The sequence below is a fragment of the Cervus canadensis genome, chromosome 23 (genome assembly GCF_019320065.1).
Source record: "Cervus canadensis isolate Bull #8, Minnesota chromosome 23, ASM1932006v1, whole genome shotgun sequence".
Lineage (NCBI taxonomy): Eukaryota > Metazoa > Chordata > Mammalia > Artiodactyla > Cervidae > Cervus > Cervus canadensis.
Genome location: NC_057408.1, coordinates 57,256,898 through 57,328,986, shown reverse-complemented (window position 1 = coordinate 57,328,986; position 72,089 = coordinate 57,256,898). Strand labels below are relative to the sequence as shown.

General features: G+C 41.0%; 1 protein-coding gene across 3 annotated transcripts; it reads left to right on the top strand.

The window, feature by feature from the left end:
- Window positions 1-53,719: 53,719 nt before the first annotated feature.
- On the top strand, window positions 53,720-71,603 carry AFG3L2 (AFG3 like matrix AAA peptidase subunit 2). 3 transcript variants are annotated; one of them, XM_043444145.1, is made up of 17 exons: window positions 53,720-53,969; window positions 57,791-57,890; window positions 58,285-58,362; window positions 58,666-58,769; window positions 58,912-59,064; window positions 61,096-61,170; window positions 62,181-62,302; window positions 63,591-63,864; window positions 65,045-65,182; window positions 65,646-65,799; window positions 66,114-66,221; window positions 66,323-66,448; window positions 66,951-67,061; window positions 67,478-67,593; window positions 67,968-68,168; window positions 69,400-69,594; window positions 70,985-71,603. In XM_043444145.1, exons 1-17 carry the CDS (start codon window positions 53,853-53,855, stop codon window positions 71,222-71,224), a joined length of 2,412 nt encoding a protein of 803 aa, XP_043300080.1. In that variant the 5' UTR covers window positions 53,720-53,852; the 3' UTR covers window positions 71,225-71,603. The 3 variants fall into 3 exon arrangements, with proteins under 3 accessions (XP_043300080.1, XP_043300079.1, XP_043300081.1); XM_043444144.1 differs by having other exon boundaries at window positions 62,178-62,302; XM_043444146.1 differs by lacking the exons at window positions 53,720-53,969; window positions 57,791-57,890 and having other exon boundaries at window positions 58,309-58,361; window positions 58,664-58,769; window positions 62,178-62,302.
- Window positions 71,604-72,089: the final 486 nt, after the last annotated feature.

The following is a 72,089-nucleotide window of genomic DNA, read 5'->3' as shown; positions in this document are numbered from 1 at the left end:
GCAGTACAGCTCAGGAGTGTTTCCTCTCCCTTTTCCCATGTCCGTGGAAGTGGTAGGAGTCCGATTGTCATCACTCCTATCCTGAGCACTCCAGTGTCTTCATACCCTCTAGCCATTCCCTCTTCAATATATTTCATCTCTGCTTCCAGAAAGTTATACTTTTCTCTTTTTGTCTTCATGATGGCCTACATAGTAACTTATAGGGAAAAGGTACTTAATTACTTGTTATTAACAGTTTCAATGATAGTTATTAAATAATGCAAGTGACTGTCTATATATATACTAAGAAAGCCTACATATTACAGGGGAATCAATGAAAGTGATTACCACAAATGAACTTGCAATGTTCACAGATGTTCAAAGATCTTAGAGGTACCACTGAGAAATAATTATAAGTTTAAGTTGTATAGCTGTATCTATGTGCATATGCTTATGTAGGAATACCAATACACACACACAAATATGAAAAATTCATCCTATAATAATAAAACTAGTCTGGACAAGGATTTTCCTGGTGGCTCAGATAGTAAATAATCCACCTTCAATGGATTCTTGGGTTGGGAAGATCCCCTGGAGGAGAGAATGGCAACCCTCTCCAGTATTCTTGCCTGGAGAATCCCATGGACAGAGGAGCCTGGCAGACAACAGTCCATGGGGTCTCAAAGTGTCATACTCAACTGAACAACTAAGCACAGTCTGGACAAAACCCTTTTCTTCAAACGATGCAAAATTTCTTAGGGAAATTTATTTCATAAACCTACCTAAACCTCTACCTTAGAAGGTAAATATAAAAGACGGGTATGTCTATGTTCAGTCATGTCCAGCTCTTTGTGGCCTCACGCGCTGTAGCCTAACAGGCTCCTCTGTCCTTGGGATTTCCAGGCAAGAATACTGGAGTGGGTTGCCGTTTCCTCCTCTGGGGAATTTTCCTAACCCAAAAGTTGAATGTACGTCTCCTGCCTGCATCGTCAGGATTGGCAGGTGGATTCTTTACTACTTGAGCTACTTGGGAAGCCCAAATATAATATATGTGTATGTAATAAAATCTGCTCTGATTAGAAAGTACAAATGGGAAAGATCTATTTATGTGCCTATATGTATGTTTGGTCAATAATCTTCTCCTCAATCAATGAATATAGTTTAGAACTGCATGCAGCATTTCAAGGCATACAAAGAAGTAAATCACACAGATCTTGTCTTTAGAAATTAACATTCATGGTGGTGGAGTAGCGGTTGTGCGGCGCTGGAGTGACTTTGATACACCACATCCAAGGGCAAAGGAGAAGACCCAGCAAGATGGTAGGAGGGGTGAGGTTGTGTTTAGACTCAAACCCCATACCCACCACAGATGCTCAGAGGGCTCAAACATACCTTGTATGCACCAGGACCCAGAGACGCCACAGAGACTGAGAAAGAGCTATGTTTGTGTGTCTCCTGAGAAGGTACAGGTCAGCAGTGGACTGCTGCAGGGGCAGGGGCTCTGGGTGCAGTAGATCTGGGTATAGCATAAGCTCTCTTGGAGGAAGTCACCATTAACCCCACCATAGAGCCGCCAGAACGTACACAGAACTGGGGAAACAGACTCTTGGAGGGCACAAACAGAACCTTGTGTGCACCAGGACACAGAAGAAAGCAGCAGGGACCCCACTAGAGACTGACCCAGACTTGCCTGTGAGTGTCCAGGAGTCTCTGGCAGAGGCATGGGTCAGCAGTGGCCTGCGGCAGGGTTGGGGGCACTGAGTATAGCAGTGTGTGCATGGGACGTTTTGAAGGAGGTCGCCATTATCTTCATTACCTCTACCATAGTTTGGCCTCAGGTCTAATAACAGAGAGGGAACACAGCCCTGCCCTTAATAGAAAATTGAATTAAAGATTTACTGAGCATGGCCCTGCCCATCAGAACAAGACCCAGTTTCCCCCCTCAGTCAGTCTTTCCCATCAGAAAGCTTCCATAAGCCTCTTTTCCTTCTCCATCAGAAGGCAGGCAGACTGAAAATCACAAAGAAAACTAACCAATCTGATCATATGGACCACAGCCTTGTATAACTCAATGAAACTATGAGCCATGCCATGTAGGGCCACCAAAAATGGATGGGTCATGGTGGAGAGTTGACAAAGCATGGTCCACTGGAGAAGGGAAAGGCAAACCACTTCAGTATTCTTGCCTTGAGAACCCCAGGACAGTATGAAAAGGCAAAAAGATAGGGCACTGAAGGATTAACTCCCCAGGTTGGTAGGTGCTCAGTATGCTACTGGAGATCAGTGGAGAACTAACTCCAGAAAGGATGAAGACAAGGAGCCAAAGCAAAAACAACACCCAGTTGTGGATATGATTGGTGATGGAAGTAAAGTCTGGTGCTGTAAAGAGCAATATTGCATAGAAACCTGGAATGTTAGGTCCATGAATCAAGGCAAATTGGAAGTGGTCAAACAGGAGATGGAAAGACTGAATATTGACATTTTAGGAATCAGCCAACTAAAATGGACTGGAATGGGTGAATGCAACTCAGATGACCATCATATCTACTACTGTGGGCAAGAATCCCCCAGAAGAAATGGTGTAGCCATCATAGTCAAAAGAGTCCAAAGTGCAGCACTGGAATGCAATCTCAAAAATGACAGAATGATCTCTGTTTGTTTCCAAGGCAAACCATTCAATATGACAGTAATCCAAGTCTATGTCCTGACCAGTAATGCTGAAGAAGCTGAATTTGAACGGTTTTATAAAGACCTACAAGACCTTTTAAAACTAACACCCCCCAAAAATGTCCTTTTCATTATATGGGACTGGAATGCAAAAGTAGGAATTCAAGAAACACCTGGAGTAACAGGCAAATTTGGCCTTGGAGTACAGGAGTACAGAATGAAATAGGGCAAAGGCTAATAGAGTTTTGCCAAGAGAATGCACTGGTCAAAGCAAACACCCTCTTCTAACAACACAAGAGAAGACACTACACATGGACATCACTAGATGGTCAATACCGAAATCAGACTGATTATATTCTTTGCAGCCAGAGATGAAGAAGCTCTATATAGTCAGCAAAAACAAGACCGGGAGCTGTCTGTGGCTCAGATCATGAACTCTTTATTGCTCAATTCAGATTTAAATTGAATAAAGTAGGGAAAACCACTAGACCATTCAGGTATGACTTAAATCAAATCCCTTATGATTATACAGTGGAAGTGGCAAATAGATTCAAGGCATTAGATCTGATGGAGTACCTGAAGAACTATGGATGGAGGTTCATGACACTGTATAGGAGGCAGGGATCAAGACCATCCCCAACAAAAAGAAATACAGAAAGGCAAAATGGTTGCCTGAAGAGGTCTTACAAATAGCTGTGAAAAGAAGAGAAATGAAAGGCAAAGGAGAAAAGGAAAGATATACCCATCTGAATGCAGAGTTCCAAAGAATAGTAAGGAAAGATAAGAAAGCATTCTTAAGTGATCAAAGCAAAGAAATAGAGGGAAACAATAGAATGGGAAAGACTAGAGATCTCTTCAAGAAAATTAGAGATACCAAGGGAACATTTCACGCAAAGATGGGCTCAATAAAGAACAGAAATGGGATAAAGAAGCAGAAGATATTAAGAAGAGATGGCAAGAATACACAGAAGAGCTATACAAAAAAGATCTTCATGACCCAGATAATCACATTGGTATGACCACTCACCTAGAGCCAGACATCCTGGAATGCAAAGTCAAGTGGGCCTTAGGAAGCATCACTACAAACAAAGCTAGTGGAGGTGATGGAATTCCAGTTGAGCTCTTTCAAATCTTAAAAGATGATGCTGTGAAAGTGCTACACTCAATATGTCAGCAAATTTGGAAAACTCAGCAGTGGCCACAGGACTGGATAAGGTCACTTTTCATTCCAATCTTCAAGAAAGGCAATGCCAAAGAATGCTCAAACTACCACACAATTGCACCCATCTTACCTGCTAGCAAAATAATGGTCAAAATTCTTCAAGCCAGGCTTCAGCAGTATGTGAATCATGAACTTCCAGATGTTCAAGCTGGATTTAGATAAGGCAGAGGAACCAGAGGTTAAATTACCAACATCTGTTGGATCATCAGAAAAGCAAGAGAGTTGCAGAAAAACATCTACTCTGCTTTATTGACTATGCCAAAGCCTTTGACTGTGTGGATCACAACAAACTGTGGAAAATTCTTAAAGAGATGGGAATACCAGACCACCTGACCTGCCTCCTGAGAAATTTGTATGCAGGCCTAGAAGCAACAGATAGAACTGGACATGGAACAACAGACTGGTTCCAAATAGGAAAAGGAGTACGTCAAGGCTGTATATTGTCACCCTGCTTATTTAACTTATATGCAGAGTACATCATGCAAAATGCTGGGCTGGATGAAGCACAAGCTGGAATCAAGATTGCTGGAAGAAATATCAATAACCTCAGATATCCAAAAACACCACCCCTTATGGTAGAAAGGCAAGAAGAAACTAAAGAGCCTCTGATGAAAAAATGAAAGAGGAGGAGTGAAAAAGTTGACTTAAAGCTCAACATCAGGAAAACTTAAGATCATGGGCATTGGTCCATCCCTTCATGGCAAATACATTGGGGCAAAACAATTGATACAGTGACAGACTTAATTTTTGGGGGTCCAAAATCACTGCATATGGTGATTTCAGGCATGAAATTAAAAGACGCTTGCTCCTTGGCCAGAAAAAGTTATGATCAACCGTAGACAGCATTATTAAAAAAGAAGAGACCTTACTTTGCCAATAAATTCCATGTAGTCTCTACTTGCTACTGCCTAGTCACTTCAGTATCCGACTCTGTGTGGACCCCATAGATAGCAGCCCACCAGGCTCCCCCGTCCCTGGATCCAGGCAAGACACTTGGAGTGAGTTGCCATTTCCTCTCTAATGCATGAAAGTGAAAGTTGAAGTCGCCCAGTTGTGTCTGATCCAGTGACCCCAGGACTGAGCCCACCAGGATCCTCTGGTCCTTGGATTTTCCAGGCAAGAGTACTGGAGTGGGGGGGTCATCTAGTCAAGCATGGTTTTTCCAGTGGTCATGTATGGATGTGAGAGTTGAACTGTGAAGAAAGCTGAGCGCTGAAGAATTGATGCTTTTGAACTGTGGTGTTGGAGAAGACTCTTGAGAGTCACTTGGACTGCAAGGAGATCCAACCAGTCCATCCTAAAGGAGATCAGTCCTGGGTGTTCATTGAAGGACTGATGTTGAAGCTGAAACTCCAATACTTTGGCCACCTGATGTGAAGAACTGACTCACTGGAAAAGACCCTGATGCTGGGGAAAGATTGAAGGCAGGAGGAGAATGGGATGCCAGAGAATGAGATGGTTGGATAGCATCACTGACTCGACGACATTGAGTTTGAGTTAACTCTTAGAGTTGGTGATGGACAGGGAGGCCTGACTTGTGCTGCAGTCCATGGGTCACAAAGAGTTGCGACATGACTGAGTGACTGAACGACGAACTTAGGTGAAAAGAACTCTCAAACATGGTGGAAACCAGAAATTATCAAAGAAAAACAGCATTAAAAGTGATATTATCAAGGGTGAAACGGATCACCAACCCAGTGGATGCATGAGACAAGTGCTCGGGGGGTGGCACTGGGAAACCCAGAGGGAATCGGTGGAGAGGGAGGTGGGAGAGGGATCAGGATGGGGAATACATGTAAATCTATGGCTGATTCATATCAATGTATGGCAAAAACCACTACAATATTGTAAAGTAATTAGCCTCCAACTAATAAAAATAAATGGAAAAAAATGAAATATTTATCTAGGAAAAAATATATTTAAAAGGCAAATAACAAATTAAAAATAATGTAAGAACAAAAATAAAAATGAGTAATATTATTAATATATAGTTGTCATAAATCAGTATGAATGCCCCAGAAGAAATGAGTAAAGGGTATAAATAGACGATTCGTAGAGGAGTAATTATAAGTGACTTGTAAGTACATGAAAAAATGCTAATTTTTAAAGTAATAATTAGAAAATAAATTAAAACAAGATATAATTTTTCACCTGTCAAATTGGCAGAGTTCAGAAATAAGGATAATATTTACTTTTTGCAAGGTTTTTGATAAGTGGATTCTTATATACAGCCATGGAATGTTAGAATTTGTGTCACTTCTTTGAAGGACAATAACTTTTTTATCTTATATATTAAGAGTGCACATTAAGTTTTTCTAATAGCTTTACTTATTAAACATATTCTAAAGAAATAATTAGACAAATTTTAAAACACATATGTGTAAGAATGTTCATTGTGCCATTATTTACCTAGTGAAAATCAGGAGTTAACCTTAATGTTTAATTAAAAGAAATTGATTAATATACAATAAAACTATGAAAGTTGCATATATAATCTTTTGAAATAGGAAAATGCTCATGATATACTGATGAGATGCAAGAGCAAACTGGAGAATAGTATATGTAATATGAATCTACTCTTTGAAAATGAATGAAAATAATTTCATTTATTTATAAATGAAATTCTGGAATGATTTATACAGAGTACAAGTGGATTTAAGTCTTAATAATTTTCATACAAATGATAATTTTGTTTTCTTAATTTTTATCAGTATTTTAATTTTAGCATAAATATGGATTACTTTTATGTTTTTTATATTTATATACACTATATGTTTAACATTATGAGCCTTATATTTAGAAGGAATCATTAATATAGTCTAATCTTGTCCATGCAACAGAGCAGTTTAAGAATCCTCTGAACAAAATATCCCTAATAGGGGATAACATAGTTTGCGCTGAGTACCACAAAGGAGAAGGCCACTATCCTGTTCTATTCTGGAATCTTCTAGCCAGTAATTTTTTTCCCTTCTGTCAAACTGAAATCTTTTCCTAGTGTTTTTTGCTTTATTAGTCCTAGTTTCTAGTGCTCTGAGAAAACTTCTAAATGAAAACCTATCAATGCTTTGAATAAATGATTATATTTCCTCTTAGCCTTGTCTTCACAAAAATCTCAAACCCCAATTGCTTCATTAATGGCTCATGACTTTGAACTTCTCTCTCATCTTGGACAGGCTTCTATGGTGGCTCAGTAGTAAAGAATCTCCTGCAATGCAGGAAAAAGCATTCAATCCCTGGGTAAGAAAGATCTCTTGGAGGAGAGCATGGCAACCCACTCCACTATTCTTGCTTGGAGATCTCATGGACAGAAGAGCCTGCTGGGCTACAGTTCATGGGGTCCAAAGAGTCAGACACAACTGAAGTGACTGAGCGCACACACACACACTCAATCTTAGACATCCTTCCATGTTCTTTGAACTGTGGTATTGGAGAAGACTCTTGAGAGTCCCTTGAACAACAAGGAGATCAAACCAATCAATTCTAAAGGAAATCAACCCTAAATATTCATTGGAAGGACTGATGCTGAAGCTGAAGCTCCAATACTTTGGCCACTAATACAAAGAGCTGACTCATTGGAAAAGACCTTGATGCTGGGAAAGATTGGGGGCAGGAGGAGAAGAGGATGACAGAAGATGAGATGGTTGGATGGTATCATCGACTTAATGGATGTGAGTTTGGGCAAACTCAATGGACGTGAGTTTGGGCATGCTGCAGTCCATGGGGTCACAAAGAGCTGGAAATGACTGAGTGACTGAACATCAACAACAATGTGTTCCTCCACTCAGAAGCTTAATGCATACCATTCAAACTGAAGTTCAAGTCAGAATAGGAAAAATGACAAGTGAGAAAGAATTTAGAAAAGAAAAATATCTCTGTGAGTTGGAATGACAAACTCAGGCTTCATGGAAAAGATGGAACTTATCAAGTCAGTTAAAAATGAAAGGATTTTTGATGACAGAAGAAGAGAAAGAAGGGCAGTCTGGGAGACTTGAAGTTTGAGAAAGTTTCCCCTTAAGGGTCAAAATTTCAGCTCAAGAAAGGAATAAAGAAAAATTAAAATTTGCTTTTCTTTTAATTCATTATTGTATTATTTTCACTGCTTTCCTACTTCCTAGTTTCTTTGCTATTGTGGGAAATGCCAAAAATTACTAAACAAAGCAATGTTTGCTTTCTCATAGCTTTTGTTGCTCTTATTGAAATGTTAAAGTCTTTTTAATGCTTTTTAAATTATTATTCTATGAACTATTTCCTTTTTTTATTTTTATTTATTTTTATTTTTTTTTAATTTTTTTATTAGTTGGAGGCTAATTACTTCACAACATTTCAGTGGGTTTTGTCATACATTGATATGAATCAGCCATAGAGTTACACGTATTCCCCATCCTGATCCCCCCTCCCACCTCCCTCTCCACCCGATTCCTCTGGGTCTTCCCAGTGCACCAGGCCCGAGCACTTGTCTCATGCATCCCACCTGGGCTGGTGATCTGTTTCACCATAGATAATATACATGCTGTATGAACTATTTCCTATAGTTTTTTTTTTTAGATGTGAGGTTTTTTTCTTTTCTTTTTTTATTATTTATTTTTTTATTTATTTTTTTTTTATTTATTTTTTTTTTCCAGTGGTTTTGTCATACATTGATATGAATCAGCCATAGATTTACACTTATTCCCCATCCCGATCCCCCCTCCCACCTCCCTCTCCACCGATTCCTCTGGGTCTTCCCAGTGCACCAGGCCCGAGCACTTGTCTCATGCATCCCACCTGGGCTGGTGATCTGTTTCACCATAGATAATATACATGCTGTATGAACTATTTCCTATAAATAGTTTTCAAGTCCCCAGATAGGAAATGTGTACATGCTGTCACTTCAGTTGAGTCCAACTCTTTGTTGGACTGTAGACCTCCAGGCTCTTCTGTCCATGTGATTCTCCAGGCAAGAATACTGGAGTGTGTTGCTGTGCCCTTCTCCAGGGAATCTTCCTGATCCAGAGATAGAACCTGCATCTCTTATGTCTCCTACATTGGCAGGCAGGTTCTTTACCACTAGTGCCACCTCGGAAGCCCTAGATAGGAAATCAGCAACTTAAAGCCAGGGAGGAATCTAATTTCTTCATTAGCTCTCCCCATGCATAGTAACATGTAAGAAAACATATGATAAAGATTTATTTGGGTTATTTAATAATATTAATGCTTTTATGTCTGGTGATGAGTCCTTCTGAGCTATCATCTAATTTCTACTCCATCCCATAGGTGAAAGCTTGCATCCTGTACTGTTGTCATATTAGGAGAAGGATTAAGTCACAATAAGTGTTGTCTTTGCTGAACCTTATATTCCTTCCAATTGTAGATAAACTCTTATAACTTCTTCACACCACCTACTGTAGGTTTTGTGAAATTCTTAGTAGGAGATGGTAGAGATCATTCTCCGCAGTGCATTTTGTTGGCTCTGAAGGCAAGAAGCAAGAAAATTCTAGGGTCTATATATAGAGTATTCAGTCTCAGTTGCTATCAGCCTGACACATGTTACCTTACCTCTTACTCTTTTCTGTAGACCTTTCCACTTCTCTTGACACCATTTGACACCATTACAGAGAGATATCTTTTCAAAACTGCGGATACCTTGTTCTCAAAGTTTAGACTCTACTCTGACTTATCCAAGGACCCAGACTGTTTTCCTCCTAGCTGAAGAGACAGTCAGAAAAGCAAGAGGAGATGATCCTACTTGGTTAATGTGACTTCTTTATACAAAATGTGGTAAAATGAGAGGTAGATGGTATTTGGGGATTAGTTTTCAACACTTCACTGTAGTTAAGAACTGACTTAAGTTCATGTTCAGTAGTTGGCTCATGATCCTTCAATTGGGATGACTAGCATATTGCATTCCTGAGCTATGTCAGGAAGACAGACCCTTGGGAAATATGTGTAGTAAGCAAAATCTATACACTCAATACCTCCCGTCTTTACAGTCAATACCCTTCTCCTCATCACTACCCAATATGTAGCAAGTTCTATTCTCACCTGTGTCCCCAAATAGATGCTAATTTATAATAAAATATTTGCATTTGGTAAGAAACATTTTACTTAAAGAAAAAAGTTTTCAGAGTAAATTAAATAATGACTATTACGGCAAACTAGATAAGCTGTTATTTGATATAAACTGAGTTAGTAGACCTTCTAAGATCCCCCGTATAAGCAAAACTTTCTTATGCAGGGTGGCTCTGACTGGCATCATATATCAAATAGCAGAAATATCTGTGGCCTGAATTCATTACCTATCCATTCCTACTTCCAGTTCATTTAGAGTTAATAAATTAAAGCTACATAGAAACTCTCTGGGATAGGATTTTTGAGGAAATTTGTCATCATGTATATAACACTGAAGAAAAATTTATGTTCATAGTTGCTACTTACACAACTACTTCTCAGTGCCACTAGCCATAGGACAGATGGCCAACATCAATCTCCTCTACTGCAATTGTTAACAGGTCTCTAGAGGAAAGGGGAGTTCTAAATTTGCTAGTAAAAGGGTAAAACAAAATTGAGATATGAAGCTGGCTGAATCCTGAGCCTTTAACAAAGAATATGAGAGCAGTGATATAGACAGAAATTTTTGGTGTAGGATGTGGTTTCTGGAAGGATGAATGGTCAAAGAGCATTTGCCCTAAACAGTCTAGATCTTAAACACACTATTGTCCCTCTTTTCTTCCAAAGTCAGTTTAAGCTCTGGATTAGTCATCACCAACTGCACAATTCATCAGTGAGTTACCACAAAAGTATATTATGTGACACCTCATGAAGCTGTGGTATAGTGCTAAATTTCTGTTACTCTCCTTTTATTAACAACTGGCTTCCCAATTCATAACTTGGATATATAGCATCTTCAATATTATTAACTGCCACTGGCACCTGATTCCAGTACAGAACTAGAATATATACTCTCTAAGGATAATGCACACAAATTATCTTAGATATCCTTCTCATGAAGGCCACATCCTTCCTAGAACCAAGTCCATAACTGATTGACAAGCCCAATGGAGAAAGAGCAGAAAACAGGAAAGCATGTATTATACATTGCCCTAAATTCATCAGACCACCCTTCAGAAAAGGGAAATAACAAAGAGTGAATGGTGGGAAGTCATTTTATCTGTTAGAAAAATATGCTCTGTTCCCTAGTCAAAAACAAGTGGTTGTGAAGCAACCACATTATTTAAAGATACAAGGCAAACAGGAAGAGGCAAGCCAAACACCCAGGCCCTGAGAACTTACCACAAGTGCTCCCCTCAGCTGAGCTGGTTTGCAGTCCCCTTGGGCATGCTGATAGGCTCTAGTGGTTTCTGTGATCAGAAAGGAAAGAGGAAAGTAAAATGCCAGTTCCTCTTTACCAAGCTATTTGGGAAGCAGTTGCTTATTCAAAGGAATACTAGTGATTTCTAGAACCAACCACCATCACTGCCATCTGAAAGAAGAAGTTCAGTGTTAAAATGCAATCTTGGAAGATATAGTAATTGCCCAAGAATAAGAGCCAAAAGAAGACTGCCTGCAAAATCTGGGGGATGTCAGTACCTTAGAATCAATTGGTGACACACATGACCTTAGTGGCAACAGAACTTGAAAGATTTATAGGTTAGGCTGAAAGAGTCTCTAGTTTTGAAATACCCAGTACAAATGGACAGACATTTCACGAACTATTCTGGGATGACACTCCAGGCCTCAGATCTCATTTCAATCACACTTTGAAATACCTAGAACCTCATTGCATGATTGTCTCTGAGATAAGTTGTTACTTTCTTGCTTCACAAATCAGCAGAAGATCTGAAAAGAGGACAAGGTAAATATTGTGACTGCAAAGCAATTTCACTATTTTTCTTATTCCTATCAATAGTCTTAATACTTTGAATTAAGTATCAATGCCATTTTTCTACAAGTGAAAGTAACGAGTTTGGAATGACTGTTTCATCATCATATAGACAGTCAAGGTCAGGTCTATCTGATAAGAAATGCTCTCCTCTCCCCTCTGTGCTGTGGGGTATTTCATATTTAGAGGAGGGTGGCAAGGTGATACTCCATGACAGACTGATTTCTATTGCTGAGAAACAATTTCTTTGGGTCCAGAGTAAGAAGTCATGTGTGAAAAGTTCTCCCTTTGAATATAGTAGAAAGAATGAATCCACAGTTTTCTCAGAACCTCAAAACCCTCTCAGAAGAGAGCCAAGGACCCTCACCTTCCAGATATGGATTACACAGAAAAATTTACCACTTGGCTGACAGTAATGTTAATGTATGTTTTCCCATTTCCCTCACTCCTCTGATAAGATATAGTGTCATGGAGAAACAAATCAACACACTGGGAGGCTTTGTCATTAAAGAAATGCAAGCTCACTTTGATTACTGCTGGCAAGAGGGCAGAGTGTATGGTGCAAACAGCAATCCTATTCTCAGAGTTAATATTCTTGCAGGCAGCATGGCTCTATTGCAGAGTATCTTAAACTATGAAATAGGGATGTAATTTTTCATATCTAGAGGGACAAAATGATTTCCAAGCTGGGTACTTAAATGTATAGCCGGCCATAGATTGCAAGGAACACAGCTGTTAATGTTGCCATAATCTTTAAAAAAAAAAAAAGGGAACATGAGACAGGAGGGAGGAAATCACAAGTGTTTCTAGCTGTATTTGTATGAACAGAATATGTTATTTGTGAGACTAAGTGAGAAAGGCACTCAAGTAAAAGACTAAAAATAAGATGTATTTGTCTGAAAGGAGTTACCAAACGTAATCAGGCAATTTACTAAAAAGGCTTTAAGATTCTTAAGTTTATTATTGCAATTGTTTTTTGCTTTTGCATTCCAATTAAAGTGTTACTGTCTTAGTTAATTTTTAAAATTTACTTATATTTGTTGTTTTGCTATTTGATGAGAATCTATTGATTAAGGAAAAGCAGATGCTAGACCTGGGATAAAGATAGGCTCTAGTGGATATATTTTCCTCACTTACTTCTTACCATTTGATAAATTATGTCATCCTCTGAGGCCTCCATTTCCTCGTCTGAAAATATAAAGACTAACTATATCTATATTGACGACCTCACATAACATTGCAAATATCAAAAGGGACAATTAATGAGAAAACATATCTGAAGCACAAGACCTGGGCTTCCCCAATCTGTAAAGGTCTCATTAAGCATCAGAAGCATCATATTGAAATTACATTGATATCTGACAGAGGAGAGGAAATACGGAGGATGGCCAGATGTAAAAAAAGCTGTATGTTCTCTCAGAAATGGAAGATGGATTTTGTTTTGCCACCAGAAATAGCAAAGTCATTGAGTTCACCTGAAATGTGACTCACTGTTATACACTCAAAGACTTGAGGAGACATGAGCTGTGCCTACATCACATAAAATATATAATGAAGATAAAAAATTCAAAGAATTGACAATTAATTTTTCCACAAGCCAGTGTGATGTTCAGTCTTTAAGGGAATAGGTAATTGCTCCCATAACAAAACAGTTTGGATTTGAAAAATAGTCTGAAAATATATAACCAAAAGAGATTCAAAGAAATGTTTATGTCTTAAAATAACACATTTCCAATTCCTGAGAGGGAAGAAATGATCTCTTACAAAGATGACCCAACAATAGAGAACAATGATTATGAGACAAGTACTATCCAATTCTGGACAGAATAATAATAATTAAAGTTAAGAATTAGTCAGTCTTCATCAACCAGTAGAAAGAAATATGTGAAGACAGAACTCAGATCTAAAGAATCAGATTCTAGGGCCAGCATCTGGTAGAATACATGGGAAACCATGAACCCAAGGAATAATAATGCTGTTTTATGAATGAATAAAAAGTTTCAAAAGTTTAATTTGTCTAAGGTCACAAAAAGAAAATTTGAAAAATAATTCTTAAGACCAGAGTCTTCAGCTGAACTCCATGAGAAAGGCTTAAATTTAGATTATTATATGGCTACAAAAACATGAATACTTAGAAAAGAATTTATGAAAATGATGCAATCAACTGACTATGTTCAGTCAAACACCTAAGTCTTTTCACATGGAAATGCTAGTCATTAACGTGAATTTCCAGGACCATTTTAACACATAACCACTGTCAGGTAAACAGTAAAATTGAAACTCTTTTCATATTAATAAAGAAACAAGAATTTAGGTAAACTGTAGATAATCAGAATATTTGCTGTTGTTCAGTCACCAAGTCATTTCCGACTCTTTGTCATTCCATGGACTGCAGTATACAAGGTTCCCTCTTCCTCCAGAATATTGGGCAAGAAGAAAGTCACAGGGGAATAGATTTTTCTCTTAAAATGGGCTACATATTCTGATACCTCAGACAGTATCCCTTGAGCAATATTTAGCTCTATATGTTGATTTCTCAGATTTGGCTAGCTCAAATAATGAATTTGAAACTTAAGTAATTCAAAAGTCATATGTAAGAATATACCTTTATTTCTTTATAACTGAAATTAAGCTAAATCTCAATTCCCATTTCTAATAGTGTTAGAAAGCTGAGCATCTGGAGTCAAATCAGTCTCTTTCCATTTATGTACTTACGATCTCAGGGGAATCACCTATTCCCCTTTGCATTCTCTCAGAAATGAAGTTAAATTCACAGAGAGCAGAAGTTTTACATTTTGATAATGCTCAGTGTATCAAATTTTGTTTTTCTGTTTAGTGCTTTTGATATCATTTATAAAAAATCCTTGCCTATTCCAAAGTCATGAATATAATATCCTTTTTACTTTAGAGAACAGTTTTTATGTTTATATCTACGATTCATCTTGAATTAATTTGTGTGTGTGGTGTGATGTGAGCGGATGCTCATTTTTTCTTTGCATTTATCCAGTTGTTTTGCCAACATTTATTATACTCTAAATTCTTTACTAAGTCATGTGAGTATCTCTGACAAAAATCAGTTGATTGTATACATGTGGCTATGTATCTAGAGTCTCTATCCTGGTTTTTTTTTTTTTTGCTATATATATCTGTTCTTACACAAATACCACTTTCTTAATTACAACAGCTTTGTGGTAAGATGTGAAATCAGATAGTTTAAATACTCTAACTTTGTTTCTCTTTTCCAAGATATTTTATGTATTTGTATACCTACATACATTTTATAATCAGTAAATTATAATTGAATTTAATTATAATTCAATTTTATTTATAATTCAAAATTGAATTATAATTCAATTTCTAAACTACTTAATTAAAAAAAATCTATTGGGAATCGTTGAATTTATAAATCAACCAGAGGAAATATCTACAATATTGACTCTTCCAATCTATGATCATTGCATATTTCAATGTTAATTTAGGCCTTCTTTAATTCCCCTAGGACATATCTCAAAGGTTTCAGTGTAGAGTCTTGCATTTCTCTAATAAGTGTGATCCTAATCATGTTGTGTTTATTTATAAATGATTAATGATTCTTGTCTAAATCAATTATTGCCATGATTTTGAAAATACTTTCCCTAAAGTTCTTAATTATCCTCTGCTCAAGGATTAGCTCAATACAAGCGACTCCATCATTTTCAAAACCAGACTCATGGATTATTATTTTAAACATGAATTTTCTTGGTCTAGAATAATTCCTGGAGAAAGAGATCAAATAGAATGAGTCAAATGTGAGCATACATTAAAATATATAAATGGAACACATAACAGAAGTCAAAGCTAAGTTGGTAGTCCTATTAAAATGGGAAAAATAAGTTTATTTTACTATAATATGTTTTTATCATCATCAATATAATCATTCTGCATTGAATACTACCTGTGCACTTGCCAGTTGATATTTGTGTTTTACACTTGACTGTCTTATTTAATGCTGATTATAATCCAATAAGGTAAGTGCTATTATGTGCTTAGATGCTCAGTCATGTCCAACTCCTTGCAACTGCATAGACTGTAGCCCAAAGACTCTATCCATGGGATTTTTCAGGCAAGAATACTGGAGTAGGTTGTCATTTCCTTCTCCAGGGGATCAACCTGACCCAGGAATTGAAACTGCATCTCCTGTGTCTTCTGCATTGCAGGATGATTTTTTTACCCACTGAGCCACTGGGGAAGACTTAAGTGCTATTATAATCATTTGAAAAATGAGGAACCTGAGGCTTAGAGAATTGGTAATGTCTTGGATTATACATCTAAGAAGTAGGATCAGTAGTGCCTCTCTGACTGTGAATGTAAGCACGGGAGTGTAACTCATAGTTTTATTGGGACTTTCCCACTTTGTTCTAAAACTAAAGGCTGGAAGAACCAGTGTTCCATTATTAAGGTATCCAGTTAATTGTTTCCAGGTCACCAAGTAAGTATCTATTTTTGTCATTCAATCTGTGTGGCAGCACTTTCAAAAATAGAACTTGAGTGCTACTGTTATGATAAAAGAAGTTATAGGGAGAGCTATATCTGAAGGAAAGAACTAGAAAAGAGATATCTTTAAGTTTTGCATGTAAATTCAGTTCTTTTAAGTAAATATTTTTCTTGGAGGGTGAAGTTTGCAAAGCAAAGAGTATAGTCTCTTTTTCCAACAGGGTTAAACTCAAAAGAGTAATATAATATGCTTTTAGACAAAGAGCTCAGCTATGGTGTTGTTTATGAACAGTATGATGGTGATTGTCAGAGGTACAAGGGATATAGTTGGTGAGAAGAATAACAACGTTTTTAATCCCAGGAAGGTTATTTTCTGCCCAAGCTCCTACTACAGAGTTCTGAAAACATGAATATTATTAAATTCTTAATGACAAAGAATTTTTTATGTAACTGTTATATTACATTATCATATGTAAAATAGATAATCAGTGTGAATTCGATGCATGAAGCAGGGCAGCTAGTGCTCTATGACAACCTAGAGGAATAGGGTGGGCAGGGAGGTAGGAAAAGTGTTCAGGATGTAGGGGATACATGTATGCCGATTCATGTTGATGTATGGCAAAAAGTCATCACAATATTGTAATTATCCTACAATTAAAACAAATAAATTTATATAAAAACCCAGAATTTATCAAGTATAGTCAAAGTCCACTTACCAATAGCATTTTTCACAGACTTAGAACAAAATAATGTTAAATTTTTGGAAACACAAAAAACCCCAAATTGCCAAAACGACCCTGAAGAGGAAGAAGGGAACTAGAGGGATAATACTATACCAAGTTCAGACTATACTACTAGAGTTACAGTCATAAAAACAGTATAGTGTGGACACAAAAACAGACACATAGATCAATGAAACAGGACAGAAAGCCCACAAATAAACCCATCCACTTATGATCAATTAAGATAAAGGAGAAAAGACTATACAACGCTGAAAATAGTCTCTTCAACAAGCAATGTTAGGAAAACTGGACAGCTACATGTAAAAAAATGAAACCGAGGGATCGGGTAGAGAGGGAGGTGGGAGAGGGGATCGGGATGGGGAATACATGTAAATCCATGGCTGATTCATGTCAATGTATGACAAAAACCACTACAATATTGTAAAGTAATTAGCCTCCAAAGAATAAAAATAAATGGAAAAATAAAATAAAATAAAATAGGTAACCAACAAGGACCTACTGTAAAAAAAAGAAAAATGAAACCAGAACATTCTCTAACACCATATACAGAAATAAACCCAAAATGGAGAAAGAATTAAATGTAAGACCAGATAATATAAGACTTCTAGAGAAAAACAGAACATTCTATATATATAGCTATGATTTATCTATCCATATATATTTATCTATATAAATACATATATATTTAATTTGTCTCCTAGAGTAAAGGGAACAAAGGCAAAAAATAAACATATGGGACCTAATAAAAAATTTAAGAGTTTTTGCACAACAGAAAAAATCATTAACCAAATGAAAAAAACAACCTACTGAAGATATTTATAAACAATATTTTGTAAATCCCTTGGACTGACAAGGGATTATTTGCAAAATATACAAACAGATCATACAGCTTAATATCAAAAAAATAAACCAATAAAAAATGGGCAATGTGAAGGGATGGGGGAAGGGACAGTTAGGGAGCTTGGGATGGACATGTACACAGGTGGTACCTACCGTATAGCACATGGAACTCTGCTCGATGTTATGTGGCAGCCTGGATGGGAGGGGATTTGGGGAGAGTGGATACATGTAGATATATGACTGAGTCCTTTTGCTGTTCATCTAAAACTATCACAACATTGTTAATTGGCTACACCCCAATACAAATAAGACATTTTAGAAAATGGACAATAGGCATTTCTCTACAGAAGACCAGTCAGAATGGCCATGGTTAAAAATAAATTCTGGAGAAAAGTGTGAAGAAAGGAAACCCTCCTACAGTGTTGGTGATAAAGAACAGTATGAAAGTCCATCCACAGAGGTATGGGCAAAAAATTGGAGAAGGAAATGGCAACCCACTCCAGTATTCTTGCCTGGAAAATTCCATGGACTGAGGAGCCTGGCAGGCTATAGTCCATGGAGTCGCGAAGGGTCAGACACGACTGAGCAACTAACACTTATATATATATATATATATATATATATATATATATAATATAACACACACATATATATATATGTATAAAATGGAATTTTACTCAACCATAAACAGAATGAAATAATACTATTTGTACCAACATGAATGGACCTAGAGAAAGATCATCATCGTAGTGATGACCGAAACCAAAGAAAAAGAAATGTAAGAAGGTAAAGTGGTTGTCTGAGGAGGCTTTACAAGTAGCTGAGAAAAGGAAAGAAGTGAGAGGCAAGGGAGAAACTGAATGCAGAGTTCCAAAGAATAGCAAGGAGAGATAAGAAAGCTTTCTTAGATTAACAGTGCAAAGAGATAGAGGAAAATGACAGAATGGGAAAGACTAGAGATCTCTTTCCTCGTAGCTCAGTGGGTAAAGAATCTGCCTGCAATACAAGAGACCTGGGTTCAATCCCTGGATCAGGAAGGTCTCCTGGAGAAGGAAATGGCAACCCACTCCAGTATTCTTGCCTGGAGAATCCCATGGACAGAGGAGCCTGGAAGGCTATAGTCCATGGGGTCGCAAGAGTTGGACACGACTTAGCAACTAAACCACCACCTAGAGATCTCTTCAAAAAATTTGGGGATCTCAAGGGATTATTTCATGCAAAAATGCACAAACTAAAGGACAGATATGGCAAGAACCTAACAGAAGCAGATAAGATTAAGATGTGGCATGAATACACAGAAGAGCTATACAAAAAAGATCTCAATGACACAGCTAACCATGATAGTGTGGTCACACACCTAGAGCTAGATCCTGGAGGTGAAATCAAGTGGGCCTTAGTAAACATTACTATGAACAAAGCTGGTGGAGGTGATGGAATTCCAACTGACCTATTTCAAATCCTAAAGATGAGCTGTTAAAGTGCTGAACTCAATATGCCAGCAAATTTGGAAAATTTGGCCATATTGGCCACAGGACTGGAAAAGGTCAGTTTACATTACAATACAAAGAAAGGCAATGCCAAAGAATGTTCAGACTATCACACAATTGTGCTCATTTCACTTGCTTGCAAGGTGATGTTCAAAATCTTTCAAGGTAAGCTTCAATAGTATGTGAACCAAGATCTTCCAGATGTATAAGCTGGATTTAGAAAATGCAGAGAAACTAGAGATCAAAATGCCAGCATCTGTTGGACCATAGAGAAAGAAAGGGAATTTCTTTCTGCTTCCTTGACTACATAAAAGCCTTTGACTGTGTGGATAACAAAAAACTGTGGAAAATACTCTAAGAGATGGGAGTACCAGACCACCTTACTTGCCTCCTAAGAAAACTGCATGCAGGTCAAGAAACAACAGTTTGAACTGGACATAGAACAGCGGACAGGTTCAAAGTTGGGACAGGAATGGGATAAGGTTGTATATTGTCACCCTGCTTTTTAACTTATATACAGAGTACATCATGTGAAATGCTAGGCTGGATGAATCACAAGCTAGATTCATGATTGCCAGGAGAAATTATCAGCAACCTCAGATATGCAGATGATATACTCTAATGGCAGAGAGTGAAGTGAAGTGAAGTGAAAGTTACTCAGTCCTGTCCGACTCTTTGAGACCCTCTAGGGACTCTTTGAGACCCTCTAGGGTCTCTTTGAGAATTCTCTAGGCCAGAATACTGGAGTAGGTAGCCTTTTCCTTCTCCAGAGGATCTTTCCAACCCAGGGCTTGAACCCAGGTCTCCTGCATTGCAGGTGGATTCTTTACAGCTGAGCCACAAGGGAAGCCACAGAAAGAGAAGAGGAGCTAAAGAGCCTCTTGATGAAAATGAAAGGGGAGTGTGAAAAAACTGGCTTAAAACTCAACATTCAAAAAACTAAGATCATGGCATCCAATCTCCTATCACTAGGAGAAAAAGTGGAAACAGTGGCAGATTTTATTTTCTTGGGCTCCAAAATCATTGCAGATGTTTGCCACAAGAGTAACACACTTGCTCCTTGAAAGAAAAGCTATGACAAACCTGGACAGCACATTAAAAAGCAGAGAAATCACTTTGCTGACAATGGTCCATATAGTCAAAGCTATGGTTTTTCCAGTAGTCATGTATGGATGTTAAGAGTTGGGCCATAAAGAAGGCTGAGCATTGAAGAATTGATGCTTCTGAACTCTGGTGCTAGAGAAGACTATTGAGAATCCTTTGGACTGCAAGGAGATCAAATCAGTCAATCCTAAAGGAAATCAACCATAAATACTCATTGGAAGGATTGATACTTTGGCCTCTAATGCAAAGAGCCGACTCACTGGAAAGACTCTGATGCTGGGAGAGATTGAGGGCAGGAGGAGAAGATGGTGACAGAGGATGAGATGGTTGGATGGCATCAGTGACTCAATGGACATGAGTTTGAACAAACTCCAGGAGATAGTGAAGAACAGATAAGCATGTGCTCCAGCCCATGGGGTCTCAAAGAGTCAGACACAACTTAGTAACCAAACAACAACAATAGAGATCATCATGTTAAATGAAGTCAGAAAGTCAACTATCATATGATATAACTTATATGTAGTATCTTGGGCTTCCCTTGTGGTTCAGATTGTAAAGAATCCTCCTGCCATGTGGGAGACCTGGGTTCAATCCCTGGGTTGGGAAGCTCCCCTAGAGAAGGGAATAGCAACCTACTCCAGTATTCTTGCCTGGAGAATTCCATGGACAGAGAAGCCTGGTGAATCCATGGGGTTACAAAGAGTTGGACATGATTGAATGACAAACATACACACAAATATGTAGAATCTTAAAAAAAATAGTATAAATGAATTTATTTATAAAGCAGAAACAGACCCACAGATGTAAAAAAACAAATTATGGTTACCAAAGGAAAGAGGATATGGAGCAATAAATTGGAAACTTAGTATTAACATATGTATTCTATATAAACAGATACACGGTAAGGGCCTACTGTATAGCACAGAGAATTACATTTAGTATCTTGTAATGAAATATTTTTTACCACATTTTGTAAATTTGTGATTTACAGAATTACTTTTCTGTACTCCTGTAACTAACACACCATTGTAAATCATCTGTATTTCAGATTAAAAAATCTACTTAACTTTTGTTTGCCATGCTCACCCCAAGAAGGAGTTTTACTGGTTAGTCTTATGTTATGCAAGTTGTTCACTAGTGCCTTCTAGCAATACAAGTCTCAATCTAGTAATTAAAATAGCCAACCCCATAAAACTACAAACTGGCTTTAAAATAAAAACTCTTCCCTTATTTCAGACAAAAAAACCTGCAGATGGAGAAGTAGGTATGATCAGTGCCTTAGACTTTCCAAGAATTCTCCTTAAATTCCTTTCTACTTGGCTCAAAATAAGGGAAAAACACACCAATAGATGTTTCAAAAAATTTACCCTCAAATGATCAACTTTTTTATAATAATGTGGGATAGAGGATTAAGAATTGTGCAATTAGCTGTTTTTTTTTCCTCCATTTATTTTTATTAGTTGGAGGCTAATTACTTTACAATATTGTAGTGGTTTTTGCCATACTGTTTTTTATTTGACAACTTATTTGACAGTCCTGCATCCCTCTCTATCACCAAACTAATGTCTATTAAATGCTTGTGTTAGGCATGCACTGTGTTAGCACAAAGTACCTAAGATAAATGAAGCAGAGTTCTTGTTCCCTTTGGAATGAGTATAATAAAAATTGGCACAAAATAAAATTATGAGAGGAGATAATTGGTAGCTGAAATAGGCAGGGTTGATTTCATAGACATTATGTGCTATGACTTAAAGATGAGATTGGTTTCTAACACGTAGAAGTGAGAGAAAATGGCTTCTTAACTACTGAATGGAGTATAATTGTGACCAAATGGTCAAAATGTAAAAAAGCCAGATGTTTATATAACACGTATTTATTTCAGTGCAATTTACTATATGCCTATCTTATTTCCCAGTCTGTAGGCTATAGGAAGGTAACAACTGTAGCGGACATTTGCCCTTTATGGCTACCCAGTATTTGAACTCACTTTCTTGAAGGAGAACACCAGTCTTCCTTTGCTCTTGGCAGCTAGACTATAGGGACTTCATTGAATTACAATTGACTGTCTATTTCCCTTGGGACTTTAATTGAAAACAAATAAAGCAAAGACACATCCAGAAATTTGGAAGACTTGCCAACAACAGCCACAGCATGCAGAAGTGTCAGTGAAAATTTCTAATGCTCAGGTCTAGTTCTGTGCTGTAATATGCTGTGTTAAGTCACTTCAATTGTGTTCAACTCTTTGAAACCCTATGGACCATAGACTACCAGGCTCCTCTGTCCATGGGATTCTCCTGGCAAGAATACTGGAGTGGGTTGCTGTGGCCTCCTCCAGGGGATCTTCCTGACTCAGGGATCGAAACTGTGTCTCTAGTCTCTTCCATTGGCAGGCAGGCTCTTTACCACCAGCACTACCTGGAAAGCTCAGGCCTAGTTCAGTTCAGTCCAGTTGCTCAATCATGTCCAACTCTTTGCGACCCACTGGACTGCAGCATGCCAGGCTTCCCTGTCCATCACCAACTTCCAGGAGCTTACTCAGACTCATATCCATTGAGTTGGTGATGCCATCCAACCATCTCATCCTCTGTCATCCCCTTCTCCTCCTGCCTTCAATCTTTCCCAGCATCAGGGTCTTTTCAAATGAGTCAGTTCTTTGCATAAGGTGGTCAAAGCTTTGGGGTTTCAGCTTCAGCATCAGTCCTTTCAATGAATATTCAGGACTGATTTCCTTTAGGATGGACTGGTTGGATCTCCTTGCTGTCCAAGGGACTCTCAAGAGTCTTCTCCAACACCACAGTTCAGAAGCATCAATTCTTCGGTGCTCAGCTTTCTTTACAGTCCAACTCTCACATCCATACGTGACTACTGGAAAGTAGTTGGACTTCTGACTAGACGGACCTTTGTTGGCAAAGTAATGACTCTGCTTTTTAATGTGCTGTCTAGGTTGGTCATACTTTTTTTCCAAGGAGCAAATGTCTTTTAATTTCATGGCTCCAGTCACCATCTGCAGTGATTTTGGAGCCCCCCAAAATGCAGTACTTGGATACAATTTCAAAAACAACAGAATGATCCCTGTTCGTTTCCAAGGCAAACCATTCAATATGACAGTAATCCAAGTCTATGCCCCGACCAGTAATGCTGAAGAAGCTGAATTTGAATAGTTCTATGAAGACCTACAAGACCTTCTAGAACTAACACCCAAAAAAGATGCCTTTTCATTATAGGGGACTGGAATGCAAAAGTAGGAAGTCAAGAGATACCTGGAGAAACAGGCATATTTGGCCTTGGAGTACAGAATGAAACAGGGCAAAGGCTAATATAGTTTTGCCAAGTGAACGCACTGGTCATAGCAAACACCCTCTTCCAACACACAAGAGAAGACTCTACACATGGACATCACTAGATGGTCAATACCAAAATCAGATTGATGATTATCTTTGCAGCCAGAGATGGAGAAGCTCTATACAGTCAGCAAAAACAAGACCAGGAGCTGACTGTGGCTCAGATCATGAACTCCTTATTGCTAAATTCAGACTTAAATAGAAGAAAGTAGGGAAAACCACTAGAACATTCAGGTATGACCTAAATCAAATCCCTTTTGATTATACAGTGGAAGTGAGAAATAGATTCAAGGGATTAGATCTGATAAAGTGCCTGAAGAACTATGGACAGAGATTTGTGACATTGTACAGGAGGCAGTGATCAGGACCATCCCCAAGAAAAAGAAATGCAAAAAGGCAAAATGGTTGTCTGAGGAGGTCTTACAAATAGCTGTGAAAAGAAGAGAAGCAAAATGCAAGGGAGAAAAGGAAAGATATACCCATTTGACTGCAGAGTTACAAGGAATAGCAAGGAGAGATAAGAAAGCCTTCCTTAGTGATCCAAGCAAAGAAATGGAGGAAAACAATAGAATGGGAAAGACTAGAGATCTCTTCAAGAAAATTAGAGATATCAAGGGAAAATTTCATGCAAAGATGGTCACAATAAAGGACAGAATTTGTATGGAACTAACATACAAAGAGGTGGCATTAAGAAGAGGTAGCAAGAATACACAAGACTATCCAAAAAAAGATCTTCAGGACCCAGATAATCATGATGGTGTGATCACTCACTTAGAGCCAGACATCCTGGAATTCAAGTGAGCCTTAGGAAGCATCACTATGAACAAAGTTAGTGGAGGTGATGGAATTCCAGTTGAGCTATTTCAAATCCTGAAAGATGATGTTGTGCAAGTGCTGCACTCAATATATCAGCAAATTTGGAAAACTCAGCAGTGGCCACAGGATTGGAAAAGGTCAGTTTTCATTCCAATCCCCAAGAAAGGCAATGCCAAAGAGTTCTCAAGTTAGTGCACAATTGCACTCATCTCAGGTCTAGTATTAGAGGTCAAATTAATTTTGTGACATCTTTGATGTTATTCTGGCAGACAAGTTTATGTTAGCTTCTGTGCATTTTCTGAAGTTGATTTTTAAGCCTTCCCAATTATTTTTGGAATTATCCAATATCCTTCCAATAAAATTGCTTTCCACTTAATTTACCCAGGCTTTATCTTTGTTATTTTCAACTAAGGAACTTGACCAATAAATGTGTCTCTATGTTCTTGTATTCTATTGTTAACAAAAGAAGCTCAATTGTTGAGATGAATTGAACAGAAAAGTCCCCTGCCAGATTCTGAAAGGCATTAAAAATTTTTTTTTGTTGGAGTAGAGTTAATTCACAATGTTGTGTTAGTTTTGAGTATATAACAAAGTGAATCAGTTATACACATATCCACAGTTTTAAAGATTATTTTCCACATAAGCCATTATAGAGTATTGAGTTGAGTTCCCTGTGCTATACAGTATGTTCTTATTAGTTATCTATTTTATACATAGTAGTGTGTATATATCTATCCCAGTCTCTCAATTTACACTCTGGTAACCATAAGTTTGTTTCCTATCTCCATAACTCCATTTTGGTCATTTGTTCCATGTTCTTAGATTCCACATATAAGTGATATCACATGACATATGTCTTTTTCTGTCTCCCTTCACTCAGTATACAATCTCTAGGTCAATTCATGTCCCAGAAAATGACATTATTTCATACTTTCATGGCTGAGTAACATTCCACAGTATATATGTTCCACATCTTCTTTGTTCTTTACTCTGTTGATGGACATTTCATTGCTTCCATATCCTGGCTATTGTAAATAGTGTTGCAGTGAACATTGGGGTGCATATATCTTTTTGAATTATGATTTTCTTTGGATATATGAACAGGAGTGGAATTCCTGGGTGATGGGGAGCTCTATTTATAGCTTTTTAAGGAAACCCCCATACCGTTTTCCATAGTGACTGTACTAACTTACATTTCCACAACCCTGTAGGATGGTTCCCTTTTCTCCATACGCTTTCCAGGAGCTGTTGTTTGTAGATTCTTTGATGATGGTCATTCTGAGCAATGTGAGGTGATACCTCACTGAAGATTTTAAAATTTTTATTTTCTAGTAGAGTATAGTAGATTAACAATATTGTAACAGTTTCAGGTGTACACCAAGGACCTCATTGTAGTTTTGATTTGCATATCTCTGATAATTAGTGATGTTGAACATCTTTTCATGTGCTTTTTAGCCATCTATATCTCTGTTTGGAGAAATATCTATTTAGGTCTTCTGTCCACTTTTTGATTGGGTTGTTTATTTTTTTATTTTTTTGATATTGAGCTGAAGGAACTGTTTGTACATTTGAAGATTAATCCCTTGTTGGTTTCTCTCTTTGCAAATATTTTATCCCATTCTGAAAGCTGTCTTTTTATTTTGTTGATTGTTTCCTTTGCTGGGCAAAAGGCTTTAAGTTTAAGTATGTCCCATTTGGTTTTTTTTGTTGTTGTTTGTTTTTGTTTTCAATCTTTATGTCCAAGAGTGATGGATCTATGTTTTCTGCTAAGAGTTTTATAGCACCCGGCTTATATTTAGGTCTTTAATCAATGTTCAGTATATTTTTATGTATGGTGTTAGGGAGTGCTCTAATTTCAATCTTTACATGTAGCTGTCCTGTTTTCCCATCACCACTATTCAGAGACTGTCTTTTCTCCAGTGTGTATTCTTGCTTCCTTTGTCATGGATTAATTGATCATAGGTGCAATGGTTTATCAGTGGACTTTCTGTCTTTTTCCATAAATGGATATTTCTGTTTTTGTGCCAGTACCATACTATTTTGATTACTGTAGCTTTGTAGTATAGTCTGAAGTCAGGGAGTCTGAAACTTCCAACTCCAGTTTTCTTTCTCAAAATTACTTTGGCTTTGCTGTTGTTCAGTTGTTCAGTCATGTCTGACCCTTTGATACTCCATGGACTGCAGCACATCAGGCTTCCCTATCCTTTACTATCTCCCAGAGTTTGCACAAACTCATGTCCATTGAGTTGATGATATCATCCATCCATCTCATCCTCTGTTGCCTCCTTCTCTTCCTCCCTCAATATTTCCCAGCATCAGGGTATTTTCCTCTGAGTCTGCTCTTTGCATCAGGTGGCCAAAGTATTGGGGCTTCAACTTCAGCATCAGTCCTTCCAATGAATATTCAGAGTTTATTTCCTTTAGGATTGACTGGTTTGATCTCCTTGTTGTCTAAGGGACTCTCAAGCATCTTTTCCAGCACCACAGTTCAAAAGCATCCATTCTTCAGCACTCAGCCTTCTTTATGGTCCAACTGTCATATCTCTATATGACTACTGTAAAATAATATTTGGATCTTTTGTGTTTCTGTGAAAACTGTAAAACTTTTCGTTATAATTGTGTGGAAAATGTCAAATGTAATTTGACAGGGATTACATTGAATCTGTAGATTGCTTAGAGTAGTATAGTCATTTTCACAATATTGATGCTTTTACTCCAAGAACATGGTATATCTCTCCATCTGCTTGTATTATCTTTTGTTTTGTTTATTAGTATCCTATAGTTTTCTGAGTATAAGTCTTTTTGCTTCATTAGGTAGCTTTATTCCTAGGTAATTTATTGTTTTTGATGCAAAGGTAAATTGGATTGTTTTCTTAATTTCTCTACCTTTTCATTGGTAGTGTATATGAATGCAAGAGATTTCTATGTATTAATTTTGTATCCTACAATTTTACCAAGTTCATTGATGAGCTCTAGTAGTTTTCTGGTAGCATCTTTAGGATTTTCTATGTATACTATTATGTCATGGGCAAACAGTGACAGTTTTACTTTTATTTTCCTATTTGGATTGCTTTTATTTTTTTCTTTTCTAATTGCCATGTCTAGGACTTCCAAAACTATGTTGAATAACAGTAGGGAGAGTGAACATCCTTGTCTCATTCCTTATCTTAGAGGAAGTGCTTTCAGTTTTTCACCATTGATAATGATGTTTGCTGTGGGTTTGTCATATATGGCCTTTATTATGTTCCCTCTATGCCCACTGTCTGGAGAAATTTCATCACAAGTGGGTGTTGAATTTTGTCAAAAGTTTTGTCTGAATCTATTGAGATGATCACACAGCTATTATTTTTCAATTTGTTGATGTAGTGTATCACATTGATTTATTTGCAGATACTGAAAAAAATACTTGCATCACTGGGATAATCTCACTTGATCATGGTACATGTTCCTTTTAATTAGTTGTATTTGGTTTGCTAGTATTTTCTGAGGATTTCTGCAGCTATTCTCATCACTGGTATTAGCCTATGATTTTCTGTTTTGTGATATCATTGTCTGGTTTTAGTATCAGGTTGATGGTGGCCTTATACAACAAGCTTAGGAGTCTTTCTTCCTTTGCAATTTTTGGAAGAGTTTCAGAAGGGTAGGTGTTAATTCTTTTCTAAGTATTTGAATAAATGGACCATTTGGTCCTGGACTTTTTTTATTGGCCAATTATTAATCACAGTTTCAGTTTCAACAGTTGCTACTGATCTGTTTATAATTTTTATTTCTTCCTGGTTTAGTCTTGGAAGGTTGTACCTTTCTAAGAATTTCTCCATCTCTTCTAGGTTGTCATTTTTTTTTTTTTTTTTTTTTGGCATAGTGTTCCTTGTAGTCGCCTCTTATGATTCTTTGTATTTTCTTTAGTGTCTGTTGTGACTTCTCCTTTTCATTGATTTGAGCACTCTCCCTTTTTTTCTTGATGAGTTTGGCTAAATGTTTATCAATTTTGTCATCTCAAAGCACTAGATTTTTTTTTCATTCATCTTTCCTATTGCTTTCTTCATCTCTATTTCATTTAGCTCTGCTCTGACTTTTGTGATGTCCTTCCCTCTACTAACTTTAGGTTTTTGTGTTCTTCTTTATCATGTTGCTTTAGGTAAAAGTTTAGGTTGTTTGTTATTTTTCTTGTTTCTTGAGCTAAGACTGTAGTGCTATAAAGATCCCTCTTAGAACAGCTTTTGGCACATCCCATAGGTTTTGAATCACTGTGATTTTTTTTTTCCTTTTTCTTTTAATGTGTTTTTAATATGACTTTAAAAAATTTTTAATTTTGTTTATTTATTTACCATTTTTGGCTGTACTGGTTCTTTATTGTTGTGCAAGGGCTTTCTCTAACTATGGTGAGCAGAGGCTACTCTCTAGTTGGAATGCATGAATTCTTGTTATAGTGACTTCTTTTGTCATGGAGTTCAAGCTCTAGGGCATGTGGGCTTCAGTAGTTGAGGCACAGAGGCTCCAGTAGTTGTGGTGCTGGGGCTTAGTTGCCCCATAGCCTGTGGAATCTTCCTGGACCAGGGATTGAACACGTATCTCCTGCATTGGCAGGTTAATTCTTCACCAGTGGGGCACTAGGAAAGTCCAGATCATTTTGTTTTTATTGTCATGTGTCTCTACATGTTTTTTTATTTTCTCTTTGATTTCTTTGATGACCCATTGGTTTTTTAGTAACATATTGTTTAAATTCCATGTGTTTTTTTTAACAGGTTTGTTTGTTTGTTTGTTTTTTACAGTTTTTTTCCCCTGTAACTGATTTCAGGAAAAGATTCTTGATATGAGGTCAGAAAAGATGCTTGATATGATTTTAATTTCCTTAAATTTACCAAGGCTTGATTTGTGACCCAAGATATTATCTCTTGTGGAGTATGTTACATGTGCCCATGAGAAAAAGTGTATTCTGCTACTTTCAGATGGAATGTCCTATAAATATCAATTTAGTCCCTCTGGCCTAATGTGTCACTTAAGACTTGTGTTTCCTTATTAATTTTCTCTCTGGATTCTTGGTGTAGGGGCAGTGTTAAAGCCCCTACAGTTATTGTGTTACTGTTGATTTCTCCTTTTATGAATGTTAGCATTTGCCTTATATATTGAGGCACTCCTATGTTGGGTGCATATATATTTACAACTGTTATACATTCTTCTTGGCTTGATCCCTTGATCATTATGTAGTGTCCTTCCTTGTCTCTCTCTTTTTTAAAATTTATTTATTTTTAATTGGAGGATAATTGCTTCACACTATAGTGTTGATTTCTGACATATATCAACATGAGTTAGCCATAAGTATATGTATGTCCCCTCCCTCTTTAACTTCCCTCCCAACTCCCAACCCCTCCCTCTCCTCTAGGTTGTCACAGAGCAACAGATTTGAGCTCCTTGCATCATACAGCAAATTTCCACTGGCTATCTAATTTTACATATGGTAATGAATATGTTTCAATGCTGCTCTTAATTCATTCCACCCTCTCCTTCACCCGCTGTGGCCACAAGTCTGTTCTCTATGTCTGCATCTCCATTGCTGGCCTGTAGGCAGGCTCATCAGTACCTTCTTTCTAGATTCCATATATATGCATGAATATACATATTTGTTTTTCACTTTCTGACTTACTTCACTCTGTATAATAGGCTCTAGGTTCATCTACTTTATTAGAACTGATTCAAATGTTCTTCAGATGTTTGAAGAAAACATTCAAATGTTTTACAACTAATATTCCATTGTGACTATGTGCCATAACCTCTTTATCTATTAATCTGTAGATGGACATATAGGCTGCTTCCATGACCTACCTATTGTAAACAGTGCTGTGATGAACATTGGGATACATGTATCTTTTTCAGTTATGGTTTCCTGAGAGTATATGGCCAGTATTGAGATTATTGGGTCATATGGCAGTTTTCTTCCTAGTTTTTTAGGAATCTCCATACTGTCTTCCATAGTGGCTGTATTAATTTATGTTCCCACCAACATACAAGAAGGTTCCATTTTCTCCACATCCTCTCCAGCATTATTGTTTGAAGATTTTTTGATGATAACCATTCTGACCAGTATGAGGTGATATCTCGTGGGTTTTTTGTTTTTTTTTTTTCAGTTGAAGGATAATCGCTTTACAGAATTCTGTTGGTTTCTGCCAAACATCAGCATGAATCAGCCATAGGTATACACATGTCCCCTCCCTCTTGAACCTCCTCATCTCCCTCCCCTCCCATCCCTCGATGTTGTTACAGAGCCCCTGTTTGAGTTCCCTGAGATGTACAGCAAATTCCCTTTGGCTATCTATTTTACATATGGTAATGTAAGTTTCCATGTTACTCTCTCCATACATCTCACTCTCTTCTTCCTCCCCACCCTCGTGTGTGTAAGTCTGTTCTGTATGTCCATTTCTCCATTGCTGTCCTGCAGAAAATTTCATCAGTACAAGCTTTCTTTATTTCATATATATGCATTAATATACAATATTTATCTTTCTCTTTCTGACTTATTTCACTCTGTATAATAGGCTCTAGTTTCATGCACCTCATTATAACTGACTCAAATGTGTTCCCTTTTATGTCTGAGTAATATTCTACTGTACATTGTATCGCAGCTTCTTTATCCTTTCATCTGTTGATGGAAATCTAGGTTGCTTCCATGTTCTAGCTATTGTAAATAGTGCTGCAATGAACATTGGGGTACATGTGTCTTTACCAATTTTGGTTTCCTCAGGATATATGCCTACTAGTGGGATTGCTGGGTCATATGGTAGTTTTATTCCTAGTTTTTTAAGGAATATCCACACTGTCTTCCATTGTGGCTGTAACAATTTACATTCCTGCCAACAGTGCAAGTGCGTTCCCCTCTCTCCACACCCTCTCCAGCATTCATTGCTTGTGTACTTCTTAATGATGGCCATTCTGACTGGGTGTGAGGTGATATTTCAATGTACCATACACTACACTCTTCTACAGTGTACTGTAATCATTGTAGAAATGATGAGAATTTCTCTAATAATGAGAGAGATGTTGAGCATCTTTTCAAGTGTTTGTCAGCCATCTGTATGTTTCTTTGAAGAAATGTCTGTTTAGGTCTTTTTCCCACTTCTTGTTTTGGTTGTTTGTTTTTCTAGTATTGATTTGTATGAGCTGCTAATATATTTTGGAAATCAATCCTTTGTCAGTTGTTTCATTTTCTATTATTTTTTCCCATTCTGAGGGCTGTCTTTTCACCTTTTCGTCTGCATTTGGATGGAATATCCTGAAGGTATCAATGAGATACATCTGCTCTAATGTGTCATTTATAGCTTGTGTTTCCCTACTAATTTTCTGTTTTGATTATCTATCCATTGGTGTAAGTGGGGTGTTTAAGTGCCCTACTTAATTGTATTACTGTCAAGTTCTCCTTTTATGTCTGTTAGTGTTTGTCTTATGCAATGAGATGCTCCTGTATTGGGTGCATATATATTTACAATTTTTATATCTTCCTCTTGCATTGATCCTTTGATCCTTATGTAATGTCCTTCTTTATCTCTTGTAATTTATTTTTCTATTTTAAGGTCTATTTTATCTATTATGAGGATTGCTACTTCAATTTTCTTTTGATTTCCATTTGCAGGGAATGTATTTTTCTATCTTCTCACTGTCAGTCTATATGCATCTTTAGGTCTGAAGTGGATTTCTTGCAGACAACATATATATGGGTCTTATTTTTGTATCCATTTAGCCAGTTTGTGTCTTTTGGTTGGAGCATTTAGTCCATTTACATTTAAAGTAATCATTGATATATATGTTCCCATTGCCATTTTCTTAATTGTGTGGGGTTTGCTTATGTAGATAATTTTCTTCTGTTGTATTTCCTGACTATATAAGTCCCTTTAACATTTGTTTTAAAGCTGGTTTGGTGGCACTAAATTCTCTTAACTTTCACTTGTCTGTAAAGCTATTGATTTCTCCCTCAAGTCTGAGTGAGATCCTTGCCAGGTAGAGTAATATTGATTGTAGATTTTTTTCTTTCAGTATTTTAAATATATCCTTCCATCCCCTTCTGGCATGCAGAGCTTCTGCTGAAACATGAGCTGTTAAACATATGGGGTTTCCCTTGTATGTTACTTGTTTTCCCTTGCTGCTTTTAACATTCTTTCTTTGTGTTTTAGCTTTGATAGTTTGATTAGTATGTGTCTTGGCATGTTTCTCCTTGGGTTTATCATGTATGGGACTCTTTGTTCTTCTTGGACTTAATTGACTATTTCCTTTCTCATCTTGGGGAAATTTTCTACTATAATATCTTCAAAAATTTTCTCATACCCTATACCCTTTCTTTTTCTTCTTCTTCTGGGACCCCTATTTCAATGTTGGTGCGTTTAACATTGTTCCAGAGGTCTCTGAGACTATCCTCAGTTCTTTTCATTCTTTTTTCTTTATTTTGCTCTTCAGCAGATATGTCCACCATTCTCTCTTCCAGCTCACTTATCCATTCTTCTGCCTCAGATAGTCTGCTATTGATTCCTTTAAGTGTATTTTTAATTTCAGTAATTGTATTGTTTGTCTCTGTTTATTCTTTAGTTTTCTAGGTCTTTGTTTTTTTTTTTTTTAATTTTTTTATTAGTTGGAGGCTAATTACTTCACAACATTTCAGTGGGTTTTGTCATACATTGACATGAATCAGCCATAGATTCACACTTATTCCCCATCCCGATCCCCCCTCCCATCCCCCTCTCCACCCGACCCCTCTGGGTCTTCCCAGTGCACCAGGCCGGAGCACTTGTCTCATGCATCCCACCTGGGCTGGTGATCCGTTTCACCATAGATAGTATACATGCTGTTCTTTTGAAACATCCCACCCTCACCTTCTCCCACAGAGTTCAAAAGTCTGTTCTGTATTTCTGTGTCTCTTTTTCTGTTTTGCATATAGGGTTATCGTTACCATCTTTCTAAATTCCATATATATGTGTTAGTATGCTGTAATGTTCTTTATCTTTCTGGCTTACTTCACTCTGTATAAGGGGGGCTCCAGTTTCATCCATCTTCATTAGGACTGGTTCAAATGAATTCTTTTTGACGGCTGAGTAAAATTCCATGGTGTATATGTACCACAGCTTCCTTATCCATTCGTCTGCTGATGGGCATCTAGGTTGCTTCCATGTCCTGGCTATTATAAACAGTGCTGCGATGAACATTGGGGTGCACGTGTCTCTTTCAGATCTGGTTTCCTCAGTGTGTATGCCCAGAAGTGGGATTGCTGGGTCATATGGCAGTTCTATTTCCAGTTTTTTAAGAAATCTCCACACTGTTCTCCATAGCGGCTGTACTAGTTTGCATTCCCACCAACAGTGTAAGAGGGTTCCCTTTTCTCCACACCCTCTCCAGCATTTATTGCTTGTAGACTTTTGGATAGCAGCCATCCTGACTGGGGTGTAATGGTACCTCATTGTGGTTTTGATTTGCATTTCTCTGATAATGAGTGATGTTGAGCATCTTTTCATGTGTTTGTTAGCCATCTGTATGTCTTCTTTGGAGAAATGTCTGTTTAGTTCTTTGGCCCATTTTTTTTTTTTAATTTTTTTTATTAGTTGGGGGCTAATTACTTCACAACATTTCAGTGGGTTTTGTCATACATTGATATGAATCAGCCATAGATTTACACTTATTCCCCATCCCGATCCCCCCTCCCACCTCCCTCTCCACCGATTCCTCTGGGTCTTCCCAGTGCACCAGGCCCGAGCACTTGTCTCATGCATCCCACCTGGGCTGGTGATCTGTTTCACCATAGATAATATACATGCTGTTCTTTCGAAACATCCCACCCTCCACCTTCTCCCACAGAGTTCTAAAGTCTGTTCTGTACTTCTGTGTCTCTTTTTCTGTTTTGCATATAGGGTTGTCGTTACCATCTTTCTACATTCCATATATATGTTTTAGTATGCTGTAATGTTTTTTATCTTTCTGGCTTACTTCACTCTGTATAATGGGCTCCAGTTTCATCCATCTCATTAGAACTGATTCAAATGAATTCTTTTTAATGGCTGAGTAATATTCCATGGTGTATATGTACCACAGCTTCCTTATCCATTTCATCTGCTGATGGGCATCTAGGTTGCTTCCATGTCCTGGCTATTATAAACAGTGCTGCGATGAACATTTGGGTGCACGTGTCTCTTTCAGATTTGGTTTCCTCGGTGTGTATGCCCAGAAGTGGGATTGCTGGGTCATATGGCAGTTCTATTTCCAGTTTTTTAAGGAATCTCCACACTGTTCTCCATAGCGGCTGTACTAGCCAGAGTCAGAACTATCCTGAACTCCAACGCAACCAAGATATTCTCATATTTTATTAAAACAGAGTATACCTCTGTGACTCTTTACTTTCTGTGATATATATTTCTATGTAATTAATTCCTCTTCCAAACCCTTACATACAATTCCTGAACTAAGTCTCTCCCATAAATAACCTAAGTTCTGCTCTGTATTTCTGCTTCTGGGCACTTTTAATTCTATGATTTCCCATATGTTTTCTGGCATTGCAAAGATGACTCATGACCAAGGGGTCTGATGTCCAAAACAATCATCAGTTTTCTCTCAAGAAAACACAACTAGGAAAAATCTAGGGACTTTATGATTTCTATAAACTATTGTGGCTAACACTTTTAGAAAAATATTTGATCACTACAAAGTAACGTAGTAGAAAAGACGATGATGCTGGGAAAGACTGAAGGCAGGAGGAGATGATTGGACGGTATCATCAACTCAATGGATGTGAGTTTGAACAAATTCTGGGAGATAATGAAGGACAGGGAAGCCTGGCTTGCTGCAGTCAATGGGATCTCAAAGAGTCAGACACGACAGCAAATGAACAACAGCAAAGTAATGTGGTGATTAGGAAGATTCTAAATGTTTTGCTATCGTCATTCATAAAACTTGTATTTTTAGAGATTGATGTTGTAATTCATTCTTTTATTGGTTGTCACATAGAGGATATTAATACTGTGTCTTTAGATTCCTTTACTTGGGGCATATTACCAGAAACAGCAGCACAGGTTATGACCACTGACTGAAACTATTATATCAGTTTCATCTTATAAAAATAATTAACATTGTTACAAATTAACAGCAGTAACATCATTTAGGAGGAAACAATATCCAGACCAGCCTGTGAACAGTTTTTTGAAATGCATGAGGCACAGTTGTCAAGATTAATAGACCTCTCCTGCCACCTTGTGGGCACACTGTGCAACAAAGCTCTACGTAAGCAGTCTTAGGGTCCCTAGCCCCTCAAACACATGTAACTTATTATTATTTTTTTTAATGTTTACTAAGCACTCTCTGCTGGGAAATTATTCTCTGAATATGTATTGGCATGTATGTGTGTGTGTATACACATATCAATAATGTTCACTGTAGCATCTAAAATACAAATAAATTGGGAGCAGTCTAACTGATCCTTGGTTAGAAACTGTTACACTGTTCCCACAGAATATCAGGAAGCTGATTAAAGAACTGGGGTGGAACTATAGGTTTTTAACATAAAAAAAGCAAATGTTAATCAAAAAAGCAAAGTGTATAAACTACAATTTCATTCACATTAAAATATACTTTATATGCTTGTAAATATATGTAAACCATATAGACACATACACAGCACACCAAAAAAATCTCTAAGAAAATTACTTTTATAAGCAGTGAGAATGAGAGACTCACTTTCACTCCCTATTTTGTATCCTCAACTTTGCTGAATTTATTAGTTCTAGCAACCTTTAATGATTATGATTTTCTATTATAATCCTATCATATGTGTATAGAGATAGCTTTACTTCTTCCTTTCCCATACAGATGCCTAATATTTCTTTTTCTTGTCTACTTGATGTGACTAGAACTTCCAGTACAATGTTAAATTGTAGTGGTGAAAGTGGGCATTTTTGATCCTGTTCTTGATATTAGAGGAAACAATTTCAGTCTCTTACCACTGAGTAAGAAGTTAGCTGTGAGTTTTCCACAAGTGCCCTTTATTATGTTGAGAAAGTTACCTTCCCTAGTACTCCAAGTGCTTTCTCTCATGAAACAGTGTTGGATTTTTGTCAAGTGCCTTTGCTGTATCAATTGAGAATATCATGTAATTTTAAAACATCATTCTATTAACCTGATGTATTACATTGACTAATTTTCTTATGTTGAACTATCCTGACATTCTGAGATAAATCCCTCTTGGTCATGGTGTAGAATCCTTCAAATATGATGCTGACTTTGGTTTGCCAGTATTTTGTTGAGAATTTCTGCATGTATATTCGTGAAAGATATTGCATTATCTACAAATACAGTCACATTGGAAGTTGGGGCTTCAAATAAGAATGTTGGGGCAATCTACAGATTTAATTCAATTCCTGTTAAATTACTCATGACGTTCTTCACAGAACTAGAATAAATAATCCTAAAGTGTATATGGAACCATAAAAGACCCAGAATCGCTACAGAAATCTTTAGGAAAAAGAAGAAAGCAGGAGGCATAACCCTCCCATACTTCAGACAATACTACAAAACTAGAGTAATAAAAAAATGTGAGGATTTCCCTGATGGTCCAGTGGTTAAAAATCCATCTGCCAGTGCAGGGGAAACAGGTTCAATCCCTGGTCTGGTAAGATGCCACATGCTGTGTGGCAACCAACCCCACACGCTCTAGAGCCTGTGCTCTGCAAGAAGAGAAGCCACTGCAACTAAAGAAAGCCCATGAACAGTAATGAAGACCCAGCATAGTCAAAAATAAATTAATTTTAAATTTTATTTTTTGAAGTATGGTATTGGAACAAAAACAGGCACAGGAATCAATGGAACAGAATAGAGAGCCCAGGAAAAAATCTCAGACACCTATGGTCAATCAAAAGGCAAGAATACAAAAAGGGGAAAAAGTCCCTTGAGCAAGTGGTATTGGGAAAGTTGGACAGCTGCAAGTAGATCAATGAAGTTAGAAAACACCCTCACACCACACACAAAAATAAACTCAGAATGGCCTAAAGACCTAAATATAAGACATGACACCATAAAAATCCTAGAAGATCTCCAAAACATTCTCTGATATAAATTGTACCCAAGGTTTCTTAGGTTAGTCTTCCAAGGCAATAGAAATAAAAACAAAAATAAACAAATGGGACCTAATCAAACTTAAAAACTTTTGCTCAAAGAAAGCCATAAACAAAAGGAAAAGACAACCTTCAAAATGGGAGAAAATATTTGCAAATGATGCAACCAACAAGGGCTTACTTTCCAAAATATACAAACAGCTCATACAACTCAACAAGAAAAAAAGCAAATGACCGTATCCAAAAATGAGCAGAAGACCTAGAGAGACATTTCTCCAAACAAGAAATACAGATGGCCAATAGGCACATGAAAAGATGCTCAACATCACTAATTATTAGAGAAATGTAAATCAAAACTATAATAAGGTACCACCTTACACTGGTCAGAATGGCCAGTAAAAAGTCTACAAGTAAATTCTGGAGAGGGTATAGAGAAAAGGGAACCCTCGTACTCTGTTGATGTGAAAGTAAGTTGGTGCAGTCACTATGGAAAACAGTATGGAAGTTTCTCAGAGAGCTAACAATAGAATTACCATACAATTCAGCAATCCCACTCCTGGGCATGTATCTGGTTGTTGTTGTTTAGTCACAAAGTCATGGCCGACTCTTTTGCAACCCCATGGAGTGGAGCCCGCCAGGCTCCTCTGTCCATGGGATTTCCCAGGCAAGAATACTGAAATGGGTTGCCATTTCCTTCTCCAGAGGATATTCTTGACCCAGGGATCAAATCTGTTTCTCCTGCATTGGCAGGCAGACTCTTTACCTCTGAGCCACCAGGGAAGCCTGGGCATATATCTGGACAAAACTGTAATTCAAAAAGATACACGAACCCCTGTGCTTATAGCAGCACTGTTCACAATAGCCAAGACATAGAAACAACATAAATGTCCATCAACAGATGAATGGATAAAGAAGATGTGGTACATATACACAATGGGATACTACTCAGCCATAAAAAGAATGAAATAATTCCATTTGCAGCAACCCAGATCCAACTAGACATTATTATACAGAAAGAAAAGACAAATACTCAATAATATCACTTAGATGTAGAATCTAAAATATGACACAAGTGAACCCATCTATGAAATAGAAAAAGAATCACGGACATAGAGAACAGACTGGTGGTTGCCAAGGGGGAGGGGGTTGAGGAAGAAGAGGAATGGGAAGTTGGGATTAGCAGATGTAAGCTTTTATATATAGGATGAATAAACAAAGTCCTGCTATATAGCACACAGAACTATACTCAATCTGCTATATAGCACACAGAACTATATTCAATATCCTATGATAAACCATAATGGAAAAGAATATATACATATACATGCCTGAATCACTTTGCTGTATAGTAACTAAGACATTCTAAATGAAGTACAATAAAAAAAAATACTACTGAAAACTTGGTAATGGAAACTGAAGGTAATTCAAAGAAAGGGAAAGATATCTCATGCTCCTGGACTAGAGTAATAAATACTGGTAAAATGGCCATATTTCCCAAAGCAATTTACAGATTTAATGCAATGCCTATCAAATTACCCATGACATTCTTCACAGAACTAGAAAAAATAATCCTTAAATTTATGTGGAACCATAACAGATCCAGAATTGCTAAAGCAATCCAGAAGAAAAAGAACAAAGCAGAAGGCATAACCCTCCCAGACATGAGACAATACCACGAAGCTACAGAAATTGAATAGTGTGGTACTGGCAAAAACAGACCTATGGATTAATGGAACAGAATAGAGAGCCTAGAAATAAACCCACATACCTATGGTCAATTAATTTTGGACAAAGGAGACCAGAATATCCAATGGGAAAAAGACAGTCTCTTCAGCAAGTGGTGCTGGGAAAGTTGGACAGTCACATGCAAGTCAATGAAGTTAGAACACACCACACACAAACTCAAAATGGCTTAAAGACTTAAATATAAGACATGACAACATAAAACTTCTGAAAGAGAACATAGGCAAAACATTCTCTGACATAAATTAGCTGATGTTTTCTTAGGTCTCCTAAGGCAATAGAAAAAAAAGAAAAAGTGAACAAATGAGATCTAATCAAATGTAAAAACTCTTGCACAGCAAAGGAAACCATAAAAAAAATGAAAAAACAATCTATGGACTGGAAGAAAATATTTGCAAATGATGCAACTAGGTTTAATTTCTTACCAAGGAAGCCTTAACAAGGGTTTAATTTCCAAAACATACAAACAGCTCATACAATTCAATAACACAAAAACAAACAACCCAATCCAAAAAATGAGCAGAAGGAGGGTGTTTAGGGGAGAATGGATACATGTATATGAGTCCCTTTGCACTCCACCTAAAACTATAACAACATTGTTAATTGACTAACAAAATTGTTAACTGACTGTATATGCTCAGTTGGTTCAGCAACTCTTTGACCCTATGGACTGTAGCCCGCCAGGCTCCTCTACCCATGGGGTTTCCCAGGCAAGAATACTGGAGTGGGTTGCCCCCCCTCCTCCAAGTGATCTTCCCAACCCAGGGATTGACCCCACATCTCCTGCATAAAAGGCAGATTCTCTACCACCAAGCCACCAGGGAAGCCCCTAACTGATTATAGTTCAATACGAAAATAAAAAGTTGTTTTTAAAAATAGGAGCAGAAGATGTAAATAGACATTTCTCCAAAGAAGACATAGTAGATGGCCAATAAGCACATGAAAAGATGCTCATTATCACTAATTATTATAAAAATGCAAATCAAAAGAACAATGATCAAATCACCTCACACTGGTCATAATGGTCATCAAAAAGTCTACAGGAATTTCCTGGCAGTCCAGTGGTTAAGAAAATCTGCCTGCCAGTGCGGAGGACATGGGTTTGATCTCTGGTCTGGGAAGACTCCACATGCTGTGGGACAACTAAGTCATTGTGCCCCAGCTATGGGAGTCAGCACATGCCCTGGAGTCTGTGCTCCACAAAAGAAGCCAAGGCAATAAGAAGCCCATGCACCAAGACTAGATTGTAGTCCCTGCTCAATGCAACTAAAGAAAGCCTGCATGCAGCAACCCAATGCAGCCAAAACCAAATAGTTTTTAAAGTCTACAAATAATAAATGCTAGAGAGGCTGTGGGGAAAAGCAAACTCTCTTATACTGTTGGTAGGAAAGTAAATTGGTCCAGCCACTATGTCAAGCAGTGTGGAGGTTCCTCAAAAAACTAAAAATAAACACAATAACAGTGGGGGACTTTAATACCCCACTTTCATCGGTGGACAGATCATTCAGACAGAAAATTAACAGCGAAACATGGGCCTCAAATGACACTTTAGACCAGATGAACTTCACTGATATTTAGAGAGCATTCCATCTAAAAGCAGCAGACCATTCTTCTCAAGTGCACACAGAACATTCTCTAGGATAGACCACATGCTGGGCCAACAGGCATGCCTTGGTAAATAAAAGAAAAGTGAAATCATATCAAGCACCTTTTCTGATCACAACACTATGATATTAGAAATAAACTAAACACTAAGATATCAGAAATAAGGAGAACAAGGAGGAGTAGGTGGACATGGAGTACATCTCTCTCCACGGATACATCAAGAATACACCATCAGACACAAAATTGCATGCAGAATGCCAGCTGAGAGCATAGAGGAGCACCTGATGAGTGGAAAAGAATATATAGAACCATGTAAAATTTGGTAGGACGAAGGAACTAGGGGGGAAAACAGGAGTGTTAGTAAGACTGGACTTGCCCTCGGCAGTGGGGGAACTGAAGCAGGGGTCCTATCCCCACATCGGGGCAATTGTCTGAGTCAGAGGAGAAACATTTAAGGCTGACAGTGAATCAGCCGATCTGTGGCAGCCTAAATGGAATGAGAATCAGACAGTCCTTGCCACAGCCATACATACCCCAGAGAGGGATGCAGGTCCCCTAGAGGGCACAGTGGCTGGGAGCTGGAGTTTGGGGATTGTGGGGCAATCCCAGGGTGAAGGCTGCTGTTGACTGTGGAGAGATGGACCAAGGGGATGTGAGGGAGGAGACTGTGGAGGGAGATGCCTGTGGAGGGAGGCCGGGCAGCCAGGGAAGCAAGGTGATACAGCCAAGTCACGCATAGTTGGTGGTGCCATCACCATAGGCTCTCTCTTCCTACATGCCAGAATCGGCAGCTGAACAATAGAAAGGCTGGCCCATCAAACCCCTGAGGCACCGAAGTACAGAGCAGACTCCAGTCAGGGGGGCCCCTCTAGGTGCCTGATGCCCTGAACAACAGAGAAGGACCCAAGGCAATGGAGTCATCTAAGTGTCTGAATGGGCGGAGCTACGGAGAAAGAATGGCCAAAGAGGCCTTCTGATCCCAAGTTACAAGAGGCTTGAAAAACAGACTCTTATAGGGCCATAACTCCTGTGGTGGAGGGAGTCCATGCCCCTGCATACTTGGCACTGCCAGGGTCCCTGAAAGCCAAGCAGCTGCGCCACCTTCATGCTCAACTCTCACTGGAGCAGAGCTGCCACAGGCAAAAAAAGTCTTGCATCTATGCGCACAGAGTCACTTTGGTAGTGTCCGACTCTTTGCCACCCTGCAGACCATGGCCTGCCAGGCTTCTCGGCCAGGGAGGGGGGCTCTCCAGGAAAGGATACTGAAACCGATTGGCCAATACTGGTTACCATACCCTTCTAGAGCACTATATTTCCTGCTGCCCTAACCGCAAACTCCCCTGAGTACCTGGTGCTGCCAGAACCCCTGAAACCCAAGCAGCTGCACCACCGCCACACCTGGCCCTCACAGGGGCAAACCCAAGTCCTCCAGGGCATCCTCAGGAGCAAATCCCGGTGGACGACCCACATGCAGAGGTGAAAATAAAACTACAACTGAAACCCAGGGGCAGTGTGGCTAAGGAAGAAGACCCAAAACCCTCCCACCAGCTGTACAAGCTGCAGATTAAATCCACAGGATCAACTAGGCAGACTCTGTGTCTATGGAATATATAAAAGGTCATTGAGAGCTCCCACAAAAGAAAATGCACTAGTTCTGATAGCTGTGGACATTGGAGGCAAGAATACACAGGAGTAGGACCAGATTAGAATATGAGCTGTCCCCACAGCAAGTCCAGAGATCAGCACAGTGTTGGAGGGCATCCTGGGGTGGTGAGGTGGACTGTGACTCCCAGCAAGGGAAAGGACTCTGACAGCAGTGACTCAAGAAAAACATTTATTATCATGCTTTGACTTGCTCTGTAGATTCTTTTGGATTTTCCCCCCATCTGTTAAGTTGTCAGTTTTATTGGCACTATGAAATCTAATTAAGTTTTTGAGCTTCTTTTTTTTTTTCTCACATTTTTTATTGTTGTTATAAACCTCTGCCTCTACATTGGGCTTTTGCAGTTCTGTGGAGCTTTCCTTTTTTTTCTTTTCTCTTTTCTTAATTTTAATTTTTTAAACCTATTATTTTGTCTATATTTATTCCTTTGTTTGCTTTTCCTGCTGTTCTTTTCCCCGTGCAGTTAATCTTTAATGTATATAAATCTTCTTTATCTCCCTCTATTTAACTTTGCATATCTATTCAGTCACACTTTTTATTGTTGCTATAAACCGCTGCCTCTACATTGGGCTTTTGCAGTTCTGTGGAGTTTTCCTTTTTTCTTTCTTCTTCCAGTTTTTTTTTCTTTTCTCTTTTTTGTAATTTTGATTTTTAATTTTTTTAAACCTATTATATTTTTTCTACATTTGTTCCTTTGTTTGCCTTTCCTACTGTTCTTTCCCCCTTGCAGTTAATCTTTGATGTATATAAATCTTCTTTATCTACCTCTGTTTAACTTTGCATATCTCTTCTTTTTTTTTCTTTCTTTCCTTTCCTCTCAACGGATTTGTTGGTTTTGTTTTCACTGCTTTATTCCCCACATGGCACTTTGCTTTAGTTTTGTTTTCCAGTTTGGCTTTAGTTAGTTTGGTTCTTAACTGGTAAATATAATTTTTTATTTTCTTTGTTCACCAGGTCAATCTACTGTACTTTCATGGGTGTATATATATATGTGTGTATATTCCATTATTTTCATTATTATTTGCCTGATTTTGTAACTGCCATTTGTCTGGGGTTCATCTTTGGTTTCTCGTTTTTGGATATTTGTTTTAATCTCACTTGATGCCATAACCACTTGTGGAATCTTCGTTCCTGACCAGAGATCAAGCCCTGAGCCTTTGGAGTGGGAGTACTGACTCCAAGACCCTAGACTACCAGAGAACTAACCCTAGGGAGTATCAAATAGAGAGAGCTCACACAAGGGAAACCACTTGAATACAAGTCCTGGCATCACCCAACCACCAGCAGCACCCTGTGCAGGATGCCTCATCTAACAGCAAGTGAGTAAGTGAAGTTGCTCAGTCGTGTCTGACTCTTTGCGACCCCATGGACTGTAGCCTACCAGGCTCCTCCCTCCATGGGATTTCCAGGCAAGAGTACTGGAGTGGGTTGCCATTTCCTTCAAACAAACCAAAAATACAAATCCAATCATCAGCAGACAGGATTACCACCTCACTCAGAGGAAAAATAAACAAAAACTCAGCACAAATCTCACCCTATAAGAAGCTTACACAAACCACTGGACCAACCTCAGGAGGGCAGAAAGCAGAAGGAAGAATTCAACCCTGAAGCCTGGGAAAAGGAGATCTCAAATACAATAAGTTAAAAAAAAATAATAATGATAAGGCAGAGAAATACTACACAAATGAAGGAACAAACTAGAAACAGAGAAGTCCAAATAAATGAAGAGGAAATAGGCAAACTACCTAAAAAAGAATTCAGAATAATGATAGTAAAGATGATCAAAAACCTTGAAAACAAAATGGAGAAAATGCAAGAAGTCAATTAACAAAGACCTATAAAAATTAAAGAATAAACATACAGAGACAAGTAACACAATTACTGAAATTAAAAAATACTCTAGAATGAATCAATAGCAGAATATCTGAAGCAGAAGAACAAATCAGCGAGCTGGAAGATAAAATGGTGGAAATAGCTTCTGAAGAGCAGAACAAAGTAAAAAGAATGAAAAGAACTGAGGATAGTCTCAGAGACCTCTGGGACAATATCAAATGTACCAACATTCGAATTATAGGGGTCCCAGAAGAAGAAGAGAGAAAGGGTATGAGAAAAATTTTGAAGAGATTATAGTTGAAAATTTCCCCAACATGGAAAAGAAAATAATCAAGTCCAAGAGGAATAAAAAAGCCCATAGAGGGTAAACCCAAGGAGAAACAGGCCAAGACACACACAACTAATCAAACTAACAAAGACTAATCACTAAGTTCAGTTCAGTTCAGTCACTCAGTCGTGTCCAACTCTTTACAACCCCAAGAACCACAGCACACCAGGCCTCCCTGTCCATCACCAACTGCCAAACTCTACCCAAACCCATGTCCATCAAGTCGGTGATGCCATCCAACCATCTCATCCTCTGTTGTTCCCTTCTCCTCCTGCCCTCAATCACTAAGAAAGAATATTAAAAGCATCAAGGGAGAAGCAACAGGTAACATACAAGGGAAACCCCATATGTTTAACAGCTGATCTTTCCGCAGAAAACTCTGTAGGCCAGAAGGGAATGGCAGGATATATTTAAAGTACTGAAAGGGAAAAATCTACAACCAAGATTACTGTACCTGGCAGGGATCTAATGCAAAATTGATGGAGAAATAAAAAGCTTTTCAGACAAGCAAAAGTTAAGCGAATTCAGTACCACCAAACCAGCTTTACAACAAATGTTAAAGGGACTTATATAGTCAAGAAATACAAGAGAAGAAAAAAGATCTATAAAATCAACCCCAAACAATTAAGAAAATGGCAATAGGAACATATATATCAATAATTACTTTAAATGTAAATTGAGTAAATGCTCCAACCAAAAGACACAGACTGGCTGAATGGATACAAAAACAAGACCCACGTATATCCTGTCTACAAGAAACCCGCATCAGACCTAAAGACACATAGACTGAAAGTGAGATGATGGAAAAATATATTCCACACAAATGGGAAGCAAAATAAAACTGGAGTAGCAATCCTCATATCAGACAAAATAGACCTTAAAATAAAGAATATTACAAGAGATAAGGAGGGACACTACATATTGATCAAGGGATCAATCCAAGAGGAAGACATAATAACAATTGTAAATATCTACGCACATAACACAGGAGCACCTGAATACATAAGACAAACATTAACAGACATAAAAGGAGAAATTGACAGAAACACAATAATAGTAGGAGACTCTACACCCCACTCACACCAATGGACAGATCATCAAAACAAAATTAATAAGGAAACACAAGTCTTAAATGATACATTAGATGACGTAGATCTCATTGATATCTTCAGGACATTCCATCCAAATGCAGAAGAATACACCTGCTTCTCAAGTGCACATGGAACATTCTCCAGGATAGACCACATCTTGGGTCACAAATCAAACTTCAGTAAATTTAAGAAAATTGAAATCATATCAAGTATCTTCTCCAACCACAACGCTATGCAACTAGATATCAATCACAAGGAAAAAACTGTAAGAAACACAAACACGTGGAGATTAAACAACACGTTTCTAAATAACCAACAGGTTACTGAAGAAATCAAAAGGGAAATAAAAAAATTTCTAGAAACAAATGACAATGAAAACATGACAACTCAAAACCTATGGGATGCAGCAAAAGCAGTTCTAAGAGGGAAGTTTATAGCAATACAATCCTACCTCAAGAAACAAGAAAAACATCAAATAGACAACCTAACTTTACACCTAAAACAACTGAAAAAAGAATAATAAAACCCCCAAATTAGAAGAAATCATAAAGATCCAAGCAGAAAAAAATGAAAAAGAAATGAAAGAAACTATAGTAAAGATTAATAAAACTAAAAGCTGGTTCTTTGAGAAGATAAACAAAATTGACAAACCTTTAGTCAGACTCATCGAGAAAAAAAGAGAGAAGAATCAAATCAGCAAAATTAGAAATGAAAAAGGAGAGGTTACAACAGACAATGAAGAAATACAAAGGATTTTAAGAGGCTATCATTAACGACTATATGACAATAAAATGGATAACCTGGAAGAAATGGGTAGATTCTTAGAAAAGTTCAATCTTCCAATACAGAACCAGGGAGAAATAGAAATTATGAACAACCCAATTACAAGCACTGAAACTGAAGCTGTGATCAAAAATCTCCCAAAAAACAAAAGCCCAGAACCAAAAGGCTTCACAGGAGAATTCTATCAAACATTTAGAGAAGAACTAATGCCTAACCTTCTAAAACTCTTTCAAAAAATTTCAGAGGAAGGAACCCTTCCAAACTCATTCTATGAGGCCATCATCACCCTGATACCAAAACCAGACAAAGACACCACAAAAAAAGAAAACTACAGGACAATATCACACTGATGAACATAGATGCAAAAATTCTCAACAAAATTTTAGCAAACAGAATTCAGCAACACATCAGAAAGCTCATACACCATGACCAAGTTGGGTTTATTCCAGGGATGCAAGGATTCTTCAGTATACGCAAATCAATCAATGTGATACACCATATTAACAAACTGAAAGATAAAAACCATACGATCATCTCAATAGATACAGAAAAAGCCTTTAACAAAATTCAGCATCCATTTATGATTAAAACTCTTCAAAAAATGGGCATAAAAAGAATCTACCTCAACATAGATAAAGCCCATATATGATAAGCCTACAGCAAACATTATTCTCAATGGTGAAAAACTGAAAGCATTCCCTCTAAGATCAGGAACAAGACAAGGGTGTCCACTTCCACCACTATTATTCAACATAGTTTTGGAAGTCATAGCTACAGCAATCAGAGAAAAAAAGAGGAAAAAGGAATCCAGATCAGAAAAGAAGAAGTAAAGCTCTCACTGTTTGCAGATGACATGATACTGTACATAGAAAACCCTAAAGATAGTATCAGAAAATTACTAGAGCTAATCAGTGAATTTAGCAAAGTTGCAGGATACAAAACCAATATACAGAAATCACTTGCATTTCTATATACTAACAATGAAAAATCAGAAAGAAAAATTAAGGAATCAATCCCATTCACCATTGCAACAAAAAGGATTAAATATTTAGGAATGACCTTACCTAAGGAGACAAAAGAAATGTACATAGAAAATTATAAGACACTAATGAAAGAAATCAAAGATGACATAAACAGATGGAGAGACATTCCATGTTCCTGGGTAGGAAGAATCAATATTGTGAAAATGACTATACTACCAAACGCAATCTAGAGAGTCAATGAGATCCTTATCAAATTACAGGTGGCATTTTTCACAGAACTAGAACAAAAAAATTCACAATTCATATGGAAACACAAAAGACTCTGAATAGCCAAAGCAGTCTTGAGAAAGAAGAATGGAGCTGCAGGAATCAACCTTCCTGACTTCAGATTATACTACAAAGCTACAGTCATCAAGACAGTATGGGAGTGGCACAAAAACAGAAATACACACCAATGGAACAAGATAGAAAGCCCAGAAATAAACCCATGCACCTATGGGTACCTTATTTTTTTTTTTACAAAGGAGGCAAGAATATATACAATGGGGCAAAGACAGCCTCTTCAATAAATGGTGCTGGGAAAACTGGGCAGCTACATGTAAAAGAATGAAATTAGAATACTTCCTAACACCATACACAAAGATAAACTCAAAATTGATTAAATACCTAAATGTAAGACCAGAAACTATAAAGCTCTTAGAGGAAAACATAGGCATGTTAGAGGAAAACTCGATGATATAAATCAAAGCAAGATCCTCTATGACCCACCTCCGAGAGTAATGGAAATAAAAACAAAAGTAAACAAGTGGAACCTGACTAAACTTAAAAGCTTTCACACAGCAAAGGAAACTATAAACAAGGTGAAAAGACAACCCTCAGAATGGGAGAAAATAATAGCAAATGAAACATCTGACCAAAGCGACTTAATTTCTAATATATTACAGCAGTCATACAACTCAAAGCCCAGGAAAAACAAACAAACCCAAACAAAAAGTGGGAACAAAGGCCTAAACAGACATTTCTCCAAAGAAGACATACAGACGGGCTAATAAAACACAGTGAAAAGATGTCAACATTGCCTCATTCTTTTGAGAAATGCAAATCAAAACTTAACAATGATGATATCACCTCACACTGTTCATCATCAAAACGCTCTACCAACAATAAATGCTAGAGAGGAGTGTGGAGAAAAGGGAACACTCTTTGCACTGTTGGTGGGAATGTAAATTTGATGCAGCCCACTATGGAAGATGGTATGGAGATTCCTTAAAAAAACTAGGAATTAAAACCACCATATGACGCAGCAATTCCACTCCTAGGATATATCCTGAGAAAACCAAAATTGGGAAAAAGATACATGTAATCCCATTGTTACTGAAGCACTGTTTACAATAGCTAGAAACATGGAAGCCAATCTAGATGTCCATCGACAGATGAATGGATAAAGAAGTTGGGTACATTATACACAATGGAATATACTCAGCATAAAAAGGAACGTTTCAGTCAGTTCTGATGAGGTGAATTAATCTAAGAACCTTTTATACAGAGTAAAGTGGAGGTCAGAAAGAGGAAAGATAAATATCGTATTCTACACATATTATACGGAATCTAGAAGAATGAACTGAAGAACTTACTACATGCAGCAATGGAAAACAGACATAGAGAATAGACTTATGGACATGGAGAGAGGGGAGAAGAGGGTACAATGTATGCAGAGAGTAACATGGAAACTTACATTACCATACATAAAACAGATAGCCAACGGGAATTTTCTGTATGGCTCAGGAAACTCAAACAGGGACTCTGTATCAACCTGGAATGGTGGAATGGAGCAGGAGATGGGAGGGAGGTTCAAAAGGGAGGGGATATATGTGTCCTGATGACTGATTCATGTTGAGGTTTGACAGAAAACAAAATTCTGTAAAGCAATTATCCTTTAATAAAAAAATAAATTAATAAAAGAAAAATTCTACAAGCTAGGCTTCAACAGTACGTGAACCGAGAATTCCCAGATGTTCAAGCTGGATTTAGAAAAGGCAAAAGAACCAGAGATCAAATTGCCAACATCCGCTGGATCATAGAAAAAGCAAGAGGATTCCAGAAAAACATCTACTTCTGCTTTATTGACTATGCTAGAGCCTATGACTGTGTGGATCACAACAAACTGTGGGAAACTTTTAAAGAGATGGGAATACCAGACCACTTTACCTGCCTCATGAGAAACCTGTACGCAGGTCAAGAAGCAACAGCTAGAACCAGACATGGAACAACGGACTGGTTCCAAACGGGAAAAGGAGTACGTCAATGCTGTATATTGTCACTCTGTTTATTTAACTTCTATGCAGAGTACATCATGCGAAATGCCATACTGGATGAAGCACAAGCTGGAATCAAGATTGTAGGGAGATATATCAATAACCTCAGATATGCAGATGACACCACCCTTATGGCAGAAAGTGAAGAAGAACTAAAGAACCTCTTGATGAAGGGAAAGAGGAGTGTGACAAAGTTGGCTCAAAACTCGACATTCAAAAAACAAAGATCATGGCATCCAGTCCCATCACTTCATAGTAAACAGATGGGGAATCAATGGAAACAGTGGCAGACTTTTTTTTCTTGGGCTCCAAAATCACTGCAGATGGTGATTGCAGCCATGAAATTAAAAGACACTTGCTCCTTGGAAGAAAAGCTATGAAAAACATATACAGCATATTAAAAAGCAGAAACAGTGCTTAGTTGGCCAAGGTTAGTCTAGTCAAAGCTATGGTTTTCCCAGGAGTCATGTAGGGATGTGAGAGGTGGACCATAAAGAAGGCTGAATGCCAAAGAATTGATGCTTTTGAACTGTGGTGCTGGAGAAGACTCTTTAGAGTCCCTTGGACAACAAGATCATCAACCAGTCAATCCTAAAGGAAATCAACCCTGAATATTCACCAGAAGGACTGACTCTGAAGCTGAAGCTCTAATATTCTGGACACCTGATGCAAAGAGCCAACTCATTGGAAAAGACTCTGATGCTGGGAAAGATTGAGGGTAGGAGGAGAAGGGGATGACAGAGGATGAGATGGTTGGATGGCATCACAGATTCAATGACATGAATTTGAGCAAACTCTAGGAGATAGTAAAGGACAGGGAAGCCTGACATGCTGCAGTCCATGGGGTCACAAAGAATCAGACACAACTGACTGAACAATACAGTCCAAAAGGCAATTTCAGAATACAGAAGTCAGGTTTTTCGGGCCCCCAGTCAAGAAACTGACTCCTTTCAGGTTTAGCTGGGTGATTTTGTCCTCCTAAAAACATGGAGAGAAGGGTCTCCCTCTGATCAATTACTGCCCAAGTGGAAGGGCCATTACTAAGTCCTTCTCAGCACCCCTGTGTGTGTGCATGCTAAATCACTTCAGTCATGTCCAACTCTATGCGACCCTATGGACTGTAGCCCACCATGCTCCTCTGTCCATGGGGATTCTTCAGGCAAGAATACTGGAGTTGGTTGCCATGCCCTCCTCCAAAGGATCTCCCCAGTTCAGAGATCAAACTTGAGTCTCTTATGTCTCCTGAATTGGCAGGTGGGTTCTTTACCACTAGTACCACCTGGGAAAACTCTTAGCACCTCTATGGCAGTAAAATTACATGGGATCAACAACTGCATTCACCTGTTCCAAATCAAGCCGGTTCCTCTTGAATCCACACAGGACTCTGGCTATGAAAAGGAAGACACCCCCAAGTGGACCTGTGAGCCCACTGGAGGCCTGAGGTTCCTATTTAAAAATCAACAAGTAGGGACTTCCTTGATGGCACAGTTGATAATAATCCTCCTGTCAATGCATGAGACATGGTTTTGATCCCTGGTAAAGGAAGATTCCACAAGCTGTGGAGCAACTATGTCCGTGTGCTACAACTACTGAGCCCACGCTGTAGAGCCTGCAATCCACAACTACTGAAGTGCGCGTGCCTAGAGCCTGTGCTCCACAACAAGAGAAGCCACTGCAATAAGAAGCCCACATACTGCAACAAAGAGTAGGCCCCATTCACCACAACTTAAAAAAGAAAGGTCCAGGCAAAGCAACAAAGACCCAGAGAAGCCATAAATAAAAATATAAAGTTTTTTAAAAATTACAAATCAACAAGTTGAATACATATATTTAAAGGACAGACATTTTTGTCAGGTAAGTAAAATGAGTTGGTGAGTTGGACTCCTAGTTGTCATTTTTGCTATTATTCTCTTACTTATTCCAAGTCAAGTTAAAGACTATTCACTGAAAGCCAGTCAAGTTAATGCAGAGATGACTGAGGACAGGTTAAAGCATGTCCAGTTGACCATGGAGAGAAGCCCTTCTATGGGTGGTTCCCAAGACTAGTTGGATTGGTTAAGGATATAGAAAGAGATGTTCGCTGAGGCTGAGTGGAAGATGGGTCACCCCAGGGCCTCATGAGGGTTGTTGTGGCAGATACAACAGTTAGTAAGATTTTCATTTTTTCTCCTATGGTGAAGGAAATTTGTACTATGGAGTTGCTCTTCCATCCCCCTTGTATGGATACCCATAGGAGGGAGAGAAATATTAGGGTGAATAATGGTTTCGGGGTGGCAGCAGTGAGCTTTCAGTGAATAGTTTCCAATTTTGGAAAGGGTAACCCCAGCGCGGACTTCATATGGACCATAGTCAGAGGGGTATTGTTAATACATATCCCTGGTTTCTACCCCTACTTGGACCTCTGTTTCCAACAGTACTTCTGCTGAATTTTGGCCCCTGCCTTCTAAGCCTGCTTGTTAAGTTTGTTTTTTCCAGGTGACCATATGCCAGGGATTTCAACCTGGCCCACATGAAGATGTAGACAACCAACATCACCTGGACTGGGCCGCAGCCTCCTACTCCCTGCGCTCCATTTGTGTTCCGGAGACCCCTACCTCTGACAACAAGGTGGTCTGGACCCCACAGGTAGGGACAAGCCCCCACTCGGCTTGAAGCAGCTACAGAAGGTGGACCACCGACCCTTCGACCCTTAAAAGAGTCTAAGGGTCCAGACTCCTTGAGAGGCGCAATCAATGTTAGAGCAGGCAGAATGAGCAGAGAAGGGGGCGTGGGCCATGTGACAGGAGACCTTACATCCTGAGACCACGGGGTCCTTGAGGAGACAGACAAGGGCGGGAACCTCCGTGTCGGAAAGTAACCTTCTGCTAGTTAAGCCCTCGTTACAACAGAATCACCACCGCACCCGGGTAGTGCCCGTCCCGCGCCGGCCACCATGACAGACCCGAAAGACCAAACGACGAACAAAACTCGCTGCCCCTTGAGGAGGCGGCGACGGGAAGATCCAGGAGTCACCCGCGTCCCGCCCGTTAGTTACCCCTCTTCCCCGCGGTCCCACCCACGTTACCGACTCGAGGGGAGAAACTTGGGACGGCCACACCCCCAACTCCCGCCCCGCAGCCTCTGAATCCTCCCCGTGAAGAAACGACCCAGCCTCCGGGGCCGCGGCCAGGCGGCGAGACTCAACCCTGAACTTAGCTCCCGCTTCCCCGCTCTTCGGCCGCTGAGGAAAGCCCGTGCTGCGTACACCTCAGTCGCGGTCACGCTTGCCTGCTCAAACCCAAGCGGGAAAGAATGCGCCCGCGACCCGCTCCCCCCAGCAGGGCTCTCACGACTTGACCGGCCACAGTCTCTCACGCCTCTTCCCTCATTTCTTCCCCTCAGGCCCCATGGGCCTACCTCGCCCTGGTGCACAAGTTCCGCGCCGCTTCACCTGCCGTCGGCCGGGTTCCTGACGACACCGCCACTGACAAGGCCCCACATAACAGACGCTCAATAAAGTATGTGACGAGGGACCTACCGAGAGAGGCGTCCGAAGGGTCAAAGATAGCCTCTGCCTGAGGGAAAGGTACACTGCGCGGGGCCTCAGCAGCGTCGGCTGGGCGCACCAACAGGTGCAGCGCCTCGGCGCGCGCCCGACTCGGTCCCGCCCCCTCCTGAGAGCGTGTCTCCTCAGCTCCGCCTTTGGTCCTGACTGGTGACGCTCCGGAGGCGGGGCCGTGGCCCGGGGACCGAGGGTGCGGCGCCGTGCGGCTGACGTCAGCGCGCTGGGGCGGGGCAAGGCGTGAGAAGACGCAGACGAGCGTGGGGTCGCGGGCGGGCGGTCCCGTGGCCTCCGCTCCGGGTCCTCTTGGCCGTCCGGTGCCGCCCCCGCGTCCGCTCCGGGCCTGAGCGGCGCGCCGGCGGCCATGGCGCACCGCTGCTTGCTGCTGTGGGGCCGGGGCGCCTGCCGACCCCGCAGGCTGCCCCCGATGCTCGTGCCTGGCGGCCGCGCGGGCTCCACCGAACGGCTCTACCTGCGGACGGTGAGTCCGGCACCCCCGGCCCGCTTCCGGCCCGGCACCGGGCGTCAAGGTCACAGGCCCTGCTCTCGGTGTGGGTCTTCGGGGGGCGTGAAGACAGGTCTCGGGGCGGCGGGGCTACCTTGCGCCCGGGAGGCCTGCGGACCGGAGAGCCCTGGGTGGGAGCCGACGGTGCGGGCTCGGGGGTGGGGCTGTCGCCGCCCGGCGGACACACACTAGTAGATGGGGTCGTTAACGGTGTCCCCCACCCCCACCCCCGAGGGGCGCTGCTCTGTCGCCGTCAGGGCCGGGATCCCGGAGCCGAAGTTGGCCGTGCCCACGGCGGACCCTCTCGGTGCAGATTGAGCGCGCGCGAAGCCCCGGCGGTGGTGGGCGAGCCCGGGGGTCAGCCCAGGAGGTGTTTTCAGATCTTCACGGAAAGGGCGTTCCTGATGTGTCCTCTTCGGAGCCGCCTTCCCTGCCCGGCTGTCGGTCTTCGTCTCTCCCGCTCGGAATGGCCCTGCATGAGGCCTTTTTTCCGGTTTCTGGCATTGCATCCGTTTCCTTGTCTTACTTGCTTTAATCCCTCCTTCTCTTGCCTCTTGTGAGTACTGGACTCAGACCTGTAACAGGCAGGTAGGGATCTGCCCTGTGAGTTTGCAGGGTTTTTGTCAGGAGTCTTCTCTAAAAGGCCTTGATTGGGAGTGAACCTCGAATACCGAGGTGTGAGGAAGTCTCCTGCTTGTGAAGGTGTGTGACACACATTCCCTGGTCCTGCCCTGAAGATCAGGGTGGGGACCCTGGAGCATTACCGTGGATTTTCCTCTAGGTTTGTGCATCCGTTAAGTCTGTTCTCATAATGAGGTTCTGGGGAAAAGATTTCTATGTGTGTTTTCAGGTATAATCCTCAAATGATTAAAACTGACGTTTCACAACTGAAAAATACATCCTCAAACATAAAACCTAATTGTCTAAGTGAGGTGCTCTATACTTAAGTTTTGCAAATTCATGTCTTTTATATGTGCTGTTTGAATGGGCTTAAGATTAGATAGAGAAAAAAATTCATCTGTGGTTCTTTTGTGGAAAATAATCTTATCATTAAATGCAGTCAGAGGTTATTGCTAGAGGTATCGCAGCTCAACACAATTTGAAAAGATCCTAAAGGGGGCTTATTATTCGGCAAACTAATAATGTTTATTTATACTGTGTACCCAGCTCTCCACTTCATTGTCACACAAAGACTTGCTTAGTATGATCATAGCAATATTCTGAAAGCTGCTTACTCTTTTTTTTTTTAAAGCTGCTTACTCTTAAGTGGCTTTCAGAATAATTGGAAGTAATTTAAATGTGGGTATTGCCACACAGTTTTAAAAGTGCTTTTCCATGTCTTATTACTTTTGATTCTCACAGTAGTATCCTGGGGCACTCATATTCTCCCATGGTAGATGTGTGACTTTGAGGCCTCCAATATCTTGAGATGTATTGAAGATCATCATGTAAAAAATCAGATCTCTAGCTTTACCAAAATTGAAAGTTCTAACACCATTTGCCTGATGAACTCTGGGTCCTCAAGTCCCAGGCTAGGTGTCACTTCCTTGTGACATCCCTGGCTCCCTTACACGTGACCCCTTCCTTCTCTGTGCTGCCTCTCCACGTTTATACTGAAGGGTTTGTATTGTTGCATGTGTGGTACCTTTCTGTCTTTTCTGAGTTTCTTCCGGGCAGTGCTGCTTCTGGTCTTCTGGTGGATTCCCCCTGCTTGGCAGTACCAGGCCTGGAGCAGAAGCTCAGTGACTTATTGGCCTGTCCATCATGGATATCAGGTCATTTCAATGCACACCCTTAAAGGATTTGACATTGGGAAATATTTATTCACATACAACACACTCTTATCCATTATCAATGGTTATTTCTTAGGCTAAGTGTTCTCAGCCATCAGGGAGGGCCCAACACAACAGAAGCTCCAGGTTCTGTCAGACCTGTTGTCACCCAAGAACTGTGTCAGGGTTTCTGTCCTACTTTGCAAGTAATTGTGTGTTGATTTGGCGTTAAATCAGCTCATTCTTTTTTAATTGACATTTTCTAATTCAGATATCATAAAGTCCACTGTTTTAAAGGGTACTGTTCTGTGGCTTCTTGTATATTCACAAGGCGGTGTAACCATCACCCACTATCTGTGGCCAGAACATTTAGAAGAATCCCTGTGACTGTTAGTGGTCACTTCCTGTTTCTCCCCAACTATTCCTCCAGCCCAGGCAACTGCTGACCTACAGTCTCTATTATTGGCCTGTTTCAGATGTTTCATAAATATGGAATCATATAGTATGTGATCTTTTGTGTCTGTTTTTCTTTTTTAACTTAGCATAATGTTTTCAAGATTTGATGGTACCATCTATCTACTTCATTCCTTTTTTATGGCTGAATAAAGTTTCGTTGTGTGCATATACCACATTTTCCCTGTTCATCATCATTTGATGGACATTGGGTTGTTTCCACTTTGGGGCTATTATGAAAAATGATATTATAAACATTCAAGATTTTGAGTAGACATATTTTCATTTCCTTGAGTAGGAGTGAATTTGCTGGATCATGTGGTAACTTAACTCTTCATTTAACATTTTGGAGAATGCCAAACTTTTCCAAAGCACTGCACCCATCCCCCAAGCAGTGCATGAGGGCTCCAATTTCTGCCGATCCTCACCGGCACTTGATATTGTCTCTCTCTCTTTTTTTAAATTATAGCCACATTATTGGGTGTGAAGTGATTTTGTATGGTTTTGTGATATTTTATTTTTCTCATGAGACCATAAAGGAGGCAAATGAGAATGGGTCTAATGCAGATAAGTTTCACTTTAAACACTCTCTCCTGTATGTAAAAGCTTGTCTTCCAAAAAAATGGTGGTGAACTTTTCACTTTGCCAAAGGATAGGATCACTTGAACTTTTTTTTTTTTTTAACTTCTTAACTGTCAGATTCAGTTATATCCCCTTCATTGCCTCTACACCTAAACATTTAATAAGGAGCTTGTTCAATTTGTTTATATTATACTCTAATAAATCTAGGCAGGGCTTCCCTTGTGGCTCAGCTGGTAAAGAATCCTCATGCAATGCGGGAGACCTGGGTTCGATACCTGGGTTTGATCACTGGGTTGGGGAGATCCCCTGGAGAAGGGAAAGGCTACCCACTCCAATATTCTGACCTGGAGAATTCCATGGACAGCCTATGGAGTCGCAAAGAGTCAGACATGACTGAGCGACTTTCACTCCATCATACCTAGGCGGTATTTACAGTTTTTAGTAAATGTGTTACTTAAAGCAGAGATGTATCTATAAAGGGACTTAGCAGGATGACAGTGTATCAAATAGCTTCAGCAAATGCTGCTAATATAAGGACTATCAGATGTTGGACCATGACTTCCTTGTCTTTGAACCCAGGTAAAGTTAGTATTGTGCTCACAAACAGTATCGTTCTGTAATGTCAGATAAATGACCTTGCAGTGTGATAGACCCTGCAGGTGGGGTGGCAGATGTTCATGGGAGTTTGCCTTTTGAATGCTACACATCAAGGAAACAATGCCAAAGCCAATGTGTTGGTAGGGAATTGTGCTCAGGCTGCAGCTCTTAATTAGGTGCCTAGGTTGGAGGTGCTCTGGTCTTCTGGGTGAAGTGTGTGTCTCCTAGTTCTCACTGGACTGGAGTAGCCCAAGGCCAGACAACCCTCGTGCTTCCTTCAAGGGGGGCTGTTCTGTGCTAGTCGGTAATCACCTGTTTGAAGGGTAAAATGAAGCTCGTTTTAGACTCACCTTGATGTGACCTTCATGCTTCTCTCTCTTTGTTGTGTTGCAGCTTTATCGATATGCCACGACTCAGGCGAAAACCAGCAGGAATTCCCTTCTGACAGATGTGATTGCTGCTTATCAGAGGCTGTGTTCTCGGCCTCCAAAAGGTAAGTGCTCACATGTGACTGTGACGAAGGACACTGTTACACAGACTCACTCTTGGCCGTCCTCAGCAGGGCAGGTGCAGAGGTGTGGTTTCAGTTGATTCCTAACCACCCACCTCCTCCCTCTCATGTGATCAAAGCCTTGACATTGTGTTGCCTTCAAATGTGGCACCATTGTCAGTAATGACCTGGGCAGGCCAGCAAGACTTCTTCTCAGACTCCTCAGGGTTGTGACTGTACCATCTAGACTGTAATTTACTTCTGCACAAGCAATGCTGTATTTGTAGCTTTTTCTTTTTCATGATGAATCAGCTGCTTTAAAAACAAAGAACGTACGTACACAAAACTTGATAAATTTTAGTTTGAAGATATTAAATTTTTTTTCCTTTTCTAACAGGATTTGAAAAATACTTTCCCAATGGAAAAAATGGAAAAAAAGCTAGTGAACCTAAAGAAGTTATGGGAGAAAAAAAAGGTACTGTTTCAAAAGACTGTGTTTGAACTTACTGTTTTCTCCTGGTTTATGACGTTGCTGATAGTTGTCACTGACCAAGGAACATCTTAGCTTAAGTCAGTTCTGAGCCCCCTGTGTGTGAAGTGCCTGGAGTGTCCCTGGGGGCTCCCCACTCTTTCTTAGTCTCAGGCTTCCTCACAGCACTGTGTTTAGTAACTGATCAGCTGCTGTAATGCATTTTGCAATGAGTTCATTAAATAACATTGACGGAGACATTGTTGAGAGATTCAGATGCTGCTATGGACATACTCTATCTGTTAACAGAACCCAAGCCAGCTGCTGCCTCTCGTCCTTCTGGAGGAGTTGGTGGCGGTGGAAAACGAGGTGGCAAGAAGGATGACTCTCACTGGTGGTCCAGGTTCCAGAAGGTTCGGTTTGTGGCTTTGGCCCTTGCCAGCCCCTGGAAAGGCTGAGTGGTGCTCACGGCCCTGGGAGGGTTCACGCCCCCACACAGCAGAGACTGCATTGTCTCGTCTCACCCTTCATACAAACGTCTGCTTCCTTGCTCAGGGTGACATCCCATGGGATGACAAGGAATTCAGGATGTACTTTCTCTGGACCGCCCTGTTTTGGGGAGGATTCCTGTTTTACTTCCTGTTCAAGAGCTCCGGGAGAGAAATCACATGGAAGGACTTTGCCAACAACTATCTTTCCAAGGGAGTAGTAAGTATCGTGTGGGCCACAGGCTGCAGGGATCAAAGGGTGAGTTCAGGTTAGGCCAATAAAGTGATAAACAGCCAGCATGTTGCCAGACTTGTTCGTCATCAAGTCTTGTATTGGATATTTCTAATGCTGGAAAGTATAGCAGCCAAGGAACCTGTGAGTTTTGACCCAGCAGTTTCCAGACTGACCATGAACCCCCTGTATCGCTCGCCCTGGAGAGCCTAGTTCTGGAGCCGCTGCTCCTGACGTGCTCTGGCGCCTCGTCTGTTCGGTCCTCTCCCTCCTGCCATCAGCTGCCTTGGTTCCCTCCCTGGCCAGCCCCTCTGGGCTCCAGCACAGCATCACTGCTGTGACCTTCTGTACTCCTGGAAGTGGGTGAATAAGTGAATCAGGTTTTACTGCGAGAGCGGATGGACTCTGAATGAGGCCCCAGGCAGGAGCTCTGCCTCCGGGCTGGGTCTTTGCCAGTTAGACCCTGTTTTGGCTCATTTAAGATGCAGTGGGCTATAAGGCACATATTTTACATGTGACTTAGACTGAGTGGACTGCCAGTGACACTGTGACATCTTGTCAGCTGTCATGTACATTCCGTGTCTGAGAGGTTAAAATACGGAAAATGTCCATCTCAGAAGTGAGGAAACAAAGTGATAGTAAGAGAAGCAGGATTCAGCCAATCTGAGCCTTGGGGAAATGAGTTAACCTCTCATTACTGATGATTTTTTAATCCATGAAATGAGTAAAATAAGGATATTAATATTTAAAAAATATAAAGAACCTAAAATTAGTTTTAAAGATTGTCTAATAAGGTGAGGACGGACAGAATGGAAACAGTCTTTCAGATTTTGAAGCAGGTGTCTCGCTCATGAAAGTGAGGCTCTCAGGTTTGTAATTCCCGGGTGTCGTGGAGAGCCTGCACTCTGAGCAGTGACTTCTGTCCTCTGAGCGTGGGGACAGGCCCCAGGGAGGGTTCTCTGTCGTCAAGTCTCCTCCTGACCAGCTGGTTCTCTGCAGTCAGTCTGCTGTTGACCCAGCAGGTTTAAGGGGGACAGAGTCCTCTAGTAAGTGCTTTTCAGATAGTGTGCCCCTGTTCTGACTCTTCCTGGGGTCTCCCAGGCTCCCTTACTTTGCATCCTGGGCTGATACCTTCCAGACTCCCTGCCAGAGTGGACTTGATGGCAGCAGGGAGCGGGCCCCCACTGAAGGCGCTCAGCTCCCAGCAGCCTGAGGCCTCGGGATGAGGTGAACAAGTGACCAAAGAGTCCATAGAGTTAGGAGGGTCCTGGGAAACAAGGTCAAACCATCTCAAACCTCAGAGGGGCAAATTTAGGAAGTTTTGTAATGGCAAGTGAGGACATAGAGCAGTGGGAGTGTTTTAGAGAACGTTTGGCAGGAGCATGAGTCAGAGAGCAGTGTGCAGCCTCCAGCAGAGCTGAGGGCATTCGCGCCCTGCAGCCCAGCCGGCTGTGTTCACTACAGGCACGCACCCCAGGGAGTCCGGGAGACAGGCCCAGGCATGATGCGTAGCAGCGTCCACAGTAGCATTGTTGGTGTTGGGGGAGTGTTGGGAACAGTCTGAAGGTCTTTGAACAGAACGCATGAATAACTTGGGGTGTGCTTATAAAATGGGGTCCGTGCAGAACTGACATGTCAGCAAGGAAGGGTGTTAGAAATATAGCGATAGGAAAAAAAGTTGTAGAAAAACATGCCAGATGAGATCATTTGTAAAGTTTAAAAACAGGCAGAAGTGAATGTCTGTGTAGGGTTATGTCTTTGTGGCCCAGGACCAGGCCGTGCTTTGGGGTGGCCAGCACCAGTGCACAGTGGCCCCCCCCAGGGTGTGGGGCATGACTGGGGGCTTCAGCTGGTTTGTGATGTTTTGTTTCTCAAGCTGGAGGGGAAAACACAGGGTGTCTTTACATTATTCATCATTTTTCTTTATGTATCTGAAATAACATGCATTTCAGATGAGCTTAAAAGAATGTCTCAAGTCTTTCTGTAAATTTATGTTTGAATATTTCTTTAAAATTCCAGGTAGACAGACTGGAAGTTGTCAACAAGCGATTTGTTCGAGTGACTTTTACACCAGGAAAAACTCCTGTTGATGGAGTAAGTGATGTTATTAAGTGATGTGAACTAGCTGTAATTAAGTTCTCATATTTAAAATTGAAAAGCCAGTGTTCCCTCACACTGGCTACGTCAGAGCTGGGCAGCAGGGCAGCTGTGATCTGCACTAACAGTGACAGTGTGACCCTTGTGTCCATCACATGTGCAAGAATTGGGTCAGTGGTTTGGATTTGGTGATCACACTGGCTATACATTTAGGAACCAGTGAGTAAAACCTGGTTTTCAGTATTCCAGTATCTATGGTTTTTCAAGACTGAGAACAATTGGTTAAGAAGAAAAATCCGAACTGCTTATGTCTTGAGACAGCTTTTGTCAAATCAGTTTAAGAAATGTTCTGGAAAAAAAAGCGTTCTGATCATATGTCTCCCAACTGTTTTGCGATGTTAATTTCTATTTCTGTTCTTATTGTTTAAAAATATTTGTATTCCTTGTCCAACCAGTTTGAGCTCTGTTCCAGAGACACCAGGTTGAGTTGAGGGGATTATTGGTGAGGAACAGGTGAGGTTCCTGGTGATTCCCAGCCCTCCTGGGCCAGAGCCCCAGGCCCAGCCCCAGTCCTGGGCATCCTACGATCTTCTGGCTCACCCAGGGCCAGAGCCCATCCAGACACTGAGGAGTATCATTGCAGCTGCACCCTGGTGTGGGACCAGACAGCTGAGAAGTCCTGGGGAAAGGATGCTTGTTTATGAAAAGGGTTGTCTTTTCAAGTAGAGTTTTTGTGTTTCTGAGTTTATAGTATTAGGACCATAGAGGAGTGCTGGAACTATAGAAATAGTTATTGGCCAAGGATTCTCACTGAGTAAAGCTTAGTCACTCTGGTTGTTAAAGACTGGTTGTTAAACCAGTCTTGAGTTAATCTTAATTTCATTGTTGGGTTTTTTAGTTTGTAAATTTGCAGTATTTCTGGAAAATTCTTAGGAAGTTAAACCCTTTGTTTCCTGTTCGTTTCCCTAACAAAATTAGGACATTTCGCTTTCCTGTCTTTACAGCAGTACGTCTGGTTCAATATTGGCAGTGTGGACACCTTTGAGCGGAACCTGGAGACTCTGCAGCAGGAACTGGGCATAGAAGGGGAGAACCGGGTCCCTGTGGTCTACATTGCTGAGAGCGACGGGTGAGCCTTGGGCAGTGGACTTGGGAGGCTGCTGGCGTGCCCCGGGCTCACGGTGTATTCTGTCACCAGGGGGCAGCACATTGCACTTTGTATTCTCTCAATCTGGCCTGAGTTCTTTGCAGCCATTAGTAACTTACTAGTTTTTGCTAGACACTGGTTGGTTTTTTGCATGTTGATATTTATCTTGGTTAAGCAGTGGTGTGGGGGTCCATGTCCAATACATTGACCTTGAGTAGGATTTTAGCATAAAAAGCCCTTTTGTGTTAAAGAGTGGCATGCCTACCTTTTAAGTGTCCTTTATGTTTATATTTCACAGAATTTTCAGGATTTTTAAGTAATGCTTCTTCCTTTTTGGTCAGAGCTGCTTCTTCCCTTACAGGTTATTTGTCTTTAGAAAGACCAGCTCTGGGCCTTGAGGAAGGGCTTGTTGATTTCAGGGGTTGCCTGTCTTTGGTTTTACTTGGGAATGTATGGCCTTTGAGTTCTGCCCACAGATGCCCAGGTGGATCTCAAGGCAGTGACCCATTTGCATTAAATGCAGAACACATACCTTGATTAAGAGTTTGGGAGTGAAAGTAGAAATAAAGCTTGATTTTCTTCTACATGTAAAACAGCATGTTAACGGAGCTGATGGTCTTACTCAGCTCTGGGGACTCTTGAGTCATGGTTTGTATAGCCCTACAATCTCCCTGCGGTATTTAGGTCCCACCAGCTGTCAAAGTTGTTTCACACTTGGGGTAATGTGTGCCTCAGTCCCTGAGGTTATCATACAGTTACTTAACTTTACAAGCTGGTGCTAAAACATTACCTAGAGTCTTATTGCATGTTCTTTAAACCTTTATTGTCAGTGCATTGTTTTTTTTTTTCTCTAGAAGTAAACCAAAGGGAAGACACCCCTGCAGAAATAGTTGATCCATTCCAGTAAGAGAACTGGAATGTCTACCCAGGCTAATACCAGAATTGTATTAAATTTATTAAGTCAACAAATTTCTTTGAAACTCATATGTAGTGACAGTAGGTCATGGGTCTAGCCTGTGTGTGTACTGGTTCTCGGGTGGGAGTGATGCAGCCCTGGAGAGTGTATGCGTTAGGAGCAGGTCTTCCTTTGGTCTTACTTTCTGAGTGTCTGCTTCAGTGACACTGATGCACGCAGACTCCCTTGTGCCTCAGGTGAGGTGTTGGGGTACCTGGCTGCCCAGGTAGAGCGTGTGCATGTTCTGCCGAGGCAGGTCCCTGGCAGGGTGGTCTGAGCGGGCGCCCTCTGAGTTTCGCTGTCATGTGTCTGCAGCTCCTTCCTCCTGAGCATGCTGCCCACTGTACTCATCATCGCCTTCCTGCTCTATACCATCCGGAGGGGCCCAGCCGGGATCGGCCGCACAGGCCGGGGCATGGGTGGACTCTTCAGTGTCGGAGAGACCACCGCCAAGGTCCTCAAGGATGAGATCGACGTGAAGTTTAAAGACGTGGCTGGCTGCGAGGAGGCCAAGCTGGAGATCATGGAATTTGTGAATTTCCTGAAAAATCCAAAGCAGTATCAAGACCTGGGAGCAAAAATCCCAAAGGTAAATGAACATTCAGAAGTCAGTTTTCAGCTTATTAACCCTAAATCTTTTGAAGTGTTTCTTGATCTCTGAGGTTATAATTTTATGAAGTTTGATTACTTCCACAGTAGCTGCTCTTCTCTCCTTCCTCTATAGTAACCTGCTAGTCTTTGTTTAACTCCTGAGTCTTTTCAGTCAACTGTCCCTCGTGAATGTGTCTCCTTGCAAATAGTGTGTCTCTTCCTCCAGGGATGTGTGTCCCCTCCCCTCGTTGTTCTGCTTTCTCCCCGCAGTGTGACTGGATGCCGTGTCTTAGCACTGTAGTCCCGGGCAGGCTGCCTCTGCTCTGGCCCTGCCATCCCTCCCCCAGCAGCTTGAGTGGACTGTCTGCCTGGTCTGGCACTCACATTCCAGGCGAGGGGCTCCGTAGGGTGCAGACCTCCCTGCCCCTGCCCTCTTCCACCACCACCTACTGCTGGTCTCTGGCAGCCTTGCCCATCCCTGCTCCCAGGACCAGGCTCAGGCATTAAGTAATGAAGAGAAAATGTTTAATTAAGGTTTTAAAAAACTCGTTAATAAAGTCACATGAGGGAGTCTTTTCTAAAGGGAATCATCACTTCCTTGATTTTATGTCCTGCCTTCATGGATGAAAAGTTACATTTTACAGTTTTATAATTTGTACTTACTTAAGTATATGTTCACATCATACTTAAGCATTTCCACGACTTAAGTGGTTATAGTGTTTGAGCAAACACATATTTTTCTTTTTAAGTTCTTCATTAATTATTAGATATTTACTTCATCTGTGAAATTTTAAAGGAAAGGAAATAAGCAAAATGTAAACTGGAAGTGTAATATTTGAAGTTAACCAGGTGGTTTTTTTAGTATTGCTAGATTCCCAGCTTAAATCACCGCATATAAAGACACACTGTTAGGTCTAAAAAGCAACACTAAAAATCTTAAAAAGTAAGGGAAGTATTTCACATTCTTGCCAGGTTTTTTAAAACAAAGTAGTTTCTAATAATCTTTTCCTTTCTCTTTTTATTAATAAAAGCATTTTATCTTTGTTTACATGTTTAAGAAATATTTAGGATATGTCACTAAAATTTATTGATAGATTATACCTTGAAATTATTTATGGATATGCAGTTTATTTTTCTGAAATTGTAGTTTGGTGTACTTTCCCTTTTTTCATCTGAAGGGTGCCATTCTCACTGGTCCTCCGGGCACTGGGAAGACACTGCTGGCTAAGGCCACGGCTGGAGAAGCCAATGTCCCTTTCATCACCGTTAGCGGGTCTGAGTTCTTGGAGATGTTTGTTGGTGTGGGCCCAGCTAGAGTAAGTCTCACCTCTCGCTATGTTAACTCAGCAGGTTGGAAGGTGGGCGTGGGACCCCTGCCACAGTGGGTCTGGGGTATCGCCCACCTTGGGGCGATGGCTGGGTGGGCTTGAGGTGTCACACCTTTGCTGTGTGCCTGTATGGCTGGGTCTGTGAGTGACTGTTATAAAGTCTACAGCTCTACCCTGTTCCCTCTTAGTAGGACAGAGGTGTGTAGCATCAGTTTGTTGGTGTTCGTGCTTCTTACACAACAATTGACGAGATTTTAGAAATACTTGCTTACCTTACATCGGTTTCACACCATTTGCGACATGACTTCTTTGCTGCTTGCACCTTTTAACATCTGTGCTGTACAGTGCTGTACACAGATGGACTTCCTGGGGGCAGGAAGATTGGTGTCTGTTTTATTAGGATAATACTACTCACTCGTTAAGTGACCCCAGTGCTTGCATTTTCATCCAGGTCCGTGACTTATTCGCCCTTGCTCGGAAGAACGCCCCTTGCATCCTCTTCATCGATGAAATAGATGCGGTGGGAAGGAAGAGAGGCAGGGGCAACTTCGGCGGGCAGAGTGAGCAGGAGAACACGCTCAACCAGCTGCTTGTGGAGATGGATGGTGAGTGCTCTGTGTCTGTCCTATGAGACCTGTGTCTGTCCTGTGCTTTCCAGTTGTTCTTCCTGTGTCTAAAATGAGAGTCCTGTGCTGGTAATTTGTCTTTAAGTAGTTGATCATTAAATCTCTAGGTGTTAGGTATGATGTTAAGGGCAAAATGAATAGTAGGAAAAATCATTTAAATTTGTGACTTAAAAAAACCACTAGATAATGGGAAAAAAGCAGTGATGTATCTGGTGCTCATACATTCTTGACTGAGACACGTTATCTTCCTCCTCACAGCATGTAACAGCAGTGATGCCTTTGTCTGTCTCCAGGATTCAACACAACCACCAATGTGGTCATCTTGGCGGGCACCAATCGACCAGATATCCTAGACCCAGCTCTGATGAGGCCGGGCCGCTTCGACAGGCAGATCTTCATTGGTGAGATGGCTTTCTTGCCCTGGGTTCAGGCCAGTTCTCACAAGGAGAGGTTGCAGCAGTTTCATTATGATTTTTTCCTTCCTTAAAAATAATTTCTCAAGGACCGCCGGACATTAAGGGAAGAGCTTCTATTTTCAAAGTTCACCTCCGACCTCTGAAGCTGGATAGTGCCCTGGAAAAGGAGAAGCTGGCGAGGAAGCTCGCGTCCTTGACCCCGGGGTTTTCAGGTGGGTGAGCTCGACCCTAGGTTCTGTCTAGAGGACGCGACCCTTCCTTTCTCGTTCCCTCTGTCCATCCTTGCAGATTCAGCATGAAGCAGGAGGGACCACCTGCAGCCGGAGAAGAGTGTATTCATGGGCACAGGTGCCTCAGAGTTCCAGGGGCCTGGCTACTTAAAATTTTTTGTTGAGCACATATATTGTGTTGTGGCTTGTTTGTGTTGCCATATACTTTCTCTGAGAAGTTAATTTACAGAGAACTAAGCATTAATTGGTGGGCATTTTAAAGCACAGTCTTAGCTTGCTTTCATCATATGGTCTGTGGAGATAGATTACTGCCCAAGGGTGTCTGTCCACTGCTGGTCTTGCAGTGTGCTTGAGGGGCCAGGGTTGTGCTGGGCAGGCCTGGGCACTGGAACCTGCTGGTGGTGGGGACCTGGTCTGGTCTGTCTTCAAAACTGGCCCGTGAGCTCGGGTGTATCTGGTGGAGAGCTGGTGTGTTCTTTTACAGGAGCCGATGTTGCCAACGTGTGCAACGAAGCTGCTTTGATTGCCGCAAGACACCTTTCAGATTCCATAAACCAGAAACACTTCGAACAAGCAATTGAACGAGTGATTGGCGGTAAGGCAGCTGGTGGACCGCACATCCAAGGGTTGACGGCGTGACTCTGAAGCCAGGGAGTATGTCCAGCCAGGCCTGGAGCTCACAGGCACCTTGGAGTGTCTGCACAGAGGCTTCCATGTCGGATGGGTCTGAGACAGGCTGCAGGCAGGGAGAGGTTTTCCCCTCAATCATAGCAGTCTAGTTGTTTTCTTTTAAAAAGCACTCATAGCCTTTCTGTTTTCCAAAAATTTCATCGCGTGAGTCTAATGTGCTCTGAGTGAGACATAGGTGATGGATAAACAGCTGTAAAACCAGTTAGACTGGGAAGGCCTGTGATGTGTGTTCTTTGTGAGGCCCTGAGTGGTGGTGTCTGAGCCTCTCTTGATGATGTTGTCGCTAAAGCAGCAGGCTTTGTTTTCTGTTCTGTATGTCAGGCTTAGAGAAGAAAACCCAGGTCTTACAGCCCGAGGAGAAGAAGACAGTGGCATACCACGAGGCAGGCCACGCAGTTGCTGGTTGGTACCTGGAGCACGCGGACCCCCTCCTGAAGGTGAGTGGCTGGGGGGGACGTAGCGGGAACGTCTGCCAATGGCACTGGGGGGATGCATCACACATGGATGAGTTACAAAGTTTGGAAAGAAAAGTGTTTGGAAGCTGGAGGGATTCACTCCAGTGGGTCAGGTTGGCAGGGGAGCAGCCCTACTGTCAGGCCTGGGCATTCGCAGACGGGTTTTGTAAGAGACAGAAGCACTGTGTAGGAGTCACTTGGGGTGAGGTTATCCCGAGAGGAAATGCTCTCCTGGACCAGCTGCCCGCCCAGCTGCCTGGCTGAGGCCATGGGGTTGCCCGGCCATGGTGCTCTGCTCACCAGTGAGTTTGTCGGCTCCAGCGGCCAGGTGGTCAGTGCTGCTGTTCCCTCGCCAGGTGTCCATCATCCCACGGGGCAAAGGGCTGGGCTATGCTCAGTACCTGCCCCGGGAGCAGTACCTCTACACCCGGGAGCAGCTCCTGGACCGCATGTGCATGACCCTGGGCGGCCGTGTGTCCGAGGAGATCTTCTTTGGCAGGATCACTACTGGTGCCCAGGATGACTTGCGCAAAGTGACCCAGAGTGCCTACGCCCAGGTGAGAGGATGGGTGGGCTGCCTCCTCGCCGCCATGCAGGCTCCGAGGCAGCCCTGGCTCCACTGGCCTAGGCTGACCAGGCGAGAGTTCCTCCCTCAGAGAGGTTCAGTGTAAGGTGATCAAAACTTAGGAATAGAAACTTACATTTTGGTCACTCAGTATTTTGGATTTACTGAGAGTGTGTGAAGCATGTCTGCAGCGTTTAAGTCTAGTTTCAAACCTGCAGGACCCCACGTGGACTCCCCTTAAGCTGGGAGCAGTCACCCCGTGCACCCACCCCACCCACACCCTATTTGCCTCCATTCCCAGAAATGGTCAGGGTGCTCTCAGAGCTCGATATCAGTGACTTTGGGAACTCCTCAACTGTGATTTTTTTTTTCTTTTTCCTGTGTTCTAGCACCTCATCTAAGTTTTCCCAACTCTGACTTCTGTTGTTATTTCATATTTTCCTCACATTCCTGATTTTGGTTAGTCTTTTCTGAAGTTGGGTCACAGTTTTCATCTGTTTGTGGACGTCCCTGCATCCCACTTTCTTTATCTGCATGAAGTTTGTTTTCCTGATCTTTTAGGAAGAAGGTGGATTAAGACAGTGTTTCTAGTTTCCTGGTTTTAGAGTATCTTTTTATGTTGTTTTCATGAACTTTTGAAAAATGTGCTTCCTGCTTTCTGAGCTGTTGCTGCTCCCCTCTCTTACCTGCGCCTCCTCTTTTCTAGTCAGTTTGGATTTTACTTCTGGACGTTTCTTTTTAAGGTGGGGCTCTGTGTGGTTACTATGGGGGTCTCTCTACAGCCCAGCCAGGCCCCAGGGACTCAGAGTGCAGGCACCCCCCTGGGTTCCTGGAGCAGCCCAGGTGACACAGGAGCAGCCTCTGGGTGCCCAAGGTCGTGGCTTCCATCTGTCCTAGGCTCTGGCTCCTCCTGCCGCCCCTTGTGCAGAGTGATCTCACGCACGTGTCGTGACTGCTGGGGTCTGTCCCCACCTGTTTGCTGCCTGTCTTGGTTGTAGATATTGTCTGCTGGTTTCTGGTCTTGTCCCCACTGCCCCGTCTATGCAGAACACCTGCTCTACTTGGCCGACTCAAGGCTTCCATGTCATTTTGCTGGGTTGAAGAGTAGTTCTGCAGTAAAGTGTGTGCATTCAGCGTCCATGTTGCCCTGTTGACATTTTATAAAACCCATGAGCCTGTGAGCAGAAATGGATGCCCACCACTGGCCACGCCTTCTTCTTTAGATTGTTCAGTTTGGCATGAACGAGAAGGTTGGGCAGATCTCCTTTGACCTCCCACGTCAGGGGGACATGGTGTTGGAGAAGCCTTACAGCGAGGCCACCGCCAGACTCATAGATGACGAAGTACGAATCCTTATCAACGATGCTTACAAGAGGACAGTGGCCCTCCTCACAGAGAAGAAAGCTGACGTGGAGAAGGTAGGTGCCGACTATGGGAACACTCCTCTGCATGGTTTGCAGAGGCCGTTGAGGGTGATTGGTTGGCTGTTTTGCAGATGGCATCATTCCCCCTGTGCCCGCTGATCCCAGTTCCTCCCTCCGTCCTGATGCTCCGTTGGTGGGGATGATGGGGAGCAGAGGCGGGCGTGATCTTGGCCCCTGCCTCATGAGAACTTGAATGCGGGATTAATGAAGTTGGCTCATAGTACCAGACACACAGCTGAATCTGCATTCACCTTGCCAGGTGCTTCCAGGTGCAGGCCTGCTGGCCTGGTGGGGTTCCCCATTGCTTTTCCCCTCTGGAGCAACGGGGATATTAGTTGCCTAGTAGGGACTGAACCCGGGTCCTCAGCATTGAGAGTTGAAGAGTCTGTGTCTCATAGAGTTAGAGACAAACATGTGGATAAAACGACAGGACATCTGGGATTTTCTCCAAAATAATCCAGGGAGCAGGTGGAACAAAAATGATCTTGAACAGTGGTTACATGGGGTTGCATGGGGTTAGTTATCCTTTTTTTCTATGTATTTTTGATACATATTTGAAATGATCCATAATAAAGTTTAAAAAAACTGTAAAAATAGAAGAAAATTGCTTTATTGTTTAGAATCTTTAAAAACAGCATTTAATATAAACTACACATGTGATGAGTTTCCAAGTTGGGAGTCACCTGAGGAACTGCGTCTACTAGGAGGTCCATTTACAGTTTAACTGGCTTCGTTTCTTGGTGACAGAGGCTCTCGTGACCTGTTTCCTGCCCGTGGACACCATCGCTTACCTCCCCTCTTGTAGTTGGTGGGCCCCCTTTTTCTGTGGCCATGTGTCCTGTCACATTTACAGTTCAGCCACACAGGGACCAGAACTTGGAGATGCATGTTTGTGTCTGTCTCTTTTTTGTCAGCCTCCCTTTAAAATCCACCATTTCTGTCCTTTGCTCGTCCCCACCCCCCACTTGTGTCACTTCTTCCTGTAGCCTCCCCAGAGCTCGTGCTCTGGGAGCCACGGGGAGCTCTTGCCTCCTTTGGAAGTGGGTGGGGCCCAGGGACACAGCTTCTTGCTCTTCCTCTGGGTTGTCCCTCCTTGACACGTGTGCAGAGCTCCTTCCCCACCCTATGTCCCCAGCAGGGCACAGAGTCACACCACATTGCATGCCGCCCTACCCTTTCCTGGGGACATGTGTTTTCCAGGACTTTTATACTTCTTATTAAAAGTTAGTGAGGGTGTAGAGCTATTTTAATAAGATCTTCTTATTAAAACTTAGAGTGAAGTTCTTGAAGCCCTGTTTTGAAAGGGGGTTGGTTGTAAATAAAAGGTTAGCTTGGAGCGATGGCGCTGGGTGGCTGTATTTAATCACAGGTGTTCACGTTCCAGGTTGCTCTGCTGCTGTTAGAAAAAGAAGTGTTAGACAAGAATGACATGGTGGAACTTCTGGGCCCCAGGCCATTTGCGGAGAAGTCTACGTATGAGGAGTTTGTGGAAGGTACCGGCAGCCTGGACGAGGACACCTCGCTCCCCGAGGGCCTGAAGGACTGGAACAGGGAACGCGAGGGCTCGGAGGAGCCCGCGGGCGAGAAGGTGACCAGCCAGGTCCAGGGTGCCGGCCCTGCATAGCTCCTGGTGCTGTACCCTCAGAGCCGCCCCAGGGGCACGGCAGGAAGGGGTGCTTCGTCCTTGGCCTCGGAGGTCACAGGGGCGGGAGTGCGTCCCCAGCCTCCAGTCTCCTGTACCCTCACGTGGGGGTGTGCTCACCATTACCCGCCCTTCACTCCCACCTCCCTCAGAGTCTCCCTCTGTGATGGGCTGTGAAATTAAGAGTATTTCTACTTGATTTAATATTTTAAAGACAGAACCCAAGCTACATGCTGCTGTTCTGTGATGGAGTGGTTTTCTAGGAGAGCTGTGTAACATATTTAAAAATATGAATGTATTGTGTAAATACGGCTTCTTTATGTCACAAATAAAGTGTAAATGCTGCATTTTTCCTTCTGAACACACAAGGGTCACTGGTGCTGCTTGGGAGACATCCCTTCAGAAAACACAATGAAAAGGAACTGAATGACATCCACGTTTAGTCTCAGACTGGCGGTTCTCTTCCACTCCAATGAGACTCTCAGTGACGCTGCGACTTGTCCACCCTGAAGGGTGAACTCGGTGTGAGGCGTGCGATGGCATCAGGGCACACACTTGCTGAGCCAGTCACGACCCAGCCTCAGTCCCCACTGTGGGTCTCCAGTAGACGTGTGACCACCACAGCGGGCTGAACAGCGGAGAGAGTGTGGCCCCTGGGCTGGAGAGCCCTATGTCTTCATGAGGTCACCTTCGCTGTTAGAAGGGTTGACATGCTGCTGCGTCACCAGAGAAATCAGAGCTTTCAGGGTCACAAACCGAGGTCAGAACCAGGCAGAGCCCCAGGAGGACGTCAGTCTCCAGTGCCTCCTCTGGACTTGGAGACCCCCCCACATCTTTGTGTTTTTAT

Excerpts from the sequence above, each read along its gene's own strand:
- AFG3L2 (XM_043444144.1), top strand. The coding sequence starts at position 53,853 with ATGGCGCACCGCTGCTTGCTGCTGTGGGGCCGGGGCGCCTGCCGACCC. Across the intron at positions 65,183-65,645 it reads TTGGTGTGGGCCCAGCTAGA|GTCCGTGACTTATTCGCCCT; the intron begins GTAAGTCTCACC and ends ATTTTCATCCAG. Across the intron at positions 69,595-70,984 it reads AGAAAGCTGACGTGGAGAAG|GTTGCTCTGCTGCTGTTAGA; the intron begins GTAGGTGCCGAC and ends TTCACGTTCCAG.